The 72,089-nt window shown below is 37.0% G+C and overlaps 1 protein-coding gene across 1 annotated transcript; it reads right to left on the bottom strand.

Moving 5' to 3' along the window:
- Positions 1-21,563: 21,563 nt before the first annotated feature.
- Positions 21,564-70,050, bottom strand: LOC113086831 (endoglin-like). Its single transcript, XM_026255511.1, has 14 exons — positions 69,802-70,050; positions 69,059-69,217; positions 52,115-52,260; positions 37,226-37,342; positions 33,899-34,079; positions 33,643-33,808; positions 33,229-33,328; positions 30,295-30,481; positions 29,923-30,053; positions 29,098-29,319; positions 28,937-29,000; positions 22,566-22,673; positions 22,209-22,256; positions 21,564-22,045 (listed from the first exon to the last, which is right to left on the bottom strand). The coding sequence occupies exons 2-14, from the start codon at positions 69,114-69,116 to the stop codon at positions 21,909-21,911; spliced, it is 1,665 nt and encodes a 554-aa protein (XP_026111296.1). The 5' UTR covers positions 69,117-69,217; positions 69,802-70,050; the 3' UTR covers positions 21,564-21,908.
- Positions 70,051-72,089: the final 2,039 nt, after the last annotated feature.

The raw sequence follows: 72,089 nt of genomic DNA, 5'->3' as shown, positions 1-72,089 counted from the left end.
ACTCATTCTGCAGTGAATATGACATTTAATTTGGGAATAAATGACCCTCACCTTTGTCTAATTTAAATTTACAATTATTCATTTAGCAGACGCTTTTATCCAAGGGGGCAATGAGGACAATGGAAGCAATCAAAAACAACAAAAAGAGCAAGGATATATAAATGCTATAACAAGTCTCAGATAGGTTAACACAGAACATGTAGCATGGGATTTTAAATAATATAATAAATAAAATGAAAACAGATAGAATAAAAAAAGAATAGAGCAAGCTAGTGTTAGAGATCTTTACACATTCACACACACACAATTTAATTTAGCAGCGTTTTATGTATCTTAGCTAATTATTTATCATATTATATATATATATATATTATATATATAATTATTATGTTTATTAGTTTTTCATACTTTCAGAAAAACACAACTTGAAAAGACTTTACTCTTTTAATTATTTTAATTTTTCTTTGAATTTCAGATTTTACATTTGTGTCCATTATTTTTAAATGGTGACAATGCTAATTCATTTCTTGTATACTACTGATTACATGGGGTTTTAATTTAGTATTTAGAGAAAGAACACCTCAATTTAATTATAAATCTAATTTGCGTTATAATATCATCAAAATAATGACTGCCTATTCCATCAAGTTTTCACTCATATTGTCAGCTGAAAAAGAAAGAAATTCTGCAAGTCTGTTTGCATTGAGGCGAATGTTTTGCTCCTGTTTCATTTTAATCTTTCCAGACGGGCATATGAAATATATATTCCTCGCTCTGAGCAAATCCTGAATATGGATTTCTTTTATTTTCAGATTTGTCTCTGATACAGCTGGAAACTCACAGACAGAGTGAGAAACATACAGTGTCTCAGTGGGAATAATGAATAATGAGTCATTGATGCAACAGAACATTTCAGCTTCTCTGGACCAAATAAAACTATATGGTGGATCAGCTGATGCAATGGCAGACTTAAGAGACAAAACAAGCCACTTCAGCAGAGCTGCTGTGTCAAATCATCATTTAGATTCACTGCATATAAGATAAAGAAGAGAGATAGTATCCCCACTCGTCTCAGTGGCAGTTGGAATGTACACAATCCGCCTGCTGCTATTTTACTGAGCCAATCATTAAAACACAAGAATTATTGAATCTGCACAACAGATATGGCTGACAATCAATCCACGAATAAGTCAAAGTTTGGGTCAAGTGGGTCTTTAAATGGTGATGCATGTCTTTTCACTACATTAACTCAAGGCAAACTCAAACCGTGGTGCACAGCACAAGAAAAACAAAACAAAACAAACAACAACAACAAAAACTCTGTGCAACATGTTTGTGTTCCCGCTCTCATGCATGAGAAGTGAAGTGAATGAAACTCAAAGTATGACCAACCCGTCCGAAGCAATAGCAAAAGCAATCAGTTCAATTCCAGAAGTTTTACTCTCCCTCAAGTTCATTTGCTCTCTCATTCTTTTAGGATGGATTTTCTTCTTATTTTGCTGTTGCTATTGACACGTTTCTACCCTCCATCAACCGTAACTGAGGCTTAAGAAGTAATTTACGAGTAAGACTGAGCAGAATAAAAATAAAGCGTGCTCCACTGCACTGCTGGAATGCTGTTCTCTTCAGGCTTAATGGACTGATGCTATTAATAAAGCGTTGTCTGTCATATGCTGAGTGTCCAGTTTGAAATTATTTTGAAAGATGTCATCTGTATGTGTTAATTCAGATAAATCTGTCTCCATCTGAGTCAATCAAACCCGCCCCTGGCACCAATCTAGTAATAGATGGACTGCACAGCTGTCTACACATTTTAGAGGTGAAGACAGTACATCGATACTTGACTCTTCTCATTTCGGAGAAGGGAGGATATGTGCTATTTGGATTTTCATTTGTTTTTTTTTCTTTATTCTGTTTTGTTTATTGGTGAAATGTATATCTTTTGTAATCAGTGTTATGCCATGTGTTAATGTCCACCTGAAGAGCATGTAGTGTGGGGTTCTTGACTTCATTTTGCCTTTTTTCTTATTGTCATTTATCTGTTCGTTTCGCTTAGTTGAACATAATATGTTATGTTCTTTCTATTTACATTATGACTAATTTTACTTAGTTTTATGTTTCTTTGAAATTTATGAAAATGTCTGCTTTTCTGACCATATGTCTTATTTTCTTCTTCTTTTACTCAATAGTGATATGCTATTTATTATATGCAATGTTTTTAGTGCATATAGCCACCTACTGGGCAGTTGTGCAATCATTTTATCTTTTTATTTTTCATCTTTATTCAGTTTTTCTTTTTATTAATGTGAACAAGAATTACATTGTTTGATGATTAAAATATAAAATATAAAACAGATTTATTAAAGTATATATATATATATATATATATATATATATATATATATATATATATATATATATATATATATATATATAGATATATAGATAGATAGATAGATAGATAGATAGTTAATATTTATTTATTTATTTAATTTTGTATCTAGATAACAACCAAATCAGGAAGCCTTACTCTTTTTACCCTGTGCCCATACCACTGACGTACCCCAGGGTTCAGTGCTGGGACCTTTGTTCTTCTCAGAACAGTCATAATACAATACCGGTGTTATCATTTCTGTTGTAATTGTGATATGCTGATGACACTCAAATTTGCATATCATTCCTTCTTCTATTTCTCCATCAGCAATCTCATCAAGTATCTCCGCATGCGTCTAACATACCATATTAGACATCAACCCATTGCAAAAAGATCAATATTAATGTTACGCCCAGCACTCAGGCCGCAACAAAACGGAGACCAGACGCGTCACGGCACATTAAACATTTATTTAAATGCCAGAAAACAAACATTAACATAATCCAAATAACGGAAAGTATCAGGGTCGGGCAAAACACTCAGCACGACGTGCAGCGACAAACTCCATCACGGAGACAAAACCCCCAACAACTGCCTTCGAGAAGTCTTCCACATATTTCACTCCACAATCCAACTAGTGTCAGGTGTGTAGCCACGCCCCCTCCAGACGGCACCTAAAACACAACCACACATACACACACACACACACACACACACACAGCTAGGCGGAGACGTCACCCCCCCCCCCCTTAAAAAAAAACCCAATTCCAAAAAAAATACAGCAAAACATAAATCCAAACACAAGACATTGAAAATATCAAGATCACAATAATAAAGAACTTCTGAACCACTAACCCTTTACCTCATCTACCCAACTTCTTCATCGCCAGCAATCCGGATCCTGGAAGCAATTTAAGGTGATAAAGAATATAGTAGGAAGCAAAAGAAAAGTAGGCAGCATCCTCATCAACAATTATAAATCCGCATCAAACGTACAGGACAACGCATCAGCCATGACGTTATCAACCCCTCTGATGTGTTGAATATTTAAATTGTATGGTTGTAGAAATAAAACCCACCGCATCAAACGCTGACTCGGACTTTGCAATGAATGCAGAAATGTCAAAGGATTATGATCAGAGTATACCAGCACCTCCGCGCCACCCCCCACATAGACATCAAAATGCTGGAGTGCCCAGATCATAGCCAAAGCTTATTTCTCGATCACAGAATAATTCCTTTGATGTACATTAAACTTTCGTGAGAAGAAACATACAGGGTGATCCACTCCGTCTTGATCAGATTGTAACAAAACTGCCCCTGCTCCTACGTGACTTGCATCAACCTGTATTTTAAAAGGCTGACCAAACTCAGGGGCCGCAAGGACTGGGGCTGTTGTCAGTAACAGTTTCACATTATCAAATGCCCTCTGACAATTAAGGGTCCATTCAAACTTCATTGAACCCTTCAACATCTCAGTCAATGGGGAAACTACCGTGGAAAAATTAGGACAGAAACACCGATAGTAACCGACGAGTCCCAAAAAACGCATTAGCTCCTTTTTTGTTGATGGAGGAGGAAAACCTTCAACCGCTAAAATTTTTGCTTGAAGTGGACGTACCTGGCCCTGCCCCACCTCCTTTCCCAAGTACTTCACTGTGGCCTGGGCAAATTCACATTTCGACAAGTTGACTGTAAGGCCTGCTTCAACCAACCGGTCAAACAAGGCCCGTAAACACTCAAGATGCTGCTTCCAAGTATCACTAAAAATAATAACGTCATCCAAATAAACAGCGCAACCCTTCAACCCCAGAGTCACTCGATTCATTAATCTCTGAAAGGTTGCTGGGGCATTCCGCAAACCAAAACTCATAACGGAATACGAGTATAACCCTGAGGGCGTAATAAAAGCAGTTACCTCCTTGGCACGTGTTGTTAATGGCACCTGCCAATACCCCTTCAAGAGGTCCAGCTTGCTCACAAACTTGGATGCACCCACTTGGTCAACGCAGTCCTCCATACGAGGAAGAGGAAATGCATCAGGCTTAGTTATTTTATTCAACTTTCGATAATCAGTACAGAATCTGTGTGTACCGTCTGATTTTTTTACCAACAGACAAGGCGATGCCCAACCAGAAAATGAATGTTGGGCTATGCCATTATCCAGCTTATACTGAACCTCAGATTCTAATATTTTCCGTTTCTCAAGAGGAAGCCGATAAAAACGCTGCCGTATTGGTGGCGCGTCACCAACATCCACATCATGATATATCAGATGTGTGCGTGACGGCACATCTCCAAACAACCTGGGAAATTCAGCCACTAAACACATTACCTCTGATCTATATCCGTCCGACAGATGACTTAACGAACTCTCGAAATTCTCAAGTGCTTCAGAATTTCTTAAACGTGGTAACAATTCACTATTCCCAGGTGCTTTCACATCCCCCCGAGTCAAATGAGAATCCTCAAATACTCTGAGGGCAACAGACACAGGACTTATATTTACCTCAGCGCCACAAGAGAAATATGGTTTAAGCAGATTAGCATGACAAAGTTGCTTTAATTTTTTCCGATCAGGAGTAGCAATTATATAATCCTGTTCCGAAACTCTCCGTACTACGGTATAAGGACCAGAAAATTTCGCACAAAATGGAGAGCTGGGGTAAGGCAGCAACATTAATACTTGATCGCCTGGACTAAAAACACGACATTCCGTATGGCGATCAAACAGTCTTTTCATTTTAATTTGAGCCTTCCCTAGACGTTTCTGCGCTTTCTGTCCTGCAAGAAACAAACACCTCCGGAACCCACTAACATAGTCTGACATTTTTTTAGGTGGTTCCTCACCCTTCAACTCATCTTGCAAAACTGTAAGTGGTCCCCGCACCGTGTGACCAAACACTAATTCGTTTGGACTAAAACCCAAACTCTCCTGTGTTACCTCCCTAGCAGCGAGCATTAGCCAAGGCAGCCCATCCTCCCAATCCCGATTTAGTTCAACACAATATGCGCGCAACAACGACTTCAGAGACTGGTGGAAACGCTCCAATGCCCCTTGACTCTGAGGATGTCGTGCACTTGACTGGTTATGCTTCACCCCAAGCTGCCTCAAGACCTCCGCAAACATTCCAGACATAAAATTGGTCCCTCGATCGCTCTGAACAATCCTGGGTATTCCAAAAATAGAAATGAAATGCGTCAAAGCTTTAACGACAGCTTTAGTGGTGATCTTACGCAAGGGATATGCCGCGGGATATCGAGTTGTTTGACACATAACTGTAAGCAAATACGAGTTACCCGATTTAGACGGAGGCAACGGTCCCACACAGTCAATCATTATGTGTTCGAAAGGTTGACTTGTTACCGATATCGGACACAACGGCACAGGTTTTAAAACCTGATTGGGTTTACCAACCATCTGGCAAGTGTGGCAAGTTTTAATAAATGTTGCTACATCCTTTTTAAGAAGAGGCCAATAATATTGCAACAAAATACGGTGATAAGTCTTTTTCACGCCCAAATGGCCTGCAACATCCCCATGGGCAGCCCTTAATACCACCTCCTTAAACTGATCCGGCACCACTACCTGAATTATTGCCTTACTGCCTAAATCCTCACTTTGATGACTCCATTTCCTCAACAGCAACTCCTCGTGAACAAAGTAGCCGGTTGCCACGCTCTCCACCTCCTCAGGGCGCACTGCAACAGCAAACAAAGGTTTTAAAACGGTATCATTCTGCTGAGCAGCTACCAACTCACTACGAGTAATAGGAGAAATCCCGGCTAACCCAGGCACCTCAACTTTTTGCACCTCTACATGATCAGGTAAGCTACGACTCATTGAACGGGTTCCGGCACAGGACACAAACACCTCAGGGAAATCACATCTCAATTCATCAGTTTGTCCTTTCAATGGAGTACACGAAACTACCGGTGGAGGAACAACATCTCTCCACACTCGCCCCCCTGCCAAGTTGTTTCCCAAAATCACAGAAACGCCTTTAACAGGTAACGACGGACGCACTCCAACAGTTACCTCTCCCTCCACCAAGTCAGATTTTAAATAAACTCTGTGCAAAGGAACAGACAACGTCTGCAGCCCTATCCCCCTGATCAATACATTTTTCTCCGCACTTGAGGCAGCAGAAAAAGGTAGAATCGACTCTAAAATAAACGATTCTGATGACCCAGTATCCCTCAAGATCTTAATTGGTACCTTGTCAATACCATCAGTTAATGACACAAAACCGTCTGTAATGAATGGAGCATAATCCAAATGAGGATCAACCTTTAGAGCTTTTGATTCACTTACAAAATCAGAGAATACTGGCTGTTTCTTAGACATAGATACAGTGTCTACCAATAATGTGGGAACAAAATTGGTCTTTTTACCTCGTGACCTCAGTTTGCCTGCCAACACTGGACACTCATTTTTCCAGTGTCCATTGTTAAAGCAATAATGGCAAACATTATCATCAGTTTTCCCCCACACAGAATTAACAGACCTCTGAGCAGGAGGCACAACATCAAATTTCTGTGAGCGTTGCTGAGACAAATTATCTCTATAACTAACACTACCACCTACATGTGCATTAGCAAACCCACTCCTATGAGTTAAAGTGAATTCATCCGCTAATACAGCGGCTTCAGCAACCGTGCCGGGCTTATTTTCATTGATATAAGTAGCAATGTTATCAGTGACAATATTTCTAAACTGCTCCAACAAAATCAAATCTCGCAACTCCTCGAAAGTACTCACATTTGATGCAGCGCACCACCGATCAAAATGTGCAGTCAGCTCTCTCCCCACTTCAACATGAGTCTGACGTTCTCCTCTTCGCCAACTCCTAAAACGCTGACGGTACGCTTCTGGAACCAACTCATACACCCTCAGAATAGTAGACTCAACCTTGTCATAGTCTTTTCGATCTTCCACCGTAAGCGCCATATAGGCCTCTTGTGCTCTACCGGTAATTACACTTTGAAGCATCACTACTCGATCAGCATTTGGCCAGTTACGTTCCTCCGCAATACTCTCAAACAACGAGAAAAAAACATCGGGATCACGTTCATTAAACTTAGGAAGCAATTTTTAATTCCCTACCACATCAAATTAACGCGATACTCTTTCCTGTGATTGTACACCTTCAAATGACATTTTACCTTCACCAATTAATTTTAACCGCTGTACTTGCAACTCAAAATCTCGCGACAGCTTCTCAGATTCCAGCTGTTGCGAATGTTTGAGCTGCAATAAGTCCATTTCGCGTTTTTTAAGCAAATCGTCCATTTTCAACCTTTCCAATTCAAGTTCACGTTCCTTACCTACATTAGCCATCTCTCGACTATGCATTTGCTGCATCTTAAGGATCTATTTTTTCTGTTCAAAAGATAAACCTGAAAAAAGGTCCACCGATTCCTTGGACTCCTCAATAACCTCTTCATTCGCAACGGACAAAATTTCTCCCTCACTCAACTTTACCTTCAAAACAGTTTTTAACTCATTCTTTTTTAACCGTTTATCCACATCTCCAATACCATAATGTTCCACAAGTTCCCACAATTGTCCTTTAGAAAGCCCATTTAACAAAGCCTCCGACGGAGATTTAATAAAGCTTTCGATGGATGCCATATTTCTAATCCAAAAGTTACTAATTCACAAATTCATAGGTAAATAAAATTTTGCATTTTTTTTTTTTCTAAAGTGATCAAAAACGGATGAACATTCATTCACGCATTCCCCTTCCTAAGTACCACCAACCCCTATATTTCTAAACCTAATCTTCATGCAACTCCCCAGAGCCGAGCGCCTTTAAACACTAAAATACCGCTGGTAGTGAACTAAGCAATTCTGCCCAATTCTCAAACCACGGCAGTGTACTCAGCCCAGGAGTCTGCACAAAAATAACAAACTAAAATAACAAACCAACACTAAACGTCGCTAAAGCCTAACAGGGGAATGAATGAAATCATCCTGTCATCTATCACCCACATCAAACACTTGACTTACCCATGAAAAATGTGAACAAACTGTTTCGTTGCCTTCTCACGTCCGTCTCCCGCAAAATTTCCCCAAATTATTCAAACGAAAATCATAAGAATCTACAAGTGACTAACGCATTGGTTTGGACGAGCCCCCATCTGTTACGGGCAGCACTCAGGCCGCAACAAAACGGAGACCAGACGCGTCACGGCACATTAAACATTTATTTAAATGCCAGAAAACAAACATTAACATAATCCAAATAACGGAAAGTATCAGGGTCGGGCAAAACACTCAGCACGACGTGCAGCGACAAACTCCATCACGGAGACAAAACGCCCAACAACTGCCTTCGAGAAGTCTTCCACATATTTCACTCCACAATCCAACTAGTGTCAGGTGTGTAGCCACGCCCCCTCCAGATGGCACCTAAAACACAACCACACATACACACACACACACACAGCTAGGCGGAGACGTCACAATTAACAACACTGAATTCTTGCTTTTCCTTGTCAATTCCTCAATCATATAATATTTTTCCATGCCAGTGAATGGTTGCAAATTTCAGGTGATGTATAATGTTTTGTGTCAACTAGATGACCAACACTCTTTTGCAGACAACACTGCAACATCTGGCAGTTCTTGTGTCTTTGTCATGCAACCTATTTTTTTTTCTGTGGGGTCCGAACACAAAATTTAGTATAATCATAAAGGTTTGCTTTGTGAAACAAGCACTTTCCAGCATATCTGTTTTATATTCGCTTTTATATAGAAGAGTATCAGAATCAGAATCAGAAAGAGCTTTATTGCCAAGTATGCTTACGCATACAAGGAATTTGTTTTAGTGACATAAGCTTCCAGTACACAGAGACAACAACACACAGACAAAAAAAAAAACAAAAAACAAAACAAAAGATTTACAAATTGGCAAATAAATAAGTGTATAAACAATTGTGCTATAAATTACATTGTATTATACAACACTTCAGGATTCGAGCATTGTAATACACACTTAATACTCACACTGCTGCCCACACACACACTCAGCACATACACTCACGCATTCCCTAAAGGGAAGGTTATTATCTTATCTATAGCTTTGACCTAGTTTGCTGTTCAATGTCATACACATTACTGCTGGGTGACATGTGTTTCCTTTTCCCAGGAACAGACCAAGGGCTTGTACAATTTCTACTCTTCTACTTGGTAATTGTGTCAAAATGTAAAATGGTTTTGGTTGAAAAAGTGACATTGCCATACAAAGTTGTACATTTATATTCGGAAACTTATAAAGGATATAACATCTGTGAATAAAGCACCGCCTTGATCCCATGTGTTCAAGGGAACAAAATCACCACTTTCTGGGAAATTAACATGTTAACGAATGTATTAATAATGAAATTAATAATAAAAAATAAAAAAATAAGAATGAAAGTTGCTGTAACCAGGAAAGCATATTCCTACATAATAACTGACTTGTGCTTGTCCTACATAATAACTGACTCAAAGATTAAATGCAAAAAAAATGCTGTTCGCTTGCTTTCAGAGGTGGATAATGTTTAGGATTGCAATTAATAACAATTTCCAATAAAATTGCAACAATACAGTACATTTTGAGAGACAGTTTTAAGAGGTAATTAAAAACATTTTGATGATGTACTTTGGCTCAGGCATTTTAGGATTATTAAAATATTATTTGAGATAGCGTGCAATGAGACATTACGGCTGGCTGTCTGCCGGTTAGTTCAGTCATCCAGTCACATCCACTGATGAAGTCACATGACTTTTTTTATTCCACATCAAGGTTTATTATTATTTTATTTTATGTATGTATTTATTTATTTTCAGTAAATGTGCTTCCATCATAGTTTATATGCATGTATTATTATCGGGGAAATATGAAATATAATAATAATAATAGTGCTAATAATAATAATAATAATAATAATAATAATAATAATGAAATCATTTTCAACCAACAAACTATAACTATAGGTAGAAGAACTTAATAATTTGTAACATAAACATATTTTTTAAGTTGATAACTCAAAACAATTAAGTTGCTTCAACCAATGGACTTGTGAGCCTGGAACCAATTTATATCATTTTATTTTTATGTTTTGAATTCCAATCTACAGTTTCATTGCACATGCTATATGTAACTTATTTAGCATGTATATGTAATGAAGAGTATATTACGTGTCACTAGCATTGATGCAATCATTGCTAATAGAGTCAGTGTAGAAGTGTTTACCTTCATGTGCTCTACATTTCAGCACAATGATAAACTTCAACATTACAGAAACGGACCCACTTTATATTAAGTGGCCTTAACTACTATGTACTTACATTTTAATTAATAATTTAGTACAATGTACTTATTGTGTACATACATGTTTTACATTGTACTTATATTTAAAAAAAACGACATGTAATTACGTGTATTTAATTTCTGTAATTACATTTATAATTACACTATTGACCCATACTTTACACCTTAACCCACCCTTAAACTTACCCATACCTCCAACCCTCTCCCTAACCTTACCCCTATAATTCACAATATGAACACAATAAGTACATTGTACTTATTTTTTTATGTAAGTACATAGTAGTTAAGGCCACCTAATAAAGTGGGACCACAGAAACTATTTAAATATCAAACAGCATTAAAGCTAACATGTCTTTACCATCACAAAAAAAGAAAAAAAAGAAAAAGAAAAAAGAAAACACATTAAATAACACTTAATTTTCAATATTCTCCTTATCCAGTCCTGTGCAAAGCATGCTAGGAACTAGAAATCCACTACCCAATTTGCAAAGTTAGTGTTACTACAGCTTAATTTTTAAAGAAACTCAATTAACATAGAAATTTGAGTTTAAATGCAGCACAATATTAAGTTAATACAACAATCACCATTATTATGCCAGCTGAACTCAACAAAATAAAGTTTGCAACTTATTATATTTATATCATGCCAGAGATTCTATAAAATTATTTATGCAACGGAATGTTTAAAATATATATGTTTTTAAATCAATTTAAAAAAATTGAATATGCACATTGGAATGATTGCTTTATCCCATACGTTATTTGTGTACAAGAAATGCATCCCAACATGTCTGAGAACAAGAATAGTGTCATGAAATACAGTGACATCAACCCTTACTTTGATGTAATTAAATGAACGCTCAGAGAAAACACCTCTGAATCTGAAACAGATTCACACATTCTGTTCACGTCAGTGCTAACTGAGTTTAATTGCAGTCATTTTTAATGAATATAGTAAAGACTGTGTGAAGTACTCAACCTTGTGGCAGTAGATACTGCTGGATTCACGCAGAGAGTGAGTGAGACTCAGAACGACTTGAAAATACACCTCCAAATCTCTCGCTTGTGACTCATTACTGATTTTATTAACATTACTTGATTGAGTTAACTCTGATTAGAATGTAATATGATTTTTAAGTACTACAGTTCACGTTTTAATTCATGTTAGTTATTCATTAGAATATTCACATCACATTTTAATAGGTCATCAAGAGAGTGATGACAAAAATCTAATTTTGCATACATTTTGAAATAAATTATATATATATATATATATATATATATATATATATATATATATAAAGTATGATAATCAAAACACTTTGATTATCAGCATTGTTCAGAATAAATAGCTTGTTTTTTTATGTTCTGCAAAAGAAAGAAAGTCAGTCATGTTTGGAGCAACATGCAATTGAGTAAACAATGACAAAATGATCATTTTTGGGGTGAACTATCTCTTTAAGAATCAGCCATTGCTGATATTTTAGGAGTGTAATTTGACCTCTTGAAAGTAAAGCACAAACATTTTCAAATGAGACGAATGAACTCCAGACAACGCTTCAGTGTTCTTTCTAAAATAAGCATTGTGCTCACAGTTGATTAATGGACAAACAGGAATATTTGAGGGACTCTTCCAAAACAGAACAGATTTGTACGTGATGCATGTCAGAATCATTAAATAATGTAATGTCAGTTTTACGTTTCATATTTCATTATTAAATGATACATTTCAGGGCTTTTCTCAGAAACTTTGTAAAACAGAATCCAGTTATTATGATTAATTTCTGACTCATGTAATTTTACTAAAGATTTACTTTTATGTTAATTTTTTGTTAAATAAATAAATATAAATTCACTTGAATACAATTATTAATATATTGTCAATAATTAGCAGTTTTGCTTACATGGCGTTTCCAAGATTAATATTAAAATTCACATTATTAATAAACGATATTCATTATGAAAATGATTGGTTTAACAATGAAGTGAAATAACTCTACAGAGCTTTGGAGAGTGTGGATACTGACAGTCATATATTTATCCACCACAGGAGGGCAGAAAAAAATCATCCAGATGTGTCTGAGGAGTTCAGCAGCAGCTTTTCAATTTTAATTAAACGCTGTGCCCTTTATTAAGGGCTCTGTGATTAATATTCCCTCTCTTGTCTAAACACTGTAACTGTTGTATTCCCAGAGAAAGACATGGATTTGCTGCAGCTTCATATCTTCCTTGTGTCTTTTGGGAAAACTGTATATTTTCAATTAAAGAAGATATGCCATATGTGAGTGTTTCTTTTGGCTCTATGGACTTTAACAAAATAAACTCTTAAAATACTCTTTCACCCTCTCACTAGTTGGCTTCATTTGTCTTCAGTAAACCTTCAGTAGCACATATGATAATTTTCTTTTTTTTTTCTGTTCACCCAAATATTAAAATTATGTCATTAATAACTCACCCTCTTGTCGTTCCAAACCCATAAGACCTCCGTTCATCTTCAGAACACAGTTTAAGATATTTTAGATTTAGTCAGAGAGCTTTCTGTCCCTCCATTGAAAATCTATGTACGGTATACTGTCCATAAAGGTAAATAATAGGAAATAAAAACATCATCAAAGTAGTCCAAGTGACATCAGAGGGTCAGTTAGAATTTTTTGAAGCATCAAAAATACATTTTGGTCCAAAAATAGCAAAAACTACTACTTTATTCAGCATTGTCTTCTCTTCCGGGTCTATTGTGAGCGTGTTCACTGCAGTGTAGTGATATCCGGTTCGTGAATGAATCATTCGATGTAACCGGATCTTCTTGAACCAGTTCACCAAATCAAACAATCGCTTGAAAAGGTTCGCGTCTCCAATACGCATTAATCCACAAATGACTTAAGCTGTTAACTTTTTTCATGTGTCTGACACACAGGGCCGGCTTTGCCGACAGGCGCAAAATTGCAGAATTATATAAAAAAAAGTGAATTAAATGTATATATCGTATTATGAAAGCTGCTTCTCTATTGTTTTCTACTGTATCATTCAGGTTGTTGCTTTTAAAGAGTTGTTGTGTGAACATTTAAAATAAAAAAAATAATAACTATGGAATAACTGTGTAGTTGTGGGGGGGTGGGGTTTGTCTCTCGCCTTGGGCACCAAATAAGCTAGAGCCGCCCTGCTGACACATGAAGTTTTTACATGTCACTGTGACCATTAACCAACATAAGTGAACTGTGAACAAGCAAGCGTGTCTTTAAATTATTGAAATATTAACTTTAAATCTCAGGGGGACTTTAAGTAAAAAGTTTAGGTCAAAGAGGTTTGAAAAGTTTGGGAATCCCTGCATCACATAAAAAAAAATAAAAAATAAAACATTAAACATGAAAACAGCAATGACATGGATAATGTCTTCCAGGTTTTACATATTTTTGTCAGCTACACATTGCCAGTTTTTAGTAACTTGCATAATTATTTGCCTTATGCATGGTATAATTGACTGAGAGGTGCTTTTGTCCCTAAATTTAGAAGTATGGATCACAAATTACCATATTTTCCACACTATAAAGCACACTTAAAAGTCTTTAATTTTCTCAAAAAAACGACAGTGCGCCTTATAATCCGGAGCGCCTTATATATGGATATTTTAATTAGACTGACTGCTCTCATTTTTGTCTGCTGATTGCCATACAAGAGGCTTGTTACAATAAGGTAAATACAACAACAATATAAATATATATATATAATAAATTACATAATAAATAAATAAATAAATAAATAAATATTCATGGTATTATCTGTCAGAAACGTTATCAATGTTATGGAGAACAGTAGCATTTAACACTAGTTACAGAATGAAATCAAATATGCAAACAATATAATGAAAAGGTCTATGTCACAGTGTCTGGGTCATGTTCCCTGGGTTTCCACTAGGTGTCCTCCTTTCCCACTGTGTCTGTCACCTTATCAACTTCCTGTTCCCTTATTTTGTCACCTTCCTCCTTGTTTGAGTTAATTGATTGTTCCTCACCTGTCTCCAGTTCCCTCACTACCTTCTGTGTATTTATACCTGGTCTGACTGAGTCTGTGTTACAGAGTCCTTGTTTAATGTCTAATGATTATTAATGTCCGTCAATTCAGTCTTGCCTTTGCCTTGTCTTCTTGTTTTGTTTTCTTGTTGGATTTGATTCTCTGGTTTTGACCCATGCTTGGAATGTTTACCCTTTGGATTACCCTTTAATAAATGTCATACCTGCAATTGGTTCTCTCTCCGTGTTTCCTGTAACACCGATCGTGACAGAAGGACTCCGTCACAGTAGGAACCAGCGGTATGTCGTTTTTCCGTTCCCGAGCCAAGATGGCGGAGCGGAGAACCAAGTACCTTCGGTTGACCGCCCTCCGCCAAGAGGGCAATGAAGTGGCGGCCCTGGCTGAGGTGTTATGGTCCCTGGCCGAAGGCACGGGTTACAACGATGCGGCCCTAAAGGACTATTTTAATGGGGGGCTGGATGACCCAGTGTCTCAGGAGGAGATGGCACAGTTAGAGACACTGGAATTCTGGAAATTTGTGCGCTACTTACAGCATCGGCTTCCGTGGGATGCCCCAGCCACTCCGGTCTCTTCCGTTGGTGTGGTCGTCAGTCCAGCACCACTGACCAGGATGGCTACCAGCCCAACCCCGTTGCATAAGATGGCCGCCAGCCCAGCGTCACGAGACAAGATGGTCGTCAGTCCAGCGCCACAACCCAAGATGGCCGCCAGCCCAGTACCACAGCACCAGATGGCCGCTAACCCAGCGCCCATGCCCAAATTGGTCACCGTTCCAGCGCCACAGCCCAAGATGGCCGCCAGCCTAGAGTGACAGCACAAGATGGCTGTCAGCCCAGCGCCACAGCACAAGATGGCCGATGGCCGCTAACCCAGCGAAAATGCCCAAATTGGCCACCGGTCCGGCGCCACAGTACAAGATGGTCGCCAGCCCAGCACCACAGCACAAGATGGCCGCCTGTCCTGAGTCATGGCCCAAGATGGCTGCTTGCTCAGCGCCACTGCACAGGATGAAAGTCACTGCTGACCCTCTGGAGTCGAGTCGGGTTCCAGTGAACTCTCCAGAGTCGAGTCAAGTTCCAGTTGACCCTCCAGAGTTGAGTCAGGTTCCAGTGAACTCTCCGGAGTCGAGTCAGGTTCCAGTGAACTCTCCGGAGTCGAGTCAAGTTCCAGTTGACCCTCCAGAGTCGAGTCAGGTTCCAGTGAACTCTCCGGAGTCGAGTCAGGTTCCGGTGAACTCTCCAGAGTCGAGTCAGGTTCCGGTGAACTCTCCGGAGTCGAGTCAGGTTCCGGTGAACTCTCCGGAGCCGAGTCAGGTTCCGGTGAACTCTCCGGAGTCGAGTCAGGTTCCGGTGAACTCTCCGGAGTCGAGTCAAGACTTCTTGTTTTGTTTTCTTGTTGGATTTGATTCTCTGGTTTTGACCCATGCTTGGACTGTTTACCCTTTGGATTACCCTTTAATAAATGTCATACCTGCAATTGGTTCTCTCTCCGTGTTTCCTGTATCACCGATCGTCACAGTCTATGCTATTTTATTTTTTATTAGTTACATTTTCACAAACATCATGCTAAAAACATTTTTAAGAGTACTAGACAAAATATCATCAATACAGAAATGGTTATTAATAAAATAGGAACACTTAAATGCATTGTTGCATGAATAGCCTAATAAACAACAGATACAATTAAAGATGCAAGCAGCGATGAACGGGCCCTTGCACCCGGGCTCACCACCACCCGGTGCCCATAGGAGGAACCGAACACCTATTGGGCCATATGCTTATAAAATAGTAAATATTTTTGCCATATTTCCTGCTGCCAACAGGTGGCATTATGATTATAACTGAATATCGCCATGTAAATGTCTGTAGGCCAGGACTCTTACCAAACATGCAAAGTTTCAGGCAGATCAGACATCTCATGTTTAAGTTAGTATGAAATAAGTCATTCCTGTTGCCAGCAGGCGGCGGAATATTGGCCTTTAGTTGTGTTCAGGCCATGACTCTTATAAAACAACTGAAGTTTGGGTCAGATTGGGAATTGTATGCATGAGTTAGAACAACTCCCTGTTTCATAGTATTAATAACATCATTTAGCACATAGTAAGTGTTGTTAGAATGTTTGAAAATATTTCTAGCATGATTAGAACACAATGGCAAATGTTATTGTGTTGCCAATAGTGCATAAAATTGTTAAACATGACACTTCCTGTTGCCAGCAGGTGGCGCTATGACTATAACCGAATCTGGGCTTGTTGATGTATTCAGGACAGAACCCTTGTCAAACGTGTGAAGTTTGGGGCAGATCGGACGTTGCTAGCTTGAGTTACAGCAACTTCCTTATTCACTACATTAGTAGCATGCTTTAGCACTTAGCTAAGTGTTTCTAGCATGTATTAATATGTATCTAGTATGTTGCCAGCCTATTTAACACTTGTTTACACTTTTTAATATGTTCCTAAGAATCTGTAAAAGTGTTAACCATGCCACTTCCTGTTAACAGCAGGCGGCGCTATGACTATAACTGAATACGGGCATGCTGATGTGTTCAGTACGGGACTCTTTTCAAACGTGTGAAGTTTGGGGCAGATCGGACATTGCTAGCTTGAGTTACAACAACTTCCTTTTTCACTGCCTTAGTAGAATGCTTTAACACTTAGCTAAGTGTTGCTAGCATCTTTCATTATGCTTCTAGCATGTTGCTAGCCTACTTAACAATTTTTAACACTTTTTAATTTGTTCCTAGAAGTCCATAACAGTGTTAACCTTGTCACTTCCTGTTACCAGCAGGTGGCGCTATGAAATTTACGCCGTTGAAATTTAACAGGTGGCACTATCGAGCCATTTTGCCACACCCACTTCTGAAACCTATATCAGATGTACATTTTCGCCAGTCCTGATGTGTGTGCAAAGTTTAGTGAGTTTTGGAGCATCTTTAGGCCATCAAAAATGCGATTCATTACGGAGAAGAAGAAGAAGAAGAAGAAGAATAAATGGAGCAATTCCAATAGGGTCCTCGCACTGCAGTGCTCGGGCCCTAATTATCCACCCCAGGGCTTGACATTAACAGCCGCCAAATGCGGGTGGATTTTGCTTGTGGCGGGTAACACAGTGACTCCAACTAGCCATTTTGGGGGGTTGAATAATTATAGTGTTTTTAATAGGCATCTGAAATAAGCCATATTGCAGTGTGACACTACTACACCACAACTCCCATGAGTATTACATGCGATGCACGGGTCTGGGTTTTTTCCAACCCGCAGGTCCCGCTTTTATGAAATTATTTGGCCCACCCCGCAAATAAAGTAAAATTTCCTTACCCGCAGGTTATGTTATGTACGTCTGCAGATATAAGGTTTTTCATTGCACATTAACAAGTAATCTGAACAGCCTTTAGGCCTTTATGTGCAATGTTTTAAATGAGCCCTCACTGAGTTTAATGCCACAGTTATGTTAGAATGCGTCTCATTCTTGTTTCTGTGGCGATGTGTCGGACTCGTCATGAGGCGCGCGGTACAGAGTGCTGAATGACTGATGCATCAGTTCAATTACCTGTTTTAAATACTTTTATATTTAACATGTTCGATTATGTCCAATATTAGTGTTAAACTGTTGGACTTCTAATTAAATCTACTATTGATTTTAACCGCTGAGTTTGCAGAACATTTAGACTGATAACTTCTGTGCGCACTGCGCAGATTTGTCACAGGATGCACGATATGACAGTTTCGTCTTAATATATATGAAATAGCGGTTTTAAATACAGTATTTTTATATTTAATGTTAGTTTATCAGTATGTTTGAAAGTATTTTTTTTCTATTATTGGTGATTCCACAAGCTCTCTCTCGGGCACCTGCACAGTTTAAAACACCAAATAGTTTTTATGACAGAACAAAGAGTCTCGCTCTTGCTCCACACATGCATGATAATATTGTGTATCGTCGATCTGATCGGATTTGAAAAATGATTATATCGTCCAACACTACAACAAATATGGATTTGTTTTTGTTTTGTTTTTAACGGGTTATGAGACGACCCGTGCATCACTAATGCACACAGTGTTGTCTTGCGCTTGCTCGCTAGTGACAGAAACGAAGAGACAGCTAGCTTCCCTGCTGGAGTTACATAGTTGGACGCCGGTGGAGCTATGTGGTGACATATAATGGTGTACATTAGCTAGTGAGCAAAAAAGTTAATGTCAAGCCCTGACCCCAACCTATAGTAAAGTATACTATTAACACATTTTGATGCAATGGTATAATTTAACAGTGTTCATCCCTCCAAAACAGAGAAAACATCTTTTACAAACATCTACATGTCTGTCTCTTTTAAAATGTTAGTATAAAGAGTTGTAGGGATAACATCACTAATTTTCAAACCCTGGTTATGGCTATGAAAACGAAGTAATCTCAGATTAAATCCGTGCAACTCCAGTTTATTATGCCTGCATACATTGTCTGTACTTTCAGAAGGGAAAACTGGTCATTTTTCTTGTAACTAAGATACATATAATGTAATACTGCACATGGATCAAACCTCCACTTTGTTTCCAGTGTAATATTTGCCACCATATATGCAAATATAAATTTACATTACTTTGTATAAGTCTATTTTACGAGCCCCACACATGCCATGCAGGAAAAAATAGTAGGCCAAGTCATGTGCATGATTTATTAATTCGTTCCCTCATTGTACTAAAATGTGCACACAATTCCTATTTCGTTCAATCGATTTATAAATTGTGCGCACAATTTACTAATTAGTTCCCTTGATTTGCTAAATCGTGTGCACTAATAAATCGAGGGAACGCAATAGTAATCGTGTGCACATTTTAGTAAATTGAGGGAATGAATTAGTAAATCGTGCACACAATTTATATATTTTTTCTTGGATGTCATGTGCGGGGCTCCATACTATTTAACACTAAACCAAAGTAATATCTTATCCTCAGGGCCAGAATCAGCACACAGATTGGGGTCAGAGGGTACAACAGAGCGAAGCTGGACAAAACTGCATTTGTGCAACTTCTGTTTCCACTTCTTTTTGCAGTTACGCAATTATCAGAATAGCACATTTCCAAAACATCAAGAAATAAATGAAGAAGCAATAAATAAACTGTAATGATATTAGGACGCATTGATTTCATGATTTAATTCAAAGTATGTCCAACCGGATTAAAATGAACTTTCAGAATGGGGAGAACAGAAGAAATATGACTTCAGATAATGACCATATGGTAAGTGCTTTAGATGGGAACATTCCATAGAAAGCAGAACATGCAATACAAATGTTGAATATTGAATATACGAATGCAGTATAAAAATGTAACATATAGACACAAAAAAATATATGAACAAAGTAACACCACAGATATTGCACAAATCGCACATCCACCTGATGTTAAAGGAACAGTTCACAGCAGTACTCTTTATACAAACTCTAGTAATTTAAGCCGTCGCACACTGAAAATCCTCTCTGAGTTAATAATGATTTCAATTTGTCTCTGTTTCTTACAAAAAAAAAAAAAAAAAAACTGTCACATAGCTTCAGAAGACTTGGAATTTGGTTATTATTAATACTTTTCCTCTTTGAAGCTTGCCAACTCCTGCCCACTATCTGCATATACTGCATGAAAAAGAGCAGCATGAACATTGTGTTAAACATCTCCTTTTGTGATCCACAGATGAAAGAAAGCCATACAAGCTTGGGATGACAGGGATGAGGGTTGATAACTGATGATACTTCTTTCATTTTTGACCTACTTTATATCATCACTTGCTCTTTTGTCATATAAACAGACAACCCAGTGGACAATTGATGTTGAAAAGACATCTAAATGACATCAAAATTTATGTAAAAAAACTAAACAAACAAACAAAAAAACTGTCAAATATGCTAATCAAACTGACATCAAAAACTTGACATGCCGTTGATTTGATGTAAATTGAACGTCACACATATTGGCCATCATTTACAAACCAATTTCAGTATGGGATTAACTTTATATTTTCACCCAATTACTACTGGAAAAAATATTTGAATTTAAACTGAACAAACTGAATTTAAAATGATGTTCCAGCATCTTTATCAAATCGACTAATATTTGATGTCCAATTGACTCTAATGAATTCACAGATTAAAGCATCTACGTACTAAAATCATGCACACAAAAAAATATATCTTTAGTTAATTAAGTTACTTAATTACTAAGGTAATTAATCAAACATATTGTCACTCAATGAAGTAAAAAAAAACATCCATATGAATCATTATGGGTCATATTTCACTCTATAATCAAAAGAAAAATGCATTTTAGATATAAAAAAATAAATTAGGATTATTAAGGGCAGTGCAACAAATATTCAAATTATTAGCATAATTTTATTTTATATATATATATATATATATATATATATATATATATATATATATATATATATATATATAGAGAGAGAGAGAGAGAGAGAGAGAGAGAGAGAGAGAGAGAGAGACTGAAATAAAATGTCACATCAATAAATGTCTTACATAATTGCTTTTGTCTTTCTATTGATCTGAGGGTTAAATAAGACACAGTTTGTTATATTTAATAAATTCAGCCACTGTTTTTAGTTATGGTTAAACAAATATTAACAAATCAGAGACTCCGAGGTAGCCATTTTCAAATCTGTCCCATGTGGGACAGCCTTTTCAGTAAAAACTCTAAAAATAAAAATGTGTTTCCTTCTATGTTCATGTCCAATAGTTGATTTGTTGGAAGGTTTCATCTTTTCATCAGTCCACGGCTAAGTGTTTGGATAGGAGTCTGACGTTTGTTCACTCGTCTCTTTGAGCCATATTTAATCCCATCTTAAAGCGAACTGATACGTCAGACTAATGTTTGTCTGTGAAATCTTATTTTGCCTCCATCAGAGAGGCACCGGCACAAGAATGCGACAAATTTCCTGTTAGTTCCTGGGGGTTATGCGTTGTTTTTCCTGTCTCTGGGAGCCATGCCTTTTCTTTTTTTGTTCTTCGTCCCTACTGACTTCCCGTAGCCGGGGGAGCAAATGGAGTATTGTGAAGTACAGGGAATGTTTGAGGACTGCTACGCCTCTCTTTTTCTCTTGCTCGGGATGATGGGATGCGTGGAGCAAGATGGCTTTGAGAGTGAGCGAGCATTAGGAGACGAGTGACACAGGGTGACGGCGTTATGCCATGCTGCTCGTGGGCGTGCTCTGGGTGCTGCCAATGCTGGCATTGCCACTGCTGTTCTCTGAGGGAGACTGGTGGGTGGGCACTGGCTGCCGTTTGGTCAGACCACACGGGCATCCGGTTATAGAGAGGACTGGACAAAAAACACAGGGAATATTGAGTGAAATGAACAAAAACAGATTTTGCATGGCAACAATTGAGTGACGCGATCATGAAAAGGAAATGCGACAGGAAAAGAGTAGAGGAAGTGTCTTGAGGAAAATATTGACTTATTTAAAGTTTAGAGATCAGCTGACCTGAGAGCTCGGCCGCCGTTGATCGCATTCCCAGAGCCACAGGATGCCCTGCAACACATGCACACATGAGATCTGGACATTACCACTGATTACAAAACTGATAAAAACATCACTTTTCAGGACTTCTCAAAAAAGTCCCTTCAATGCAAGAACAGAAAAACAGTCTGGAAGTACTATGGCAGTGGCCTTACTTAACTGCTTCATCTTATTTCTAGTTGGAGCTGCTCTCTCCACCTCTTCCCTCATAAGCTAAAGAATCAGAGAAAACTCTACCAAATACATCTTCTCATGTTTGAGTAGTTACAGAAGTCATAAGCGCTGCTAAACATAACCTCAATCCAAATGCCTGCAACTCACCTGTGCGTATCTTAATGAACCATAAAGCACCAGTGAGGAGAACTCCGATCAGAAATCCTCCAAACGCGATTCCCAGAACAGATGAGAGCCCAAACTCAAAACATGGATCTGAAACAGAGCAAATATTCATTTCAGAAACCATTGCTTTACGTAATTCTGTGATAAATACAATGCCTTTGAAAGGTGATTTCCCCCATGGTTCAGTTGAAAGTGATAACTAGGTCAGACCATAGGTATAAGAAATTGGGGGCTCGTCCGGGATTTGAACCGAGGAACTCTCGCAAACCAGAGCAAGAATTATATCCTCAGACCAAGCTCTACTTAATTGTCATGCCGGTGTTGTATGGTACAGTGTGCCATGTAGGATTAGATGACATTAGTGTCAAGGAAGTTACTGTAAAACTGTAGTGGGACTACCCTACATTAAGAGTGGCTTGTAGCTTGGCAAACTACAGTCAAATTACTCTGAAAGAAGTTACATTAAAAAAAGCAGCTAGCTACACTAAAAGCTTATTGCTAACTACACTAAAAATTATCGAGCTCATCAAGTTAAGTCCATTGTATTAAACAGTGCTTTTCACATTACATACTGCATAAGCAGCTTTATGGAAAAGCTTCCCCTAGAGCAGGGCTCTTTATCTCCAGTCCTGACTGGCCAGTGTTCTGCAGACTGTAGTTCCAATCCCAATTTAACCCACCTGTCTATCATTTGCAAGCAATTCTGAACACCTTTGTCAGCCTTTTAAGGTGTGTTTGGTTAGGATTACAGTTCAACTCAGTAAGACACTAACATGCAGTTAATTAAATGTGTTTAACATAATATATTTAAACATTTAAATGCATTTATTTGACATTTTATTTAAAAATTGATCAGAACTTTTGGAGTGGATCAGAGCTACACACACTGAAGATTATAGTTGTCCATATGTTTCTCATCATAAGAAATTTGTTACATTAATATTAATGTATAAATAATTATAAATTATGTAAATAAATTATGTTATAAATCATTTATTTATAAATCAAATCCAGACAGGATGCTTAACAAAATAAAAGCTTTCTTATTATGGTTAAATTTTTATTTCATTTTAGTTAAACCAGTGAAATTTCTTCTACAAGGGAGATGAGAGACTTTCCTGTGCTGACATTTTATCATGAAACATTTCTCAACTAAAAAGTTACAACTATGTAATACATTATTTTGTAAAATAAATGTTATATATATATATATATATATATATATATATATATATATATATATATATATATATATATATATATATATATATATATATATATATATATATATACATATTTTTTTTTTTTTTTTTTTTTTTTTAATGTAAGAGTCTGACAGAGTCTGCCAGACGAACTTTTTTTTTTTTTTTCACATTGAGCCTTTGATTACTGCCTTGTTTATTCAGCTGTGAAGCTAATGTAGTGTGTTGTCACTATGCATTGGGGGAAAAAGTTCAATAAGCCTTTAGGGTTTCAACACCTTGTCACTGAGGCAATACTCGCTGTACTCTAACAAAAAGGTGCATGTTAATACCTTTGGATGTCTTTACACAGGCCGTTTAGGCTACTCAGAGGTGGCATAAATGCATTTACACAGCAATTCATTTGGGTCAGAGTGATCATATTAGTTTGAAGTATAAAGTACAAAGTTGTCCTTTAAGGGTACTACATTGCTTTTAAAGCAGATAAATTACAGTCATGCTACTGACAAATGTAGCATCACTACCCCAACTTCTCAAATGCTATTTTGATACAACATTTTTTATTTAGTATTCAATTTGTACTGAATACAGTGTTTTCAGACTTTAGCCATGTATTTTTTACGTAAATAACATTATTTTGTGTGTTTGGTGTAAGGAAATGGGTTTATGCGGTTTAAGTTTCAAAAAACACATTATTTTCCACATACTGTACATTATTGTTTCTCCTCTATGCCCAGCCTTTCTGAAACCCATGATGTAAACTTATCGTTCTGAAAAGCGAAGTGTGCTCTTATTGGCCAGCTATCCAGTGCGTTGTGATTGGCCGTATGACTCAAGCATGTGATGGAAACGTTCCTCCCCTTATTATACTGTGATGTTGTGTGTACAGGAGCGCTGAGACAAAAACATTTAAACCCATTATAAACGTGGCATTTGTTGCATCCAGAGGGGATATAATTACAGATTATAATGACAATACCAGCAGTTCTCAATTCCAGTCCTCGCGCCCCCCAGCTATACATATTTTGCATGTCTCTCTTTGTTAATACCCCTCATTCAGGTAATCATTAGAAGTGAGCTCAGTGCTTGAACTGTACTCCGATTGACATGGTCCCGACACAGTGGTCTTTGCTCCTTACTCCCTGAGCAGGGGAAATCTGTTGAAGTTTACTTCGGAACATTCATTCATGGATTTGCGCTGCGCAACGTCTTCACACATGGACAAGTGTGACATCATATACCTCTGTGAATAAAATTTTATTTAAATTCACGTCTTTCACACTTCAATGCACTTTGAATGGAACAAATACATTTGCGTCGAACTGGAATCATGGGGGAATATCCTGTGATGTCCAGTTCGCAGGGCAGTGGGGTGCGAGGACTGGAATTGAGAACCGCTGACTACGGTTTTTACATGTTGCATCATGTTGCATAAACATAAAACCATGTCTGCATTTATGATCGGAGAAACACTAAACAACAAGTTCTACTCTGCTCCAAACTTGCATTTGATTCAACAGTGGTAAATCCTTTAAACATGTAAACGTACTTAAAGGTGCCATATGCAAAAATTGAGGTAAAAATATTCATAACATGACCTACACGCATCAAAAGAATGAGAAGAAATAAGGAAGATGATGTCATTAAAAAAATGTCAAGTTATAGTGCTGCAGAGATATCAACCTTAATTAGCATTAGCATTACTAGCCCCAGCCTGACAGGTGTCGTAATACCAGTTTCGGCCATGGGAGGCGGTATACGGGCAACATAACCACCAGCCAACCTGCAATACACGAATAACTCGCACGTCTTGTGGGCGTGCCTGAACCTGATGTCAATCATGTGGAAAGTACAGCACAGTACTTCATTTCAGTTCAGGGAAGAGAGAAAAATTATGGCTCAAGCCCTTGGCAAGAGACCACCACCCGCTACAGGGTAACAACCGCGCTCGGAAACACAAATCAAATCCAATAAGAAAAGGAGCCGAACCAGAGTAAACATCGGCACTGCTTTTAATCGCTGGAGACAACTGATGGACCTGAAAGAAATGAGGTTCGACTCTGAACTTGCAACATTTATTTTCGATTGGTAAGTTAGATTCTGTTAGTATTTCGCTAGAAGTTTGTTTTATATGTTTGTGCACTTGTTTTCGGGAAGTTATAACAAAGAAATGTATCGAAGGCTGTTCGATAAACGTGCTAATGTTAGCGATGGCTAACCGTAGCTGCGTTTGATAATTAGCTAGCTATAACTTAATGTTACCCATTTTATTATAACTAACCTGCTCTGTCTAGTCTGTTTGTCCTGTTTGCTTCGTGGTTTTTCTGTGCGTGAAAAAATGTATGTGTGGCATGAAAGCGTGTGAAAAGAGTCAATTGTGTGTGTCTCACGGTGAATGCTTGAGAGTTGGCACATTAGTTACCAAGCAGAATAAAGGACAGGTTGATTATTGCTGTTTAGCATTTGTATTAATCTATCATGTGTCCCTGTTTGCGTACAAGGACATAAAAAATAAATTAAAAGTGATACGTGGACCAAGGTGTCTGAGATTGTTCATTTTAAGTAAAGGATCATAATATTTCGTCCACAACAATATTTAATGAGGTTAACTTATAACTCCTTGTGGTTAGTCTGCACGAGATCAACAAGCTTGTTTGCTTTGCGGCCGCTTTAAATACAAAATAAGCATTCGATCTACGTTAGAGCGTCTGGGCACTCACAAATTTTCTGCAGCATCGTGAGCAGAGCGGCAAGAGCGATTTTTGATGCTCTAGACGCCGGCGGTGTGAACGCACAGTTAGGCTTTGGCTATGGTTGTAGTGTTGTTGTGAAAGTAGGGGCGGAGCATAGAGACTATGCTGTTTCTCGTTTGTTACTCTAGAGTAGACCAATTCACTTTATTGAGGCATATTGCCCCCATCTGGTATGGAATGTGGAGTATGACTTGATTTTTTTTTGCCAAACATTACAGATGACACCTTTAAAAAGACTGTGAATCAGAACAGATGGCATTGAAGTCTACTCTCCCAGGTTCAGGAAACAGTGCACTGAAGATGCACTACACACATCTGAATATTTGGGTTGAACTGATCTGGAACAGTGCTGTAAATAAAACTTAAACACTGATTTCTAGTTATGTCCTCTTTTGGAAGACCAAACAAAGTAGTTTAGCTTTCACAAAAAAAAATGTCTGTGGCGCAACAGCGCCTTCTTTCTTTGAGTGAACATTTGGGTGGTGTTCCCACATCATGATGTAGACATGTGGGGGTGTGTTAGAATGAGCCGGTTTAGGAGGGCGTGGTTGACTCTTTGACTCTTATAAAGAATATCTCTTTGGATTTGAGACTTGAGTCTTTGAAATTTTACAGATCTTTATGCAATAAGAGCTTTTGACACTCCAAAAATAAAGGAAAATGTTTCATTGCATCATATGACCCCTTTATTGGCAGCTGCTTGTTTTTTGCTTAAGTACATGTCTCTTTAATCTCACACTTTGATGGCGAGGTGTTTGATAAAGGTCAAGCAACTTTGCAAAGATGGCAAGAGTGTTTACCAAAAACACCTCAGCTGCTCAAAAAATGGTTTCCAAGGGGCTTCGAGAACTTTTGGTTTGGCGCCACAGTAAGGGTCTGCTTTATGTCCCTTTTTATTTGTTTTCTCAGCAGCAGATTTTCCACCAAATATCAGCTTCATTTGTGTTTCTGGTCAGAAAGTCTGAGCTGAGCAAACAGAGGCAGGAAACGGATGAGCAGGTGGTCAGGAGGGGATGAACAGGAAGGACAGCCCAAGGGCTCGCATCCTCCAAAACACATGCGACTCCTAACAGATCTTACAACCTGTTTTCTTCTTAGAGATTTCAAACTGACGTGTATCCCGATGCTGATCTCTGGAACTTTAGAGATGCCCTGTGGTGGAAAATGCCTCCAACATCAAGAATCGCATCAAACTGAAGAAACGTTGTCTTCCGTTCCAAATGGACAACAGTGGAGGAAAAAAAGTATGTGGATGAAGACGGATCAGTGAACGTAGTGTCCTGCAGAAACATGACCCCATGTCAGTGTTTGTGCAGAGCGCAGAAGTCTTTCACTTTGGCCGATAGTGAGGAATGCAAGAGTTTGTTCTTGACCCATCTTCCCGGGGAATGTCTTCCCTTTTGAAGAACAACACCTTCCCTTCTTTGTGTGCGGCTGACAATAGAGACCCAGACCCCATGTTCGGAAAGGCCGAGCATACCAGACCTTGGACACAATAAATCCCCCACTGGCTCATTATTTCTGATTGCAGCCACAAGGTCAGCGAGCAGGCCTTCCTATAAACACCCCCTTCCCGTCGTCCCCATCCTCATATCCTGACCTCATCTACATGATGACTGATGACGTCAGCCAGAGGTTGGGGGTAAGGGGGGGGGGGGGTGCAACAACAGCTCTAACTCCACCAGAATAGCATACATTTTGCTGATGCTAAATGGGAGTAGTTTGCATCTGGGACAATGGTGTGTCATCCTATTGTTGTGCTCTGAAATAAATGCTGCTGAATGTTTTTTTTTTTGAATGGGAGAATTTATTTCCTGTATGTTTCTAAATTAGGAATCAAGGTTATCCAGCTTCACAGGGCTCAAGGATATAGGGTATCACAAGTTTCTTGAGAAACTGAGGCATTAATTTGTAGCAGCTGACACACACAGATGACCCAACAAACATGATAGTTGTTTTAAGATCATTTTGAGTGAATATGATAAGAAATAAACTTCATATTAATTAATATGTTTCAGAAATTATGTTGACATCTCATTTTAAAATTCCAATTGATCCACCGATTGCAGATTATCTATTCTGATGATCTCTTTCATACTTTTCTAGACCTTGACAGTACAATTTATTTGCCAGTCTATGGTACAGTCAGGGGGGTAAGTAATTAATGACAACATTTTTATTTTGGGGTGAAGTAACCCTTTAAAAAATAATAAATATTAGCCAGCCGTTAGTATTACACTTACTATATCAGCATTGAATTGGCCATCAGCCACTCTGCTCTGTAATTGCTGCCTTTGTCAACCCTATATCAATTGAACACAGTTGAGCAGTGCACTTTCAAATGGACTTATGGTTTGATTTTTCTTGCTGCACTGAGATGAAATTAGCTCGTACTCACTTTTGTTTGGGATATATGGCTTGACCTGGAAGTTTCTCTTTACTTGTGTTTCCTTTGTACAAAACTAAAATCAGAAAAGAAAACAACAAGAGATGATTGTTTAATATAGGCATTGTTAACAGTCTTGGTTGTACACTCTCTGCAAACAGAACCCCACAAACCTTTCCACTTTCATGACAAAGTTGAACTGCACATTTGAGGTCCCATGAGCTGGAAGGCAGGTTCCCAAGCATTTCAAAGGAAAATCGGAGTCTCTTGGGACAGTCCTTATTGTGACACGCCTCCTCTTTAAACGGCATGTCCCTCACCTCTGGCATGGAGCTAACCTGACAGCTGCTGACCTTCATGCTTAAGGGAATCTCTCCGAAGCTCTGACTTGAGATCTGGTGAAGAGAAAGAGTAATTAATGTTATAAATGTTTTAACAGACTGAGGTGTTTACATTTTGATTGCTGTTAATCAGAAGCTGAATAATTTATGGCATTTGCCATAATTTGCCATTGTACAGAGCACTTAAGCACAAAAAATAAATAAATAAATACATTTAATGCAGAAAGGGGATTTTCACTGTTGTTATATTTTTGAAGTATCATCCACATGAATTGTGTATATCCAAGGATAAAACTGTGTGTACACAGACTGAATAATTAGATTTCTCCATCTCTGCAAATGTTGTGTTTTTTGGGTTGCTTATAATGTGTTTCTGTTTTCCACCGAAATAAAAGCTCTATAGTTTAGAGTTTAAAAGCAATGAAATTAAGGCAACCATAAAAATGTTATTGTTGTTCTGTAAATTCTTATTGTTATCATTAAAACTGTTTTATTTTATTTTTATTAAATTATGAAATTAAACAAATAAATAAACGATATAAATATATTAATATTGTACTGTCATTTTTTTTATTTATTTAGTAATAACAATAACAAAAAAATCTCCACAATATAAGACTGTAAAGTATATGAGCCCCTTAAAAACTTATCATGTACCTCTGCATAGATCCTCTTGTCACTCGGAACTTTTCTGCTGGGATCTAGAGGAAACGTGTAGTCTGGAGACGAGAACAGCTGCATCTGAAGAGGAACCGGTGCTGATGTCGTGGGCTCCACTTCTACAGGTACTAAACGTGAAGAAAGAGGACAGCAGACAAACAGTCTCAGTAATACTTTTAACAAAGGTTTACAACTCTCGTAACGGATTTGGAACAACCATTTTCATAACAGAAAAACAAAGTTTCTGCAGCTTGAAGCTTCTTCATTTAGAGCAGTAAAATCAGCCTAGAACTGCACAATGAGGCTGGATTCCTGAACAAACCTGATGCCCATGCGAATGAGAGAGAAAGAAGATCCATAATAGATTACCTGAAAAGTTATTGTTGTCCCTGATCCACAGCTGGATGTGTGACACGTTCAGATGGATCTCAGAGTAGCTGGTGATGAAGGTGCTCTTGTAGTAAGAAAACACCTTCTGCCTGATTTCTTTAGGTTCATCCGAGATTGTCTGGTTCGGAAGCGACTTCTTCCCATTTAAGGTTACAAGATTGTTAGACTAAAAGAGAAAGACACATAACTGCTCATACAGAATGCCTGTCATTTTATTTGTTAGACACTAGTAAAAGTGCTTATAGTTGATCAAGTCATGGAAATATGCAAGCTTATTTACACCACAGAATAATTTTATAAATTTAAAAAAAATTTAACAACAAAAATTTTAATTTATAAATTTAATAATTAAACTTATTTTCTAAAAACAAATTGCATACACAACTTCTATGATAAAAAAGTCAGAAATGTGAGATTTAAACTCATAATTGTGAGCTATAAGCTGTGCTTACACAGAACTGATTCGTCTTTCGCCTATCCTTGCTTCTGAATGAACACATAGACACAAATTTATTTCAAAATAATTGTCTCAGCAAGTATTCTCGTAAACACAGTCAGTTCTGTCTTAAGTGAAAGATACAGTGGGTAAAAAAATATCCTGTGCATTATTATATTCGATCTGTGCATTTGGTCTTAAAGGGGCAGCAGCCTTTAAATACCAGGTGTTCCATTAGTGCCACCTGCTGTCAGAGGTAAAATCGAACCATTCTGTTTTTACTTATTTATTATTATTATTATTATTATTTAGCATCTTTTTTGGATAGTAATTCAAATGGTTTCCTCTGATTTAAAATAGAGCACAGATAATTTTTTTTTTTTTGAGATATTTCTTTAAGTTGTATGATTTTTTATTGGATTTAGAATTTGTTTTAAATTTTCAAGTTAGTTTTGTTATTTAACATTTCAATTTCACAAAGAAATATGCAGCATTTTGTCTTTTGTCTAAGAATAAAATGACACAATTTCATTTATAATTTGTCTTATTTATTTATTTATTTTAATAAAAAAATATATAAATAAAATGTAAGAAAATTGTATGGTGTAATCCCGGAGTCACCAACTTGAAGATCGCGGTCAACAAGTCGATCTTGGAAGCATTTTAAGTCGATCGCGAAGATTTTTCAAAATCAGAGGAAAAAAAAATATATATACACTTTCTTTACACTTTCGCCCTGGCACCACAGCACGAGCCTCCGCTGACGGCATGCTTACCTCCCCAAAAAGACGAGGCATTTATACTTGATGCAACTGTTTTAAACAGAAAACCAGACCATACAACTGATTTAGATGTGCAAACTGGGTGCAGGTGTGATGAAATGTACTAATATCCGTCTGCTCGGGCAGATTCGACTGAAAGTCATAATATTTTGTATGCTAGCTGCACTAACCTGAGTATTTCCATTTTAAAGTGTTTGAAATATGTTTTAAAAGGGAAAGTGAAACAGAACATTATTGGCTTAGGCCTATAATTGTCTAATTACCGTATTTTTCAGACTATAAGTCGCACCTGAGTATAAGTCGCATCAGACCAAAAATACGTCATGAGGAGGAAAAAAACATATGTAAGTCGCACTGGACTATAAGTCACATTTATTTAGAACCAAGAACCAAGAGAAAACATTACCGTCTACAGCCGCGAGAGGGCGCTCTATGCTGCTCAGTGTAGACTACAGGAGCACTGAGAAGCATAGAGCGCCCTCTCGCGGCTGTAGATGGTAATGTTTTCTCTTGGTTCTTTTCTCTCAGTTCATGTCAAATTAATTTTGATAAATAAGTCGCACCTGACTTTAAGTCGCAGGATCAGCCAAACTATGAAAAAAAGTGTGACTTATAGTCCGGAAAATACGGTATTGTGTTTATATATGAGTAATAAGTCTGTGGAAATACTTAATGTTATATTACTGTTGTAAATGTTGAATTATAGTTGACAGTTTGTATAGTTATATACTATTTGTATAGTTAAATAAATACTTTGCTAGTGATTAACAGGCAACAAAGAATGTCAAAGTAGAACTTACATTGTTGCCTTGTTTTTTCATAATTTTTTTGCAAGTGGTAAATCTTGGTTTACATTTGGACTTTGGATGTGATCTTAGGCTTGAAAATGTTGGTGACCACTGTTATCTGTCTGTATTGTGAATTGTATCGCATCAGAAGATTATTGAATTGCTACATCCCTATACACTACTAGTTTTTGTTGATCATGCTGATTTGTCCCAAAGAAGGTTCAGCCGATGTCTTTATTTTTATTCCAGGTTAGATAAATACATTTTTGGCTTCCGAAACCTGAAGAATGCCTGGCTATCAGGGATTTTAAATTTTCGCGAGCCCTGAGGCTTGTTTCCCAAAAGCTTGTTAATAACTATTGTTAATAATGACATTGTTTGTGACTGTGGGCAACGAGCCCTGTCAAATTTCACTCAGGGATTTTTTAGCGACTCTTTTTCACATAAAGTTTGTTTCTGGATTTGATTTGAAGCTTGGAATGCAGCATGAAACAGGACGGAATCCCATTCATTATATTCAAATTTAATTTATATTGATTGGAATTTTTAAATGACATAACATTGGTGTTGTTGTTCATAGAAATTCTTTGGAAAAATGATGTTGAAGTGAATAAAACGCAAAAAGAAAATGTCAGAAATCGTAAAAAACAAGACATCAAATTAATATGATCCTTTGTGTTACAAAGCTTAAGTATTTCAAAGTATTCTAAAGTATTTAGATTAAGTTACTAAACCCGAGTAACCTAACGAAATACGTTACTGATTACTTTTTAAAGCTTGTATTTTGTATTCTGTAGTGAAATGCATTTTAAAAGTAATCTTCCCATATATATATAGATAGATAGAGAGAGAGAGAGAGAGAGAGAGAGAGAGAGAGGATGAAATAATCTTCCAGAGCCATTCTCACCAGTAATTTGACGCCGAAACTGTTGTGGATTGTCCACTCAGTGTTTGCTGGACCTCTCAGGGTCACTTTGGACTTGGATGGCAAATGCACATTAACATGCCTGAAAGAAGATGCCACATTAATCCACTGTTATCACATGACCAGAGGGGTGATCACATTTCATTCTTAAACTTCTGATTTTTTAGAAGAAGTGAGCTGCTGTGAGGAACAATGACAGTGGACTAGGTCAGACGAAGCTAAACTGTCTTTAAAAACAAATAAGTGAAACCTCAACTTCAATTCTGTACTGTACATTTAACAAGTAAAGTGACTATCTATTGTTGGTGATACAAAAATGAATGAATCGAATTTTGGAATTTGGGCATCCTTCAGCAACCTCCCATTTCCACTGTGACGCTACAAGGTGGTGTTTACCTTATTTTGACATCATCAGGAATATTGATGACGTGAATCGGTTCTCCAGAATGCTTTGTGTAACATGATTTGAGGTCATCAGTTGGAGATTTCAGAGACATCTTAATTAACTGTTTATCTGCTGCTATTTCTGGCTGCAGGTCACATGTTGAGGATTGCTGTGTTCCTGGAAGAGTTCAGTGTTCAACAATGACTGGATCACTGATAATGCACGCATCTTAAGAGCCGAATACATCGATGCAGAGCGTGATCTTACCCTTCATCCCAGTGAAAGTGATGATCTTGGGATCTCGTGCTGTGGTGAAGGATGTGACTCCACCAAATGTCTCTGCTGCCCATTTCAGAAGCTCAGAATCGCTGTTTGTGAACGGGGCAATGTGAGGTTGTGGACGTTTTCCAGTTGGCAGGATAAAATTTATTAAGGCCCCATTTGTTTTCTGTAAAGTGGATGGAAATAAGTTTGCTTTCAGGATAAGATACAATATAAAATCACATCAGGAGAATCAGCTTCAGTCTCCACATGCAGAACTAGAGTTCTGTTTGCAGACAACACAGAAAACAACAAAAAGCAAATACGAATAATAAAATGATTCTTTCATGTCAAATCTTTCATAACAGTAGTCACACTGTTTGACTTTCACTGTTTGACTTTCACTGTTTGACTTGACAACACGTTGTGTACTGTTGTAAAGAAAAATGACACAATCCCATGCTACTGGTCAAAAGTCTCTTCTCTTCTGCTCTTTTGATGAAAAATACAGAAAAAACTGTAATGTTATCACCATTTAAAATAACTGTCAAATGCTGATTTGCTGCTCACAAAGCTTTTTAGATTATTAATTATGTGGAAAAAAGCTGTGCTGCTTTATATTTTTGTGGAAACCTTGATACACCCTCATAAAGAAGTAAAAAAATAAAATAAAGGAATACTTGAATTCAGCAAGGATGCATTTAATTGACCAAACGTAACAGTAAAGATGTTTAAAATGTAAAAAAATGTTCTTTTCATCATAGAATACTGAAAAAAATATCAGCTTTCACAAAAATATGAAACAGCACAACTGTTTTCAACATTGATAATAATCAGATTATTATTTTTTTATTTTTTTATTATGCAGCAAATCCGAATATTAATATGATTTCTGAAGGATCATGTGAAAATGTAAAAATGTAGAAAGTTTTCTGTGAGGGTCAGGTTTAGGTGTAGGGCGTTAGAAAACACAGTTTGTACAGAATAAAAACCATCACGCCTATGGAGAGTCCCCGTAACTACACATACCAGTGTCTGTGTCTGTGTGTGTGTGTGTGTGTGTGTGTGTGTGTGTGTGTGTATATATATATATATATATGATGCCAAGGCAACAACCTTGCTATATTTATGAAGCATGATTTACAGTCAGAGCTCTATATACTGCAGACACAAAATCTAAGACAGTAATATCTTTAACATTGCTCGCAAGTTTAAAAAAAAAAAAAAAAAGTCATCTTCAAAGTTTACAGACATGGGTGAGCGCTGATCAAGATATTATATCAGGCTATGAGTAACTTATTTCATCTGTTATTTTACTTAAGATTCATGCTTTCTATAGAAACATTTACACTGAATTACATGTTTCATCTTATTTGATTACCGTATGTTCTCTTTTTATTTGGAACTTGATCTACACATATTTTACGATCAGATCATTCACAGAAAATGAATGACAAGTCTGGCATAAGTGCAAAAACAGTTTCAGTAAAACCTTCAGTTCTTCTGCCCTCTTTTGGACCTGTTATTGTGAGTCAGCAGACTTTACTGGAGCGAGACCTCTGGCTGATTGAACTGCATGTGTATTGGATGGAAATACAGAGACAGGAAGGCACATAGACAAGAGTTCATCTGAAGCACAATGGGGCGTTTGTAGATTGATGGGCATTTGTCCTGGATGAGTGGCGTGATGCATCAAAACCTCAGGAAATGAAATCAAGTCACAATTCCAATAACGCAAACCATAACGTGATGGATGAAGCTCAAGAACAGACCATCGGGTCACACTTCACCCACAAATCAACAGAAGAAGGCACAAAGACAATGAAGACAATGACGTTTTTTTGCATTGGTATCAGTCACATGACAATTACGGCTTTAAAAAAAATGAGGATATACAGTATGGCATAATAGAGCATCATAACTGCATTTAAATCTACTGAAGCTGTGTGCTGAGACGACCTGAGAAAACAGAATCATCAGAGCACACAGAGAAAGAGTCCTGACAGACGGGAGAATGTTTCATCAACAAATCAGACACGTTTTTTCCAACATGTTTTCTCAGTCTGTTCTTCTCATCAGGTTAGTAGCTTAAGAATGGAAGAGAGAATGGAGAGAATTTGTCTCCATCAAAAGAGCTTCTCTCTGCTGCAGATGTGTACAGTATGACGTGCAGTGAACGGATGTCAGAATACGGCAAGCCTGGAATGATAATCACACAACATATGCTGAGAGAAGAGGGAATAATATTTCATTCTGCACTGCTTTGCAGTCAAATATTGAAAATTGATGGCAAGGTCCAATATTTGCATTCACTAAGTGAGCAAATGCAAGTAAATAGTCAACATTTTCTCACTCACTGTTTTCATTTATTTAAAAAGTAGTACTTTTATACATCAAGGAGGCATTCGATTGATTGAAATCTGTTTTCAACATGGATATTAATCAGAAATATTTCCTGAGCAGCAAATCAGAGATAGATTCAGAATGATTTCTGAAGGATCATGTGACACTGAAGACTGGGGTAATGATGCTGAAAATTTAGCTTTGATCACATAAATAAATAGTTTTTAATATATATATATATATATATTAATGTAGAAAACCATTATTATAAATTGTAAAAATATTTCACAATTTTTTACTGTTTTTTTTATCAAATAAATGCAGCCTTGGTCAGCAGAAGAGAAAAAAAAAAAAGAGAGAGAGAGGCTGATGTTGTAAACGGTCAGGAATGATTCTCTACGGGCCGAGTCTCAAGAACAACAGATACTGTTTCTCCAGACACAAGACGTTGCATGTCTCCTCTAGTCCATCAGTTTATCCCATCATAACACACTGCATTTTTTATATCTTGTAGTCCGGTTCAGGATTCAGTCACAATGGGGGCATAGCTAAATTTCCCCTCCTTGCAAGGAAATTTAGCGTTTGCTCCCTTTCGGTTTGCACTGTAAATCCAATGTGCTTTGTTCCATAGCAATCTAATTAAGGTTAGCAAGTTTCAGTGGTGGAAATAACAAATGAAAGAAAACAAACTGGGCTGTTTTGTTTCGAGAGCTTTGGCACATCCATATTTGACACTCGTTAAGTCTGTTTGCAAATTCTCATGGAGTCACGGGCTAAACAAACAAGGTTAATTGCCTCTCAAAACAGAGCTGAAAGTGTGCATCGGTAGCTGGTTTTATTGTCAGATATCTGCCAACAGCTCCCATGAGATAGTGGATGCAAACATCTTTGTGCGAGCAAATGTAGATCTGGATGTATACCCTAAACATGTATTATCTGAAGTGAACTTCGGCATTTCCAAATGAAAAACCTGAATGCAATGGTACTTACATAGATGTCCACTGTGGGATTGTCTTGAAGCAGGATGGTGTAATCGCTGCTGGAGGTGATGATCACCACTGATGGGTTTGCCACAGTTACGTTTAGCTCTAACATTGAGTGTTGTTCCTGTGAAAATACAAAAACTCAAGTTTTAGCATTTTATGTTTGAGGACATTTGGTACAAAAAAAATATTTGTCAAATATTTTTTTAAGCCAATTTCAAATAGGCTTTATGTTGTAAACGGCATGGTATATCTTCCAAATTAAAAATGTTATTTGTTTATAGCTTTTAAATATAAAATACATAAATATTTAAAATTAGAGTGATGTGTACCAATATGAAAATTCTCAGCCCATATCGACAGCCGATTATTCAGAATGATATCTGCCGACAGTGTGGATTTCTTAAGAAAGAAAAAAAAAAACAAAAAAAAACATCCAAATACTATACAGGGATACCTTTTATTTTGGTACATTAAAGGTTAAAATGAACAACAAAACTATTATATTCAATGCTATTTGTTTTCAGATATAATAGTCACACTCAAATAAAAAATGTTTGTATAGCCTACAACTTACATGCACAAGGCAGTTTTCATAAAAACTTGTGTTAATGATAGATTTATTCATAGAAACATATAATTAATTATATGAGACATGATACAACAAGTTCTCTTTCAACATACCGTATTTTCTGGACTATAAGTCGCACTTTTTTTCATAGTTTGGTTGGTTCTGCGACTTATAGTCAGGTACGACTTATTTATCAAAATTAATTTTATATGAACCGAGAGAAACGTCTACAGCCGCAAGAGGGCGCTCTATGCTGCTCATTGCTCCTGTAGACTACACTGGAAATATAAAGTGCCCTCTTGCAGCTGTAGACAGTAATGTTTTCACTTGGTTCTTGGTTATAAATAAATGCAACTTATAGTCCAGTGCAACTTATATATATATATTTTTTCCTCCTCATGACGGATTTTTGGACTGATGCGACTTATACTTAGGTGTGACTTATAGTCTGAAAAATACGGTACCTTTTGATGTTAATTCATGTTTATTTCATGCTATGAATCTATGTTAAGTGTATATATATATATATATATATATATATATATATATATATATCTGTTTACTGTTTGTTTACTGTTTACTGTTTGAAAAATATGTTCAAAACTTACTATGCATTTAATTAATAAATGAAAAATACACGTAAATAATAAATCTATATAAATACAAGTGCATCTCAGTAAGTTTGAATATCATGGAAAAGGTCTTCATTTTTGTAATTTAATTAAAAAAAGCAAACTTTCTTATATTCTAGATTCATTGCACACAAACTGAAATATTGCAAGAGTACGCAGTATCTCAAAAAAAAAAAAAAAAGTTTGGTTTGATTCGTTTTATTAATTTTAAGTAAATATTGAATATTGATAAATACTGGGTACCTCTTGGGCTAGTTTAGAACATGCAACCCCAATTATGGGAAAGACTACTGACTTGGCAGTCCAGAAGACAATCATCAACACCTTTCAGTAGGAGGGTAAGCCACAGAAGGTCACTGCTGAAAGGGCTGGCTGTTCACAGAGTGCTGTATCAAAACATATTCATAGAAAGTTGACTGGAAGGGAAAAGTGTGGTAGGAAAAGGTGCATAAGCAACAGGGATGACTTCAGCCTTGGGAAGATTGTCAAGAAAAGCCAATTCAAGAACTTGGGAGAGCTTCCCATGGAGTGGATTGAAGCCGGAGTCAGCGCATCAAACGTCACCACACTCAGACGTCTTCAGGAAAAGGGCTAGAGCTGTCACATTCTTAGAATCAAGCCACTCCTTGGTCATTTAGTATTTCATTTGGAAATCAAGGTCTGGAGTCTGGAGGAGGACTGGAGAGGCACAGAATCCGAAGTCCAGTGTGAAGTTTCTGAAGTCCGAGATTATTTGGGTGCTGTGACGTCTGCTGTTGTTTGTTCATCATGTTTTATCAAGTCATTTCAGCCTTCTACCAGGAGATTTTTTGAGCATTTTATGCTTCTGCTTATGCTTATGGAAATGCTGATTTCATTTTGTAGCAGGAATTTAGCACCTGCTCACAGTGACCCCCCCCCCCCCCCCCCCCCCCCAAAAAAAAATAAATTAAGAACTTTACCATTATATTATATTTTCAGATGCACCTGTATATTGTATACATGAGATATTTATTTTTATACAGAAATCCATTAGCAATACCCTAGCATCCACCCACATAACCTTTCTTCAGTAAATGCTAGTATACTATAATAATCTTGAGTGTACTGGGGGATTGTGAATAGGAAAGTATTTTTATATAACTGTAGGAGCATCAGTCAAACTACAGTCACAGAGAAAAGCACAATTCAGTGATTCAATCCTGGTTCAGTGATCCACAGCACTCAACATTTCCCAAGTTTCTTATCCAGTTCAGTTCTTTTTTTTTTTTTTCTTAAGCTGATGATCAGGATCGGGTGTGTAAATAAGGAAGACATAGAGAATGCGCAGAGCAGTGGGTTTGAGATCTGCTGGAGTACAGCAGCATATAGCTGGAGTAAATGAGACACAATCTGATCCAGGAGGCAGAAATTCCCACAGGCACTTTTCCTGTGATTAGGAAGCCCAGAAATCACGCACCATAAACATTTGTGCTGGTCTGGCAGTGCTGTTGTTGTTTTGCAGACATACAGACGCGCTGGAGTGCGGAGTGGAAGTCCAACTGCTGGGCCATTTTCCATTTCATTATAATGTTAGTTAAAGTTTTAGTTTTTTTTTTTTTTTTTTTACCTATAGTTTTCATTTTCATTTCAATTTGAATTATTTCATTATGTAAAGTAAAAACTAAAATAATTAATATTTCTTTAAAAGTTTTTAAGTGTTTTTTTAATTTTATTTTTGTTATTTCAAGTAACACTTTTTTTAGGTTTTATTTTTAATTTCAGTTTTAGTTTTCATTAACAGTATTAACCCTGATGGGCCGTGAGTCAAGACTTCATGGAGTGCAGGTTTAAGATGAGCTGAAGTGAATCCCCGCACAAGAGACCCAGTGGACACACAGCACCTCGACTGCTGCCGGCACTTCAACTAGGTTTGAGAGAAACTTTCTACAGAAACCTCCTGCAGCGAATGTATCGACAGAGAAGGGCAGCCATGAATCTTTCATGGAGGAATAAACAGGGTAGCGTGTGTTCAGTGTCTGTTCCTTTGACATCTGACTCTACCAGACTGAGCCTCTGTCCACTGTGAGATTTATCACTCCTTTAAGGCATAGTTCACCCAAAAATGAAAATAAAGAGTTTGTTTCTTCATGGAACAAAATTGGAGAAATGTAGCATTGCATCACTAGCTTACCAATGGATCATCTGCGGTGACTGGGTGCCATCAGAATGAGAGTCCAAACAGCTGATAAAAACATCACAATAATCCATAAGTAATCCACAACACCGCAGTCCATCAGTTAACATCTTCTGAAGCCAAAAGTATATAAGAAACACATTTATTATGCTAGATCCGGGCGAATTTCTCTCATGATTCAGACCAGAATACTTGTTCATTGAAGGAAGCATTATTACAGCATATGGACTTGTATTTTAACCGGAAATTTTTTTTTTCAAGTTTAATAGGTCTCAATTTGTTTCATTCAAGCACACAGCTTTTGGCTTCACAAGATGTCAGTTGGACTGGAGTCTTGTGAATTGCTCATATTATTGTGATTACTTTGATTATTGTTAAGTTGTTATTCAATACAGAGGATTCATTGGTGAACAAGTGATAGAAGAAACCTGATGAAGAAGCAAAATCATCTACATCTTAGATGGCCCCAGGGGAGCAAATTTTTTAGCACATCTTCATTTTTGGCCAAACTATTTCATTATTGCACAAACATGCTGTCCAGCAAGATTTACAGTAAACCATCTGATCCATCAGATCATGTTAATGCATCTTTAAAACAATGTATTTTCAGTTAAGCTCTCAGATGGTCAAATATGTGGCCCGAGATTTCAGAACAACTACTGTGTGACTGTAGAAAAAGTGCCTCCATCTGGGGCCGAGCCAAACCTGGAGCAGCTCATACTGGAGCAGCTCATACTGGAGCAGCTCAACCTGGAGCAGCTCATACCTGGAGCAGCTCATACCTGGAGCAGCTCATACAAATCTACCTGTAATCTCATCTAGACACAAACTGGATCTTTCCTTGTCACTAGACCAGAGCAACACTTGAATTAAGTCTACTGAGTGCTCCCTGGAGAACTCGCGTTCATAATGTCAAAGTTAAAACAACCCAGACATTTATAAAAGACATTTACAAAGAAGACTAACAACGATTGCAATGGCCTTGTTGCTTTGGACCACCTACCTAACCGTCATCAGTAGATCTGCATACACGTCTTCAGAAAGCATGCAATAATAAATACCATCTGTGCACAACACTAAGAAACATTCCAAATATAAAGGCAGACATCCAAGGTTTCCTCCAAAGACAGAGTCTGAGAAATACTGCCCCAAAAGCAAGAGACCTTACCATAAGACCCACAGAAGTGTTAAAGGAGCTCCAGTCTCCTGACGGTGACCTATTAAAAATAATAAACTCCAGAAGAATATTTAAGTGCAAACTGAATGCATTACATTTGGTGATTTAGCATGTTAACTCCAATTAGTTTATATTGATATTGAATGCAATTAGTTGAATTTTTTAGAACAGTTTTTTCTTTCTTTTTTCTTTTTTAAGAGCGAACCTATTTGTTAATGACGTGACCCATATATATATATATATATATATATATATATATACATACATACATACATACATACATACATACATGTGCATGCATGTATGTATGTGTATATATATATATATATATATATATTAGGGGTGTAACGATACGCGTATTCGTATTGAACCGTTCGGTACGACGCTTTCGGTTCGGTACGCGGTACGCATTATGTATACCGAACGGTTCGTTGGAGTATTTAATTATATTTGAAAAAAAAAAAAAAAAAAGAGAGAGAGAGAAATATAATGATATGCGTTCAACAAGGTAGCCCAATAACCCAAACAACGTAACAGGCAACGCCCCTGACACTCCCGAAGAAGAAAAAAACACCATCTTATATGTTTATGTTAGGCTACTCAGCAGGCGCTCGCTCACTCAGTACACGCTGAAGGCTCGTTGCAAAATAGCCAATGCGTTTAACAGACTAGAAATGAGAAGATCCCCCAATAACCAACAGGTCTGGTGTTTGGGTGCACTTTGGATTCCCTTTAAGCTATAATGGTGATGGCAAGAGAGTGGTTTCCTTTCCAAAGCGCTCGGGCAGAAGCGCTCATGAGGCGTCTGTCTTTGCTAAGCAACAATGACGTGCTCTCTCCATGAGACGCGGAAATTTCAGCGAAGGATAAATGGATTTGCAGCTCTAAAAATCGCTTGCAGTAGCTCTGCTACTAAATTTATTTCAAAATTGCAATCCATATACAACTATGATCAGCTGTTCCTTCATCTTGGCTGAGCTCTCAACGTTGTTACGGGAAAGGATGAAGCTGATTGGTTGGTTCTTGTCACATGACCCGCGGTGCGCTTGCGGCATTCTGAAAAGTTGAGATGTTTTTACATTTTGCTGTATCTAAAACGTATCGAACCGAACCGAACCGAACCGTGACATCAGTGTATCGTATCGAACCGAACCGTGAATTTTGTGAACCGTTACACCCCTAATATATATATATATATATATATATATATATATATATATATATATATATATATATATATATATATATATATATATATATATATATTTATATATATATATATATATATATATATATTAGGGGTGTAACGATATGCGTATTCGTATTGAACCGTTCAGCTTTCGGTTCGGTACGCGGTACGCATTATGTACCGAACGGTTCGTTGGACCAATTAATTATATATATATATATAAAAAAAAAGTTAAATATAATGACATGCGTTCAACAAGGTAGCCCAATAACCCAAACAACGTAACAGGCAACGCCCCTCACCCCCCCAAAGGAAAAAAAAAAAACACCATCTTATATGTTTATGTTAGGCTACTCAGTCAGGCGCTCGCTCACTCAGCACGCGCTGAAGGCTCGTTGCAAAATAGCCAATGCGTTTAACAGACCAGAAATAGAAGATCCTCCAATAACCAACAGGTCTGGTGTTTGCGATCTTCTATTTCTGGTCTGTTAAATGCATTAGACATTTTGCAACGAGCCTTCAGTGCGTGCTGAGTGAGCGAGCGCCTTAGGGGCCGTTCACATATCGCGCCTAAAAACGCGTGGAAAACGCTAGGCGCGTCTTTCTCCTTCTTTCCAAAGCGCTCAGGCAAGAAGCACTCCTGAGGCGTCTGCCTTTGCTAAGCAACAATGACGTGCTCTCTCCATGAAGACGCGGAAATTTCAGCAAAGGATAAATGGATTTGCAGCTCTAAAAATCGCTTGCAGTAGGCAAGCTCTGCTACTAAATTTATTTCAAAATTGCAATCCATATACAACTATGATCAGCTGTTCCTTCATCTTGGCTGAGCTTTCAACGTTGTTACGGAAAGGATGAAGCTGATTGGTTAGTTCTTGTCACATGACCTGCGGTGCGCTTGCGGCATTCTGTTGAGAAGAAAGTTGAGAAGTTTTTACATTTTGCTGTATCTAAAACGTACCGAACCGAACCGTGACATCATTGTATCGTATTGAACCGAACCGTGAATTTTGTGAACCGTTACACCCCTAATATATATATATATATATATATATATATATATATATATATATATATATATATATACACACACACACACACACATGCATACACACTAGGGGTGCATGATTAATATTTGATAATTAATTAATTTGGCAGTAAATTCCATCAGGTGCTTGATTTCAAATAGAGCAGCTGTTACTACACAGAGCCGTTAACTGACAAGCTGTGCAAATCAACGCTTATAATGAATGTTGCATCTTTATATGTTATTTTTTATAATTCTATTGTCTTTAAAATATGGTTATTGTTAATGCTGCATGTACTGACAAGCATTAATGGTAAACTAAAATATACTTTAATGTTACTTCTAAAACTTGTATGTCATGAATCATTTGTCATTCATAGTTACAAATTTGTAATAATGAAGTTGAAGTTAAAATAATCAAATACATTACATGTGCTTTAGTATGTTAACACAACAGGTCAAAATGTCAAAACAAGTTTTCTTACAAAGCACACTATAATTAACTATGTTTTCATAACCTTTTAAGTAAAGTTTTATTTTAGTTTATTAAGTGTACTTCAGTGTGAAATTATTTAATTATTTAAATTAGTATGATTTAATTATTTAAGTGAACTTCAGTGTGAAATAAGAAACATAATTTATTATTATCTGAAAGTACACAATGTCAAATGTACTTATAAAATATAAGATTTGAAGTATACTACAAGTGCACACTGATTATAATTAAGTGCACTTATTTTCCCAAAAGAAAAAAAAGCTGATAATTAGAAAAACCTGCCCAGAACTTCAGCTAATCTAAAACTCACCAGTCTACAAAATCCACAGTATGAGACCTAAGCAAGACCTGCAGTCCTTAGTGACAGAGATGCAGAAACATTATGTGAAACACCAGCGGCACACCACACACACTTCATAAATCTGACTTTCCCAACGGCAAGCTGGACACAGTGACCACATGAGACCCTATTGGGGAGGATTGCTGAGACCTGCACTGAACCCACATTGAACCCCCGCATTGTTGAACTTGTCATGTGCATTGCAAACTAAACACACTGAGTGCTGAGAACCATCCTTACATTGGAGCATGATGGGAGTATCAAGCTCTGGAGATTTATGAGTGCAGGAAATGATGTGCTAATTACAGCTAAACCCTGTGGCCAAATGTGATGCAATGCACAAAATCACTTGCAACAGGACACTGACCAGCAACACACAGACGAAGAGATGAGGGTGACAAAAAATGCCTGTGGTTCAGAACAGCATATGACTCATTCTGACATTTTTACACAAAACTGTATAAAAAATTAAAATAAAAATTGTAAACCCTTATTTGTGAGATTATAACTGGTTGCCAGCAACTGTCTGAATAAAACAATGCAACACAATGAGTTCTTGTGAAACTGATGCAGCATATTACCTTTAAACATGTAGAAATGTTAACATGCAGTAAATCTTATGCTAGTATTTAATTCAGAACACAACCTCAGACCACAATCAATGCACAACCTGGCAATTGATTTGAAAATGACTGTTCAAAGGGTCCACATCCAGTTTAATGGTGTTTGGGCAATTATTACGTCAGTGTTAATATGGCAATTACTTATATTTCCTCACTATATTGAATTAAATCTATGGATGTTTTATCTGTATTTGTAGAGTATTTGATGAGTTGTTTGGAAACAAATGTTGCGAACAAAAGCAATAGTTTTGCAAGAGAATGCATGTTTTGTGAATAAATGCAAAACTTTTTAGGTAAAACACCAATGTTTTGTTAATGATCAGAGTAGTTTTGTAAGAGAATGCAAATGTTTTGCAAACAGACGAAATCATTCTGCAAATAAAAGCAAATGTTTTTTGAATAAATGCAATATTTTTGAAAGCGACCACAAATGTTTTGATGACAAAGTTTTGCAAGAGAACGCAAATGTTTTGCGATGAAATGCAACACCTATGCGAGAGAATGCTTTTTTTTTTTTTTTTTTTTGAATGAACGCTAATGCTTAGGTTTTGCAAGTGTTTTTCCTTCTCTTTTTTCTAGGGGGAACATAATATTTTGTCAGATAATGCAAATGTTTCTTGGAGGAGTACTTTAATTTTTGCGCAAAATTAATGAAAACCATCTCAAGGTTTGTTTGTTTGTTTGTTTATCACAATGTCCATTGTAGCAGCTCCCCAGTATCTCAAGTAACAATAATCATAAAAGACAAAAAGTGCTTTTCTGTGACCAGTTCAGCTGCTGATAGGAGGCACATGCTGGCTTCTACTGATCTTCTAATACTTCAGGAAAACTCCACCTGTTTAAAAGCATAATTAAGACAGACGTGCGGTCAAAAGTGAATCTTTCAGATCATAATCTGTTGACCTGTCTGTCATCTGTCCTTTCAGCAGCTCAGCGCTCCGTTTGAAGCAGTTGTCCAGAGAGGCAAACACTGTATCTTCATGACTTTTATCCAATGGCCTGCATTCACCTGCAGGGTTTCCACGAGGATTCACCCCCCATTGGCCGCAGAGGATCAGAAAGAGCTCAGCACCACACCATCCCTCTGCTGAGCTAATCAAGGCTCTCGGTGGTCAGTCCAGCAGTATTTTATGTTCAACACACATACTCCGCTGTGCTTGACTCTCACATGCTGTCGTTTGCTGACAGTGGCTACCATCAACAAGCCGTTGGGGAGGCGACAGCATGCGGCTAATAAAGGGCAAACTCTGTGTGTATATGAAATCGGCATGCTGATGCTAAACTGATATAGGAGATAGATGTGTAATGATTGTGTTATGTTTGTGGATTCTTAAGTTGTGTTAACTTTGGTTCCCGTGTTTCCTTCCTCTGTTTAGCTCCTGTAGCCTATAGCAAAAAGAGAGTTTCTATTTTTACCCTAGGAAGTTTGCATTTAGTTTGAGCAAATTCTTGAGATTTAGGGCTCAAGAAGATGGGTTGGTTTTGAGCAGGTTTCAACACTTTTGCTACCCTGCTCCCGAGCAGGTTATGTTCTGAATTAGAGATCACAAAACAAAGCTAGATCAATCAGCTCTGAACATAAGTAACATATCTGACGCAATAAAGCCACCCCCCTTTATTTCTCATTACAAATTAATGTTAAAAAGTGATACATTTTTAGAGACAAATCTTTTTCTGCTAATTGTTTATTATATACATATAATTATGTCCGATTCATACAATTATATGATTTAAATATTAAATTGAAAGGCTATATACATATATGTGTCAAATGGGTCGGGGCAAAAAGCCTTTGGAACGGAGTGAGGCCGGTGGAGAGATTGAAAATGAGGGACACCTGTGACACTCACCGGTCTCGAGTCCAAAGGGGTAGAATGGAAGGATACAAAATAGGAGCATCGAGAGTGAAGGATGAGAGAGGACCAGGCCTGGGTTTTTTTTTTTTTTTTTGGTGTTACACTTCACAAACTTCATAATTGCAGGAAAAAGGAGGCGGGAACCGGCGAACATTCAAATCAAATTGTAATACCAAAATAAAGACAAAACAGCATGACAGCCCCTCGCGGACGACTGTCATGCAGAAATATAATCCAAACACAAAATAAAAACAAACACAAAATAAAACACAGGATTGGTCCTCTCTCGTCCTTCACTGTCGTCGAGACCAGTGTGTGTCACAGGTGTCCCTCAATTTTAATCACTCCACCGGCATCGCTCCGTTCCCATGGCTTTTGGCCCCGCTCCACTCGTCACAATATAAATACAAGATTTTGCATATAAAGATATTTGAATGGATGATGATTGTTTTCTTTTGAGCTCCTTGTAATATCAATTATTTAAACTCAGTTGATTCATTTGAATTGATATAGTCAGTAGCTGCCTTCTCAAACTTTCACTGCAGCAGTATTTTTTCCTGCCTTGTAAATGGGTTTCAATTCATGGTATTTTTTAACAATCTCTTCATCTTCAACAGAGAAGTGAATTGCACGAGAAGTCAATCAAACTGATGTTTTCCATGTTCTGTGTGATTGGCAGTTTGCTGCACGTGTCACACTTCCAGGTGCTTGCACCTCACAAACTCTGGATCAAACCAGAGTTGACAGAAAATGTTTATACCGAGCATTGTGCAACACCTGATCTTGATCTTAACTTACTCTGCAACTCTGGGTTCATCTCACTTTATGCTACAGGCCACTTTGAAACGGTTACCTTTGTTCCCATTGTGTTCACCTGTGTCTTGTTTGTTTTCATGTTTAAGGGTTTTGAAGTTGTGTGTTTGACACTGTGCACCTCATATATATTATATTGTATACTTTGTGCAAACAAATGCAATAAATCTGGTAAAGAATGCAATAGTTTTACAAGAGTATGCAAATGTTTCCCAAGCAAACAATTTATTTGGGAGAACACAAAACTTTTGTGAATGAATGCAATAGTTTGGTGAGAGATCGCAAATGTTTTGAAAATAAGCACAATATTTTTTTGTAGAAACGTGAATGTTGCTAACATGCAATTATCGTACAAGAGAACACAGATGTTTTTCAAACAGACAATATTGTTTTGAGAAAACAAACGGTTTGCGAAAGAATGCCAATTCTGTGAACGAATGCAATACTTCTTTGAGAAAAAGCAAAAGTTTAGTGAACGAAAACAATAGTTTGTGAGAGAATGCAAATTATTTGAGAAGAAATGCAATTATATTAACATTCATCATGTGTCTTTCTCACTACAGTCTGTTTTTTAATGACCGACTTCACACACAAATCTAAAATTGTCTGAAAACTGGCTTTACTCTGAAATGTGTTAAATGTTATGAATGTGTATAATGTTTTAAAGTCTCATCAGAAAAAAAGCAAGCAGTGATTGCTGTTGTTCAACAGCACGATTCATGTTCAAATGTTCCCAGTAGATCCCTGTTTTTACTCACCAGGTTTAATCTACAGTACTGTGTGTGGAGTGTGTCTGTGAAACATCATCGGTGAGTGTGAGATTGACGAACATTAATTAGTCTCAGTGGAGGAGAGTTGTCAGACATCCATGAGCACGAATGAGCAAATACAAAAGAATGGCTGCTAGATGCTGCTTTCATTTCCTCTGCTGATCAGAGACCAGTGCCTGTAGGCTTTCAGCAGAGGAGTGAGAATCACACTTTTAGGAGATGTGAGTAAATACCCATAGGAAAGAAAATAACCAATATGATCTCTCTCACTCTTAAATGGTTAATTCACCTAAAAATGAAAATTAGACTGTGTTTAACTCAACACAAAGGCATCCTAGGTGTTTATAACCTCCTTCTTTCAGACGCATCCAGTCGGTGTTATATTAAAAATTGTCTTGGCTTTTCCAAGCTCTATCATTGCAGTCAGCAGTTGTTTCATTGATTCAGTCCAAAAGAAAAGAAGAAAAAAAATGTTTTAGAACTAAGTAAAATAAATTTAAATACACAAAAATAATTAAATATTGATTATTTTTATTATGTAAATTTTGTAATGTCACTTTCGATCAATTTAACGATAAATTAATGTATTAATAAAAAGCCCTAAAAATTAACAACCTTAATTAAAAATACATTACATCATTCAGTAAAAACATCTTGGAGGTTTATCAAATTTTTTTGAATATTCATTCTATTATTAGAATAATCGTTAATTAAGTGTGTTAATTAAAATCTCATATAAACCATGAATGTGAATCTGTGACGTGAGGTGCAATTTCATAGCAAACAGCTTTATTTTGATTTCCACATCTTGTGTTGTCGTCTTCTGACGCGCCTTCTATATTTAATATGGAAACTGCATGCTGAAGGAAACAATCCAGTCATCTTAATAATTGCAGCAATCCTCAGTGGTGTTTACAGAATCGCAGAGCTCCCATAATCCATCGCTGTCCGTTTGGGTCAAACAATGTCCACCGCGGTGCCTGATCACTCGCCCCTGCTATTTTTGTTCCTGTACTTTCAAGATACAATTGTTTTCCTTTTGCTCATTTTTTTCTTTTTCTTTTTTTCTCTTCTCAAGAGCACTTTTTATACAGGGCTTTGCTGATGCATAACAGCTTCCCGTTATTCTTCGGCTCTCCTCTTGACCCGGGTCGGCTCCAGTATCCCAGACTCGGCTCTCAGCCAGCGTGACTGGAGCACTGCCAGACAGTGACATCAATAATGCCTGCAGCTCCGCCCACTCCAGCACTGCCTGCTTCATTCTGCCTTCAATGTGTGTGTTTGCACACTTTAAAGGGATAAGTCTCACAAAAGGCGGCGCTCAGATTACAGATTAAACCAATGGCAGTGAAGTTACACTGCGTTATTGAAAAAAGGCTTCAGTACTGAGGAAAAAAGGAGCTTTTCCCCATACGCGGTACTCGTTCCGTATCTGAGGGAACCGAGGTTACGGTCGCAACAGAGTACGTTTACATATTAATTAGCTGACCTTTGACCCAATTAAGTAGGACTTAAGTTCATCTTTATATGCAGTTTAATAATTACTACTATTGTTTATGACATATGGTTAAAGTACTGTTGAATGTACTGGCAAGCATTTATGATCAAATAAAATGTTTTAATATCCGTTGAAACTTGCATGTATTCAAATATATTTGTAATTACACATATGTAATGATGAAGTTGCAATTTAGTACATTTTAAATTGATTTAAATGTAAAATCAAATAACACACTAAAGTAAAAATTAATCAAGTGTTTTACATGTGCTTCAGTATTTAGTCAACATAAAAATAAGTGTACTTTAAAACATGACAAAATATTAATATCATGATTTAAAATGTACTTTCAACTTAATTTGAAATTATTGCAAGTTGTATTTTTTTAAGCATTTATTTATTTATAACACTTTTATAACACATTTTTTATTTTTTTTCTACATGCCGTAGATGTGAGGACGTGTTAGAATGATCCATTTTATGAGGGCATAGACAAATCTTAACTTTGATAAAGAATATCTCTTTGGATTTGAGACTTTAGTCTTTGCAACTTTACAGATCTTCTTCATGCACCACAAGCTTGTAACACTTCATAAATTTCAATCACATCATATGACCCCTTTTTTCTTTCATAAAAAGGGCTGCTTTCATCACCAGAAACACACTTTCTTTGCACTACAAAATTCCTCAAGAGTAGTAATAGAACATATGTTTGTCTTTCTCCTGCAAATCACGAGAAAACCATGTTGAATTTCCCACTGAAGTGTAAGGACGGGACAATTCCACAGCTCTCAAGACCTGTGATTCATTGACTCATCCAGCACAGATGAAGAGACATCCACATTTCCAGTGGGTTATCATCTTAAAATCACTCTCAGCATCCTCATGCTGTGAAGCCATTTACTCTCAAGCTGTCAGATGCTGATAATTAATCATCTAATCAACACAAGTGCATTTAAATAGTAATCAAGCACAAGTTACATCATCACTAATGGTCTGTGTCGGTCTTTCTCAACCACACGTGGAGAAACCCGACTGACGTGTTTGACTGTAATACTGGAAATCCCGGAGTGCTGGTCATCTGCTACTCACTGTGCAGATAAACTTAAGCAAACTATGATTAAACTAGGACGTTTTTTGTTGGTTTTGGTGAGACTCAAAGAGGCCCCTCCCCCCAAAAAAAGTTAGGTTATACATAAAAAAAAAAGAAAAAAGTGACAAATTGTATTAATGTACAAAGATTGTATTGTTATTATTGTATTACTGTACTTCAAAGTAATAATAAATTATTAAATTATTAAAAGCTATTTTCTGTTGTGCAGCTATTACTTTGTTTGCCAAAAAAAAAAAAAAAAAATAGAAGGTATTGTAAGAATAGTTAAAAGGTTAAATAATTAAAATGTAATTATACCATAAAATAGAAGAAAAAAAAAATACCGAAAGCAGAATTTGCAAATAAATAAAATGCAATTTGGAAAATAAATTAGGCCCTAATAAAATACTTTGGTTAAACGTTTAATATATTGTGGTTAAATTGTATAAAATGCAATTAAATTGTTATGCTTTTTGATTAATCAAATTTAATTTAACCGTAAAAAAAAAAAAAAAGTCAGGCAAGTTTTTTGATGACTAAAATTTTATTTAACCATTAAAATGGATTTAAAACAAAAATAAATAAAAGATGAAAGATTTCATAGAGCACTATGGAGCACACAGTGATGAGGATGTTGAACAATGCTCATGCTGACTTACAGTTGAGGACAGTAGCTTGAGGATGTGGACTTTTGTCCCGTTCAGGCTGGTGAAGTTCGTCCAGCATCCCAGATACATTTCCTGCAGGACGATCCAATCGTTTCTGTTTCCGGATACATCCTTAAGCTCACAGATCACACTGGAATCTACAGAGAATTAAAGTCAGAGAGTTATTGAAATCATGCATGTTCTTCATCTGCAGCCCTGGGGAATAATAAATCATCTCCAGAATAAAGTACGTCCTTCCTCTTCAGTTCCCGAGCAGCAGAACTGAATCAGGCCGAACCAGGCTGATCTCACAGATGAATGCACATTACTAAGAGAGCTAAATAATCAAAGCCGTTTCCTGATGTCAGATCAGCACCGATGCCATTAGCTGTAAACAAGAAATACAGTATGATGCTGAAACACTGCTATTGTTGCGCACACGCTCCCCTTCACAGACTTCAAACAACACGAGCGGTGTCTTGCTCTCTGTCCCTCACGCATATTAATCAAAATCAATTGACACGGAGTCAAAAAAAAACTATCCAGTTATGAAATGTTTTCTGTGTTGTCAAATCTTGTGCGATATCCTAAACTGCAGAGATAATTACACAACGTGCGCCGTACACGTCTGGTTCGCGAACTAATGATTATTTTGATTCAATTAAATGAATGGTTTTTAACAACTGACCTGTCCAACACTGAACTCACGAGACGTCTGAATTGGTGTAAAAAAATAAAATAAAATCTGTAACACTTTACAATAATGTTCTATTTATTAAACTATTTAACTACATTATTTAACATTTACTATTACTAAACTGCACTTCTACAACATTGGTAATTTCAACATTTAGGCTATAGCCTTCATTGTTGAAATCAAAAGTTGTACAGTATTTGTTAACATAGTTAATGCACTGTGAAGTAACATTACCAAACAATGAACAGCTGTTTTTTTATAAACTAAGATAAACAAAGATTAATACATATAGTAACAAAAGTATTGCTCGTGGTAAGTTCATGTTAGTTCATATGTTAACAATTCAAACCAGGTCCTAAAGTAACAAACAAATAATTTACTCTAATTTAATAATTCTCTAATGTTTAAATCATTTAAAATGAGAATGTAAGTGTGCTCGCCCCATTTTTGTTTGTAAGACAAAATTTGATTAGATTTCATATCGCAATATATAAAATCACAGAAAAAATTATATATATATATATATATATATATATATATATATATATATATATATATATATATATATATATATATATATATATATATATATATATACACACATACACACACACACACACACACACACACACACACACACACATATATTTATATACACACACGAATGTTGTTCTCCAAATAACATGGTGGAAATGGCTATTATTGTATATGTACACACACACACACACACACACACACACACACACACACACACACACTTAGAATGTTTAAAAAGGTCTTTAAGATTTATTTATTTATTATTTTTAAGAAAGTAATACTTTTATTTATCAAGGATATATTAAATTGATAAAAAAAGACATTAAAAACATTTACAAAAGATTTAAATGTTGTTCTAAATGCTAGCTATGCATCAAATAATTCAGAAAATTAAAATGTCAGTTTCCATAAAAAAATAAAAAAAAAATATCGGCAGCTTAACTGTTTTCAACATTGATTAATCAGAAATGTTTCTTTAGCAGCAAATCAGTATGCAATATATTACAATATTCACATAGGAAATAGTTATTTTACAATTCTAAAATTGATTTACAGTAAAAATATCTAAACATACTTAAAACAAAGTAGAGCTGTTCCGATTCTAGTATCGGAAATATCACCGATACCACAATAAATTCTGGCATAAGCGAGTACATGAACCCATATACCGATCCGATAACATTTTCTTAAACAAGACCTAGTTATGACCGCTAGCTTTGCCCTAGCTTCTTCCCTGCTCAGAATGCATTGCAAACACAGTAAGTTCTGCTGTATTGCCACAAGCAACCCCTGTTTAGAGCAGTGAAGAAGAAATGAAAACACGTTATCAGCACTGATCTATATATGACTGGATCGCTGATCGTGTTCTAAACTACCAACAGACAGTGAAGCCGCTTCTATATTATAGATCAGTGGTTAGCAGTATGTCCGCTGTTTAGCAGTATTTCAGACTGGACCAACCAGACAGTAAAACGGCGACTAGGGATGCCACAAGTACTGGCATATCACTACCAAGTTAGTGCTGAAAATATAAAATAAAGTTAAAATGTGATGATACTAGCATCTCTGTAGTACCAGTAGTAAGTTACCGAGTCCCGAGTATATTCGGTACCCACAGCTGCGTTCAGTCGCTTCCGTGTATATACTAGTGTCTGTGAATATTAAACTGCAAAATAATATTTAATATTACTCCTGCAAATTGTACATCTCTGTGGGTGACGGGTGCAGATGTGCGGGAGCTCGCTGTTTTGTAGTCTCTGCAGTGTGTCACTATATGAGGACACGAACGCATAAACCGTCACTTCATGAGAATTTACCGTTTCATTTGAGAAAACTGTCATATCATAAACACAGACACTCAAAGATCTTCATGGCAACCCATCAAAATAAATGTTCGGTTTGATGTGAGTAAATTGACAAATTACTGTCAAATTCATGTCAGACAATAAAAATACTGTAATAAATACAGTAGTTCACCATGTATTTGTTCGTTTTATTAAGGGATAAGTCTGAAGCACACCATACAATAATTCTAGCAATTTACACAGGGCTAGTAGTATATACAGTTGTATATACAGATACACACCCAGGTATCGGGTCAGTACTCGGTATCGGCCGATACCCTGAGCCTAGGTATCAGAATCGGTATCGGGAAGAGAAAAAGGGTATCGGAACATCTCTAAAACAAAGTACCTGCTAGCTGTGTATGACATTTGATGTAGAGTTGGAGGAAGTTACTTATAAAAGTCATGCATTATAATATTGTGTTACGCTATTTAGTCTAAATCTACAGTAAGCATCATGTTCAGACAGCGCACACAACACCTCTGCTCTTACGGTTGATTCCTCTCAGTGTCAATCAAACTGGTGTTACTTATTTTAAAAAGCAATACTGACTAACCATCACTCTGAATCTAGACTCGAACACTGTCAATAGTGGACTAGAGACTTAAAGAGATCACCCAAAAGTGAACCTGTATAATTCCGTTGAGCACAAAAGATGATATAATTTTGAAGAATGTTGGTAACAAACAGCTGAACGTAGCCATTGACTTAAATTCGTGTTTTTTTTTTTTTTTTTATTCTATGGAAGTCAATGGCTACTGTCAACTGATTGGTTATCATTAACATATTGATATAGGTTTGAGGATAAGTAAATGAAGACAGAATTTCATTTTTGGAATGAACCTTAAATTTACTTATTTATCAAAAAATAAATAAAAAACCATCCACATCAAATTGTGCACAAAACACATATTTATCATCATACATGTTCTGATGGGCTGTCAGAGAGAACATCAGTGATTACATTCATAATGATGAGCAACAGATGAATGATTCAAATACATCAGTCAGACTCATGGGACGTAAACACTGACCCACAGAGATGACCCGGAAATGCCAGAGCTTTGACTAAGCACTTCTGTGTTAAATGAGCTATAAGCTGCTGCTTTATCTCGTTTCATTAATGGCTCTTTCCCATGCAACCAAATGTTTAAGGCTACAGACATCCAGGGCATATTTCTCGGAACCAAGACCCAAATAATGCTCTGCCATCCATCACAGCGCCTTCACAGCAGCTCGTTTGTTGTGTGTGCAAGAGAGAGGCTTCATTGTAGATTTTGACCCTTGAGCCTGCGTCTGAAGTAACACACACTTGCACAATCAAAAAGTGTGTCTCAGCTCTTGCCAAGTGGTAGAATATCAAAGTGGCTTGCATAGGAATTGCTTAATAGCGGAAAACACACGCATGCAGCAGTGGGGCACCAACAGATGAGTTTGATTTCTAGAGTTATGAGTGGAGAGAAGGTCACATAACTATGTCATTAATTACTTACCCTCATTTTGTTCCAAACCCCTTAAGACCTTTGTTCAATAATATCTTAATTTCTATTCCAAAGATGATGAAATCCAATTGCTTTCTGACCCTCCAAAGACAGCAATGCAACTGAAATGTTCCCAGGCCCAGAAAGCTAGTAAAGGTATCGTTAAAATAGTCCACATGATAACAGTCGTGCAACCGTAATTTTATAAAGCTACGAGAATATTTTTTGTGTTCAAAGAAAACAAAAATAAATGACTTCTCTTGTGTTGGTCTTCGATCTGGGTTCACAAGAGTACCACAATGCAGTGATGGAGTACTCGAGTCCTGGACTCGGACTCGAGTCCTGGACTCGGACTCGAGTCCGACTCAAGTCACTATTCTTTGGACTCGAGTCCGACTCGAGACTCCATTCTCTGGACTCGTGACTCGACTTGGACTCGCGGACTGATGACTCGTACTTGGACTCGGACTCGAGGATATATACAATTGGACTCACTCAGTTTACTTTCACTTTACTTTTTTTCCAAAGCGCTCGGGCACTTGCGGGAAAGGATGAAGCTGATTGGTTAGTTCTTGACACATGACCCGCGGTGCGCTTGTGGCATTCTGAAAAGTTGAGATGTTTTTAACTCGATGCGATGCGGACGCGCCTGTATGCTTCCATTATGAGCACGCATACCGCGTGCCTACATTGGAAATAACGAACTTGAGGGCGCAAAAGACGCCCTTATCGTTACACGTTGCTTTCTGACCAGACGCGTGCCGTCACACAGACACATTCACTTGAACACATACTAATGCACTCACGCTAAAACACTAGTTCACTCACACACAAACACACTCTCTCTCTCTCTCTCTCTCTCTCTCTCTCTCTCTCTCTCTCTCTCTCTCTCTCACTCTCTCTCTCTCACACACACACACACACACACACACTATCTCTCGCTCTCTCTCTCTCTCTCTTTCTCTCTCTCTCTCACACACACACACTCTCTCTCTCGGCATATCATATTGATTTTTATGTTTTAAGTATCTTTAAAACACAGTGTCCTGTAAAATGCACGTTTCTTTTTTACTTAGAGTGTATTTCTGTAATACAGTGTTAAGGATTAGTTCACACAAAAATGAAAATTTCCAAATCATTTACTCCTCCCAATGCCATTCAGGATATCCATGGCGTTTTTTTCTTAAATTATGTTTTTTTAAGGGAAACATTTCAGGATTTTTTTCTTCATATAATGGACTTCAATGCCTACCAACTCAGTTGGTTGCTATTGTTTCCTCAAAAAACTTTTTCCAATACGGGACTCGAGACTCGACTCTGACTCGAACTCTGGTAATGGTGACTCGACTTGGACTCGACTCGGACTCTTCTTTGGTGACTCGGACTTGGACTCGGACTCGAACACTGGGACTCGAGACTCGACTCGGACTCGACAGTTGGTGACTCAACTACAACACTGCCACAATGTCACACGGACCGTTTTAACTATGTCTTTACCACCTTCCTGGCTCTGGGAAGGTTTCATTTGCATTGCGGCCTATGGAGGGTCAGAAAGCTCTCGGATTTCATCAAATGTATCTTAATTTGTGTTTTCGAAAGATAAACAACAGTCTTATGGGTTTGGAACGACATGAGGATGAGTAATTAATGACAGGATTTCCATCTCTGGGTGAACTATCCCTTTAAGACAATTTAAGAGATTATATATTTATACTGGAAAACAAGACAGAAAATGTTGCAGTGTAAAACTGTACAACCGTGTATTCCACAATACAAACATTTTTCATCAGCAAGCAACATTTTATCACAGATATTTCATTATTTTACAGCAGATTAAGAGGTTTGTGTGTGTTCTTGTGGCATGATATGCCAATCAGTGTTGTCATGATATTGCTGCACCTGAGTGATCAGTCACATGACATTTACGGCTTGTGTGATTTGCTCAAAAACAATCTGGCAGCAGGTCTGAGCAGCCGTGTACAAAGACGGCAGACTTCTGTGGGATTAATTTCTTCTGGTGATCCTCCCCTCACATTTGAAGGTTTGGGAAATTTATTTTTCACAATTTGGTCTGTAACCACTAATGTCAAATAAATAACAGACTTCACCTTTAAATCACAGGTCAACAAAAACGATGACTGACAGGGAATTTCAAAAGCTGATCTTGTGCAAGCCCACATGTCAGCATTTCCTCACATTATCATTTCTTGTTTTTAAAAGGTCATAATAACAGCAGACACTGTACAAAAGCATTGAGTCACTGCAAGAGCGTCTGAGATAAAGCTGATGTTTTTCAGAAGGCATGTTGAACTGGCATCCTGGAAAGGCTCATGTCCGGCTCTGAGTCTCGTCACAGGTCAAAGGCGCCAGAATCCTCTTTAACCTGCAGCCAGCTTCCATATTATGATTAACTCCTTAACCAGTAAATGTGTCTGTTTTCTGTCAGGAACATAATAAGAGATTGGGAGGACCATCTGGGGAGCTGCACTGATGCGAATGAAGCTAGCCGTTATGTCTGATAGCAGCTCTGGTTCGGTTAAGGTTATGGTGGAACATAAAACACCTCGCAGATTATGTGGAAAACACCTTCACTGACATTTCCGGTACAAAAATAGATCTGCAGGAAGCACATATTTTAGCCTCCTGATTGGTTTCCTCAGCAGATTCAAGCAGAACGTGTCATGTTTTCAGTTTATAAACTCAGACAATAAAGAGCTCGTAGTGTTCTAAAAACACATTTTAAGCAGATCTACAGCTAAATGAACTGCATGTGTGAATAAGAGGCAAATTCTTCTTCATTTCTCAATCAATCTAAAAGTTCATTCAGAAACAGAAAGTCAGTCTACACTAGATTGTGAATCACTGCGGTCAGGCAGTTTAGCAGGAACTACTGTAGCTATGATTACGAGTTATGAACTGTTATTTCAGTATGATATATCAATATGTTTTAAAATTTTATTTTATAATTTGTAGTTGTATATTTTGTTAAATATTTACATTTTATAATTATATTTTTAGTAATTTTTTTGTTTGTGTGTTTAGTTTTTATTCAGTTTCAGGTTTTCGTTAATTTCATGTGCTTACATTTCAAACAAACAAAAATGTGAAATGTTGACTAGCAGCCAGTTAAAAAAAAATTGCTGAGTGTTTTTCTTTCTTTATTCATTTGTCTAGAAAGTTTTAGTTTGTGTTTTATATTTGTTAATATTTAAACTAAATGAAAATCAGAAATTTAGCCTTTCTAATTTCTTGGCTTTGTTTTATTTTAGAACTAACAAAATGATTATTACCTTGATTATTACCTATCCAACTACCTGAAATAAAATATGTTTGCTGTGTGTTTATAATTTATTACTATTATTTTAATGTGTACATAGTTTATATTTGTGTTTGACTTACTTTAGTACTTAAATGAAAATAAATTTGTTGTTTTTGTCATTTATTATTATTATTTTAGTTTTTAATCAAGTTTTACATTTATTTTAAGTTATTTTAGTGTTTAAACGTATTATAAAAGTAATCATAATTGTATTATTTGTAAGTAATGAAAGTGTTCTTGTATTGTTTTAGTTGTACATTTTACTCCTTAGTTTGTAATCTTTGTAAATTGTAATCGAGCTCACGAAGTGGTCAGAGACGGCTGGACGCTGTCGACTGGGCAGGAGGCTGATGAAAGTGTTTTGCAGGCGAGGACGGAAGAGAAACGGTGAGGTGGGGACGGGGGGAGAGACAGGGAGAGGAAGAGCGGGAGAGAGGGAGGTCACAGGCTGCTCCGCACACCTATTGTCCCAGCGTTTCCTCGGCTGCAGACTGAGGCCTAACCATCCACAGGAAGACAAACAAACTCTTATCAGTGGCACGCAGAGCCCAGCGGTGCCCCTGGCCTCTAACCCCCGCAGCCGCCCCGCCACATCACAAATCCCCCCAGATTCATCTATGTCTCATTGACGGTGCGGGTCATGGTGGAAGGTTCGCCTCACTGGCTGCTGGACCCATGGAGACGGCATGTCTATGTTTAAGCCTCTGGGAGCCGACTGTCGGCCGTCTCATTGCTTCGGAAATAAACAGAGAAACAAAAAAGAGTGTGGGGCAGATCGTGAACACACTGCTATGTTTCTAACCTCAACTAGAGGACGGCAGTATCAGAGTCATTTTAGATCAGGACCGTTAGGTTAGGGTTAGTAGAATAAGTTGGCGTGCTTGCAAATTTACTAGTCGGTAGAATGTCTAAAGTGGGCTATCAAATATAAAAGTCCTACTAAAAACAATTTGATTCCTTAACATTCATGAGCCTCGTTCAAAGCTGTAAAAACAGATCGGTCCATTTTAGCCACTCCAAACCTCCTAGATCATGTCTAGCAACACTTCACAAGTTTGCAGTGTTGTGCACAAAAAATATGACATTATTTTTATTGCAGAAGGGCACAGTGAATTATTCTAGACTCTATTTCATGCAACGGTGAGCATCCCTTTTTTTGTGACTTGTGCATTTAATAATTAAAAACTTCATTGCAACATTGGCTGGAAGGATAAAGAACTTCAATCACAATATTTCTAAAAGAGCACACATGGAAGTGTTTAAGCATTTCAAAGAATAAATGCATTCAAGTTGATTCCATTCACCACTGTGTCACTGTCTATAGTGTTGCAGAGACTTCCATGGAAGCCAGTTTCCGCTACTGAATAAAAAATAAAACTAGGTAATTGCGACTTTTTCATCTCACAATTCGTACGGTTTTCCTTTAGAATTGCGACTTTTTCTCAGAATTGCGAGCTCATATCTTACAATTCTGACTTTATAACACGCAATTGAAAGTTATAGTCAGAATTGCGAGATAAAGTTACCTTGCTTTATTTTTTTTTTATTTAGTGGCAAAAACAGGCTTCCATAGACTTCAGCATTGGCTGTATAACCAAAACATTTAATGATTTTCTGAATGAACTTACATTTCAAATAGTCCAAAATCGAATATTTGTGTACTATATAGTATGAGTAGTACTGTATGTCAGAATTTTCACACTTAACTAACCAATTATTGACATCCAAATATTGACAAATGACATCTGTTTTAATCATTTTGAAGTAAGCTCAGATTCCTTTTTTTCTTTTTTTTAATGACTTTGTTTCTTAGTTTATGGACCAAAACGAACAAAACTAATATAAATAGAAGTCAAATTATAGATTTCAAGTAATACATTTTTCTTGGGCATATGGTATTTCCCCAGTCAAATGATTAACTGGGTACTATTTTTTGCACTTTTATATTTCATTACCTTCACACAGAATGCTTATTTTTATTTCTAATTTTATCTCCTTTGATTTCTTGTATATCTTTAAAAGCATAAAATTACACCAAATACCTAAGAATTTATCAATCATCCTGATTATAAAGGTTTCCATATCCTATCTTTCCAATACAGAACTAGATTTGATTTTGAGAACATGATCGGTCAATTTTCTGCCAAACTGCTTCTCCTCACTGCTTCTTTCTGTTGGTTTAGACAATTTATTGTTCTCCAAACGTTCACCTCAAACCTTAAACCTGTCTTCAAGTTGTTCAAGTGTTAAATCTAAAGGCCTAAATAACCTTCAGATGTCGATTCTCTACTCAGCCCATGCACTCAAGTATTCAAACAAACCTCCAAACTGTTTTACACTTCAAGGCTAGTTAGTCATATTCTCTCAGTGTGGCTGCAGCACAATAGCAGTATGACACGTGCTTTCTTCCTCTCCTCAAAAATAAAGCTGCCTCAGCCCTCTCTAAATGCTATTTAAATACTTGCATTTGCTTGCAGATTTTACTGCATTTGCTTGCGCTTTTCTTTTCGAAGAACTTCACAAGTTTTACACTTTCCCTGATTCAGGTTCTTGGCAAAAAGATATTAGATGTTCTGCGATGCAGGCATACATCAACACAAAACACATTTATCACAAGGGTTCCAGCAGCAGTATTTCATGCCTACATCATGCAAACGATACACATAAATAAGGAAATAATGAGATATTTCTGATGCATCTCACGGAGAGCCAATCTATCTTCTCTGTCATAATTAGCATGGCGACTCGGGGAGGAAAGACTCATTTAGCGGAGTGTGTAAGCTGGTTTCTCTAAGCAGATGGAAGCGACCAGGTCTCAGTGCACAGGAGGGGCTTCTAATCATTCAAATCTGATGTAGCTTCTCACAACATATGCTTTGGCGGATAGCAGACGTCTCACTCCAGTGCTCCTAATGACTGTGACCTATCTCAGATTCATGGACCAGCATACTGGTCGCGTCACTGCACCATTAGCTTCACCGCTAGCCATCTTGGCAGTAAATGATCAGATAATTAGCAGCGGCTGTGAAAAATGCAGAGTATGATAACCGGTGTATCGGTCCTTCTGTAAGAAAGTTTCATAAGCACATCACGTTGAAATCAAATGAAAGCTCATCTTCTGGTAACTACTTGTGAAGTCTGTCGAGATGTTATGGATCCCATCATGTTACATTTAAAATAATATACTTAAGTGTTAACTGAATGTGTCGTTTTCAGACATGTGATTGCATGTTAATTGCAAATAAATTAAAATGTATTATAATTTTATATTAAATGCATGAACTTCAGAGTGTTTTAGGACTTAAGTAGGACTTAAGTACATCATTATAGGTAAATTACTTATATTGTCCTTGAGATATGGTTAAAGTACTGTTGAAAATCCTGATAAGAATTTATGGTAAATTCAAATATACTTATACTATCCTTTTTTATTGAATTTTGTATATCATACATTTAAATCATTTTGTAATTACACATTTGCAATGATGTAGTTGCAATTTAGTACATATACCTTTTAAAACAAAAATGCACAACACAATTTAACAAAAATAAATCAACTTCAAATGTAATAACACACTAAAATTAATTGCTAAAATTTAAAATTAAAAAGCACAATGAAAGATTTAAACTTTTAATTTGACGATCACAAAGTGCACTTCCTAAGTGTACTTAAGTGTGTTAATAAACAATCATGAATGTATGCAATTAAGTGGCCTTTTGTTTTATTAACCCATTTGCACGTTTAAAATATTCTAGCTGAGTTTCTCTGGGGGACCGTTATTTTAGAATGTACCGCCTTATTGTTTTCATGTCGACATGTCATGCTTGTCATGTGACAACGCAGCCACAACAGATCTGTATGACAAATGGATCACTTTTATTTAGTTTTTCCTGTTTTATTCAAAATATTCACAAATATGCTCACAAAACATGAATTCAGATTATATTTGTAAAGATCAATATTGCCGGTTCCAAAGGCATCAGCTGGTATTTTACAAGCTGTTAATTAGGGGTGTCACGATTTCGATTTTAAATCGAAATTGATCGAAATTAAGTCACAGTCTCAAACTTCGAATAAAAAAATGGAATCGTCAATGCTGCCACGCCCCCATGTTGTATGACGACAAATCAATGACAAAAAAAACTCTGCGCGCAATACAAGCTCTCGCGCGCGCATGCTCATTCCCCACATCCTTGCGCTCGATCATCTCACCTCTGCTCGCGCGAACAATTTTATTTTTGTTAGTCCCAGTCGTGGGGCGGGGCTTGCTGTTTTAGTTGTTATCTCAAATGTCATTGGTTATTCCCCTTTTCCTAAAGTCAGTATTCGACGCTTGTTAGAAAATGATTAATAATTCACTTGACCCATGACTTCATCAGTGGACCAGATACATGTGAGTAATCATTTCTTTTGCTTGTTTAATTTATTTTTGTCTTTAATGTAATTTAATGCATTGTTTATAGAGTAGATCTTTTATACTTGATTAACTGGAATTCTCCTGATTGCTAGTGATTGCAGTCTTGTAATAAGAGATACACATTTTACAGACTGTAATGATGCACACACACACACACACACACACACACACATACATACATATATATATCAAAATGAATGACAGTGAAGTGTTTAACAAGTTTTAGATTTAATCTTTTAAATAGCTACATCGTAATATTTGAAGGTTAGTTTAGTCATTTTTTATTGTTTTTGTTTGTTTTGTTGTGAACTTGAATATCATCTTTTGTGAAGAAGACTGCACTTACAAAAGAGAAACTGGATGGCAGTTTATTTTAAGTTTTCAATTGACTAAAGATATAAGTTATTGTTACATTATGTTGTTAATAAAAGTTTTGAATTTGACAATGTAGTGTGGTACATTGCAAACAAAGGTCAGATATTATATTACATAAAAGTCTAGTTTGAAAAATGACAATCTGTGCTTTAAAAAGAATAAATGTAAAAATCGAGAATCGAATCGAACCGTGAGCTTAGAATCGAAAATGCAATCGAATCGAGGATTTGGAGAATCGTGACACCCCTACTGTTACTGTATGGTTTTACTAGTACTTATGTGTTCCTAAACATCTGAAACGTAAAATAAGCATTCTGAATTCAAACACTGAATTGTGTGTGATAATATGACAAGCGCTCAGCACGTCCGATCTGGCTCTGCGCCATCCAAAGCGCAAAAGTTGATTTAAATTCTACAGTTGATAACGTGACTCACTGAAATTTTAACTCACACCAGTGTGACCGTGCGCTTCAGGGACCAGCCAAAACTGATCACACCCACCGGTGAGATTGTATGCGTTAAAGGGTTAATATTATAGCTACTCTGCAAGTACAGTTTTTTTTTTAAATACATATTCAATAGAATTGACGCACAAAAGTAGATATTTTAAAGTATGGTATCCGGTAGCCATTGACTTCCATAGTATTTTTTTCATAGAATGAAAGTCGATAGCTACCAGCAACAGTTTGGTTACCCACATTCTTCACAGTATCTTATCTTATTTTGTGTTCAGCAGAAGAAAGAAACTCATACATGTTTAAAACAACATGGATGAGTAAATTATTTTGTTGTGAGTTTTGGGTGAACTACCCCATTAAGGGGTATCAGCCAAAAATGAAAGGTTCATCCATATACTTGAGCATATTCAAACTTTGTTAATATGTGTTGTGCCAGCTTTGACAGATGATGCCTAACACTGATTCTTAGGACTCGTTTAATGACCTATTGCAATGCACCATGTTTGAATATAGACAAATGAGATTTGAGAGCTAAAGTAGAGTGGAAGGTTTTCACTGACAAACTACTTTCAATCTGTTTCTCACACAAAGAATCGTACAGTACAACTTAGTGCACATACAAATTCCTTTCAAGTAGACTTTTTGCCCTTTTTGGCAACTTGTGGAACAGATCTACATGGAAATTCTTCAAAATTTAGTACGACTGAATTTCCCCTTCTGAACGCTGAAGTTTAGCAGCTGATTCTAGATCAGTGTGTGGGTCAGGCACCTGTGATAAGTGCTCATAATGCAGCTCTTATCAGCGACGACATGGCAGCCGCTGACAGTGCGACAGTTCTGAGTTTCAGCGAGCTGTAGTCTATCTCTGTCTGGCGCTAATGAGCCATTCAGGATTCAAGCTACGGCTGGCCAGCCGGCTCGAGAGACCACCTGACGCTCTAGAGACAGGACACGTCCTGAGGGACTCGGGACAGACAGAGACACAGACAAACACTGGGAGACACTGGGAGGGGAGCGACAGCCACCCACTAAGTGTCTTCTGTGTTCTAGTCCAGAGTTTATTTGTAGCACTTCAAAGCCATGATAATAGACAGAGAACTTGGTGTTAGAAGGGACATAAAATACAAACTGACATTTATTATGTATGCAATCGTTCAAATGTTTGGAGATATATATATATATTAATTAATTAAAACTGATCAAAAAGAAAGAGTCAGAATCAAAGGAATGTTTCATAAGCAGCAAATCATCATATTAGAATGATTTTTAGAAATTAAGGTTTTCATTTCATTTTACAATGAAATGATTCTGCTTTTCTATTGAAAAGTGTTATTTTTAGATTTTTAGGGTTTATATTCATTTTACTTTAATTTTGTCATGTGCTTTAATAATTTTTATTAAATCTATTTGGTTTTCATTTATATTTTGAGGTTTTATAAACATTTTTTTTTTACTTTTAGTTCTAATAATTTCAGTACTTCAATTTATGCTTACTTTATTTCAGTTAGTTTGCCATAGGAATATTTTTAATTTTTGTTTATGAAGATTTTTCATTTAATAGTTGTCTTTAATAATTTTAGTTTAGCTTTATTTAAATGAACAAAACAAATTCGTATACTTTTTATAAATAATAACAACAGTATTCTATCAATAGAGCTTAATTCTCCCAGTTCGGTTTAACCTTTTTACCATGTTTAAATCTGATTTTTTTTTTTTTTTTTTTTTTTTTTTTTTTTATCAGTGCAAACATTCTGCAAATTGTGTCAGGGCTTGGGTCAAAATCCTAAGACTACAAAAATCAAAAAGTTGACAATAATTAGGAACAAATACTCTCTAATGGTGTTCTTACCTTAAGGTGTTTGTTGCAACCAGCTGTTGTTCATGTTATGATAACTACTGCTCAATCTCTGCAGTCGCCCGAAAATATTAAGATCTAAAGATTAAGCATTAAAAGTAAAAAGCGCAACACGGTGTCTCTGTTGGACGGCACAGCTCTGTTTGTCTAACCAATGGACGACAGGGAGTGTTGCACTATGTAATAATGTTTATTAACGCTGCTAATGGCACAAAACTTCCACATGCTAGATGTGAGGAATCAAGAACAGATCAATCTGTAGACTTTAAAGTCTGAAAGAATTAATCTGAATGGACATATGGAGAACTGGAGCGCAGCAGACTTTCAGAGCTCGTTCCAGGTTTATGGGGGATACGAGTGTGTGAGGCTTTATTTGAGGACTGTGTGTGTGTGTGTGTGTGAGAGTGTGTGTTTCTTTGATGTTTTCTCTCGTCTTAATTCTTGTTCACACTACAACAGAAGGTCTCCAGCGGCTTCCACACACTTCCGTGTTCCAATTTGTACAAAAATATACTTGCTGAACACACAAGACTGAACGACAAATTCATTCTTTTATTCAGCAAGGCTGCACGGAATTGTTCAAAAGTGACAGAAAAGACACTTATAATGTTGCAAAAGAGTTTTAATCATTAATCATAGAATCCTAAAACATAAAATGCATCACGGATTCCACAAAAATATTTGGCAGCACAACCGTTTTCAACATTTATGTTTCTTGAGCAGCAAATCAGCATATTAGAATGATTTCTGAAGGATCATGTGACACTGAAGACTGCAGTAATGATGTTGAAAATTCAGGAATAAATCAAATTTTAACATTCACACAGGAAAGGGTTTAAATTATAAACATATTACTGTATTTTTGATCAAAGAAATGCAGCCTTCGTTAGCAGATAAGCTTCTTTCATAAATATTTCGAACTGTAGTGTTTATGAAAATGTTCGTCTTCATGGTCTTCCATCAAAACATAATCATTCAACACGTACAGACACAAATTCAAGCATTTTATCAAACCAAAATAGAAAAAAAAAAACAAGAACAAAAAAAAAAAAAAAAAAACCAGCTCACAGTCAGAAGAGGGAAAAAACAGATTGTTAATTGCGAGCACGAGATAGAAATCGGTCTCCATGCGGTCGCGTCACCGGGTCTCACTGCCACCCAGACCAGCCGGCGGTCCTTCAGCAGGCGGAAGTGCCTCATTTAAACGCTACACGCCATATTTAACACAGGGATTTTTTTTTTTTTTTCTGTTACCATCATTGTGTTTATTCACTGAGGAACCGACTGTCTCTCTCTCTCTCATGCTGTCTGTGTGGTGCAGTAATGATGGTGTTGTGGCAGGAATATCAGGTAGTTACATAACAGCCCTTGCGTGTTCCTCTTCCTGAGGATGTCAGATCCACTGCTTTTCTGTGGATTACAGCCACTAACAACTGCATCATGGGCTCTGTCCCACTGCTTAAAAACACCTAAAGGGCTGTAGTCTTCCTCTCTAATGACGGACAGACCGACTGACCCTCTCAAGGGTGACAAAAGCATGAGAAACTGCTGAGCAGAGTTAGGATTTCCAGTAAAATGCAAAGTGAAAGTACAAGCGAAGCAGATCACTGACATAAGACACACACTGGAAGCCAGAAGTACAAACAATGTTGTCGGCTTTCATTCAAACGCACAGGAGAACCCCGATGATGGTGTCTCTAAAGCTTTATGTATTCTCACTAACATGATCCTTCGTTTAAACCCAGACATCGAGCAATCAGTGACCAAGACAATCCACCTGCGGCGTCTGGATGACAGCAGACTGAACAGACTGACTCAATCTCAATGCGCCAAAGGCTTTCAGTCACCAGCAAGAGCACCCGGAGCATTTTTTTTGTTTTGTTGGGGTTTGTAGCCTTGCTTGAGACCACCTCAGTCGTGGTATTGAAGGGGGGAGAGAGAGCTGTACATTCACTCCCCCACCTACAATCCCTTCTGGTACGAGACTCGAACCAGCAACCTTTGGGTTAGGAGTCCAACTCTCTAACCATTAGACCATGACTTCCCCCAAAATACAGAGGTTAAATTAATGTTAATGCAGAACCAAAGATTCTTCAGTAGCTCAATATTTATTTTTTACAAAATCTGTTACACATTTGACTACATAATCTACAGGGCATAGACCTAAATAAAAACAGCTACCTATCATCTTGATTTATTTCTGATATCTCTCACTGCACACTCTAGAGTCAAAAACATCAGCTAAATGTTTTATAGCAACAAAACTGGATGGAAAGAGCGCTTGAATGTAACAGAAGCTAATTTTCGTGTTTAACAGTGAAGCTGCTTTAATGTATTGAGAGAACTAATTCTTTCAAGGGAGTTTAGTTGGTCAGTATATTTACTGGTTATTTGAGATTAAGTGAAAGGTCAGCACATTTAATTTATGTTGGTCTTTGTCAAGCACTTCAAGTGAATTAACAGTCTTCTTACCTGAAGTCGCGCTTTTCAGGCACAAAAGAACAGTTATGAAACACGTGATGCTCCTCATGTTCAGACTGTGGTTTGCTGTGAATGTGTCTCTCCTGATGGACTCAACAGTTGTGGCTGATATTGTGAACAGTGACCAGAATATTCCACACCCGATACTTCCTGAGAGAGAAATCAACATTAATTTGATGGCAGCAAAGACCGGTCGGTAAAACACTGACTGCACAAGACTAGTTTAGATTACATTTACTCAGAATTCATAACATAGCCTACATATTTTATATAAAACACATAATGTTTAGACTATATATTTAGCTATGCCTGTGTCCGTTAACTTCATTTAAAATAATTAATAAAAATTACAAAATTTAAAAAAAAACTGTTCAGGCAGGCTGATTTAAAGTAAATCTCATCATTACTCATATAATTACTCATCATTAGGCGGTTCTGTGATTCGTAACATTTACATCAGCCACATCCACAACATCACAGCTAAGATTATAAACTATAAAACCAAACTGTACTAAACCGTAAAATATCACACATCTGATACACACGCACAAACGTACGATTCACTCGTTATGGGTTCATTCACTTATAAGTTGGTCAAAGTTATTAGAACCGCGTTACAGCGCATCTAGAAAGTCGTAATGAAAGCAGAGCGCGAGAGAGACACTAAACAGTCACACTTCCCAAACAAACCGCTTTTAACCTGTGAGGCTGGAAAACATGCGAAAGAATTTTACCGTGCGCTGGAAACTCGGCGGCTCCTGCAGAGATCCGGCAGCTCAGATCCAGCGGTCAGTCGGTCAGTCCAGATGAACCCTCAGCACTGACCCTCCCACTGCTCACAACACAACACAGCACTGACCCTCCCACTGCTCACAACAACACAAGAAACACACAGCAAATCAGCTTTCACACGCGGCACATGTGGATGATGATCACCTGCATGATATACTGATGAAGGATGATCAGGTGAACGACTGATGATGATGAAGAGGATGATGCTGCACAGAGGTTCTCATGTATGACTGTCTGATGAAAGCGCCCTCTTCAGGTGCAACACCATTACTGATCTGTTCAGAGACTTCACTTTCCTGCGAGTTTAAATAATGTTGCTCATTTAAATTATGAATGTTAGACTGCAAATAACAGAAACAGACTGTGCAAGGAAAAAAATAAAATAAAAATAAAATAACACATACATATATATATATATATATATATATATATATATATATATAATTCTAACTGAATTTAATTTAAACGTTTTTCTTAATCAATTGGGCACATTTCTCCAAACTCTGGTGAGGTTAACACAGTGAACACTTTATAAAAGTCCTAAAACTGTGGTCTCAAACTCAATTCCAGGAGGGTCACAGCTCTGCAAAGTTTTTCTCCAACACTAATCAACAGAGATTTCCAAACTCTGCCCTGGAGGGTCTGTGTCCTGCAGAGTTCACCTCCAGCTTGCCTCAACACACCGGCTTGGAAGTTTCTAGCATGCCTAGTAAGATCTTGATTAGCTGGTTCAGGTGTGTTTGATTAGGGTCCAGGAATGAATTTGGAGACCCCTGCAAATCGAACACACCTGATCCAGCTCAAGGTCTTCAGGATTACTTTAAACTTCAAAGCAGGGGCCTGTACCATGAAGCTAGATTAGCTGGATAGCCAGGTAAGTTTCAGGTTAGTTTACACCAATCCTGGGTTTTAGACACCACCTAAGTGGCTTGGCTTTTAGCGGCATTCACTGCCATAGTAACTTACATTCTATGACTGACCTGGGGCCTGTACCATGATGGTAGCTGAACAAATTCAGAGTTACAGGATTAGTTTTGAGTTGACAAAACCAAACCTCTCCAATCTGGCTTTGTTGGTACCATGATGCTGTTCATCAACTTTCTTTGTCAATTCAGGCTTTGATAGAGAACATCTGTAGTTCTATTTTGCATCAGTGGTGACTGGCTAATGGGAATTCATTATGAAGATCTTATGTGTGTTGTGTTGTTGCAATTTTGCCAAACATTTTTGTCTGATATAACTTTAACATACAATTATAGATAATTGTGACTCTTCGCATTTTCTGATGAAATTTTACATTATCCATATTTTTCATACAAATAAACAAGGAACTTTTATCAGCGTTTTATTTATTTATTTTTGTATATTAAATTGTGGACAATTGAAAAATAGTGGTTTTACAGACAAAAAAGTAAGTTTGTGTGGCCTTTACTCTTCAAAGCGGCTTCTGATGTACATGGACAAACAACATGAAGTTCATTCTGCACGTATACCGTCCAAGCAGTCAATCACAGGAAGTGCTGTCTGTCCGTCTGAATGCGACTTCCAGCGTGGTGCCACTTGTTTCCATGTCATCGGCAAACAACATTTTCAACAAAGGGAATGTGTCTGTGAGCAGGCCCTACATTTCTTTATGACCCTCAGAGGGTCTGGTCAAGGACGCAAGCGACAGGCAGAATTCACTCCTGTCCACTGAATCTGTTTACTGGTGCCGATTTATGATTTACTTGCTAAATAAGAGTGAAAATGCAGTGACAGCACAATGCATCTCTTGCATTTAGTTTGTATTAATTATGTTGTGTTTTTCAGTAAGTTTGCATAAATTAAGTCCTTGTTGTTGAGGCTAAAGGCCACCATGAAAACATCCAATGATGCTCCAAAACACAGTTTATTAGTTTGCACCCTTTTTATGTATTTATTTGTTTGTTTGTTTATATTAATTTATTTATTTTTAATGTTTAATAATTATATACCTTGCTTTGTCAAAAGCATTTGCAAATGGTGACCTATTTGTTCCACTTTAACTCTTTCAAGTCAAGTCACTTTTATTGTCACATCACCATAGCACATGTGCCTTGGTGAGTGAAATTCTTGGGAGCTTGCTCCGGAAAATGCAGAAACAATTAACATATAACCATACAGACTTTTAACATATAAACATTTAAGCAGGTGAAAATGTGCAATATGCACATACATATAGTCAGTGTACTATTAGACATACTTACAGTTA

This window comes from Carassius auratus, chromosome 5 (genome assembly GCF_003368295.1).
Source record: "Carassius auratus strain Wakin chromosome 5, ASM336829v1, whole genome shotgun sequence".
NCBI lineage: Eukaryota > Metazoa > Chordata > Actinopteri > Cypriniformes > Cyprinidae > Carassius > Carassius auratus.
Note: the sequence above shows the minus strand (reverse complement) of the source record. Positions and strands in the feature narration are given on the sequence as shown.

Bases quoted from the DNA above. Each gene is read 5' to 3' on its own strand.
- LOC113086831 (XM_026255511.1), bottom strand. From the start codon at position 69,116: ATGAGGAGCATCACGTGTTTCATAACTGTTCTTTTGTGCCTGAAAAGC. The intron at 52,261-69,058 runs GTAAGAAGACTG...AATTCTCTGTAG, and splicing joins CCTGAAAAGCGCGACTTCAG to ATTCCAGTGTGATCTGTGAG. The intron at 22,257-22,565 runs GTGAGTTGCAGG...CATGTGTTGCAG, and splicing joins GTTCATTAAGATACGCACAG to GGCATCCTGTGGCTCTGGGA.